The sequence below is a fragment of the Dryas octopetala genome, chromosome 4 (assembly GCF_963921425.1).
Source record: "Dryas octopetala chromosome 4, drDryOcto1.1, whole genome shotgun sequence".
In the NCBI taxonomy this organism is placed as follows: Eukaryota; Viridiplantae; Streptophyta; class Magnoliopsida; order Rosales; family Rosaceae; genus Dryas; species Dryas octopetala.
In genome coordinates, this window is record NC_141369.1 from 6,525,033 (window position 1) to 6,596,877 (window position 71,845).

General features: G+C 38.2%; 6 protein-coding genes and 2 pseudogenes across 6 annotated transcripts; 4 read left to right on the forward strand and 4 right to left on the reverse strand.

Annotated features, from left to right (window-relative positions):
* The first annotated feature begins 7,639 nt into the window (after positions 1-7,639).
* GEX1 (gamete expressed protein 1) lies at positions 7,640-9,888 on the forward strand. The gene is made up of 6 exons (XM_086242380.1): positions 7,640-8,124; positions 8,219-8,806; positions 8,883-9,009; positions 9,100-9,286; positions 9,384-9,531; positions 9,624-9,888. The coding sequence occupies exons 1-6, from the start codon at positions 7,640-7,642 to the stop codon at positions 9,886-9,888; spliced, it is 1,800 nt and encodes a 599-aa protein (XP_086098506.1).
* Positions 9,889-10,018: 130 nt separating this feature from the next.
* On the reverse strand, positions 10,019-12,125 carry LOC147286367 (Tetratricopeptide repeat (TPR)-like superfamily protein). Its single transcript, XM_086240748.1, has one exon. It carries the CDS (start codon positions 12,123-12,125, stop codon positions 10,152-10,154), a length of 1,974 nt encoding a protein of 657 aa, XP_086096874.1. The 3' UTR covers positions 10,019-10,151.
* A 5,897-nt stretch (positions 12,126-18,022) lies between these two features.
* On the forward strand, positions 18,023-18,637 carry LOC147286368 (zinc finger BED domain-containing protein RICESLEEPER 2-like). Its single transcript, XM_086240749.1, has 2 exons — positions 18,023-18,248; positions 18,459-18,637. Exons 1-2 carry the CDS (start codon positions 18,023-18,025, stop codon positions 18,635-18,637), a joined length of 405 nt encoding a protein of 134 aa, XP_086096875.1.
* A 14,058-nt stretch (positions 18,638-32,695) lies between these two features.
* On the reverse strand, positions 32,696-35,737 carry LOC147286369 (putative oxidoreductase At4g09670). The gene is made up of 2 exons (XM_086240350.1): positions 35,252-35,737; positions 32,696-33,473 (listed from the first exon to the last, which is right to left on the reverse strand). Exons 1-2 carry the CDS (start codon positions 35,714-35,716, stop codon positions 32,853-32,855), a joined length of 1,086 nt encoding a protein of 361 aa, XP_086096476.1. The 5' UTR covers positions 35,717-35,737; the 3' UTR covers positions 32,696-32,852.
* Positions 35,738-51,125: 15,388 nt separating this feature from the next.
* Positions 51,126-58,486, forward strand: LOC147286370 (uncharacterized; annotated as a pseudogene).
* Positions 56,729-59,974, forward strand: LOC147286371 (uncharacterized). The gene has a single exon (XM_086240750.1). It carries the CDS (start codon positions 59,312-59,314, stop codon positions 59,972-59,974), a length of 663 nt encoding a protein of 220 aa, XP_086096876.1. The 5' UTR covers positions 56,729-59,311.
* Positions 59,975-62,814: 2,840 nt separating this feature from the next.
* LOC147286372 (protein FAR1-RELATED SEQUENCE 5-like) lies at positions 62,815-64,913 on the reverse strand (annotated as a pseudogene).
* A 5,444-nt stretch (positions 64,914-70,357) lies between these two features.
* LOC147286373 (uncharacterized) lies at positions 70,358-71,149 on the reverse strand. The gene has a single exon (XM_086240751.1). The coding sequence runs from the start codon at positions 71,147-71,149 to the stop codon at positions 70,358-70,360; it is 792 nt and encodes a 263-aa protein (XP_086096877.1).
* Positions 71,150-71,845: the final 696 nt, after the last annotated feature.

A 71,845-nucleotide genomic window follows, 5' to 3' on the forward strand; every position in this document is an offset into this window, starting at 1 on the left:
GTTTATGAAAAGATTGAACATATCTCAGATTTTCATTTCAATGATTATTTATACTATGTTGATTGAGACGTTGTAATTTGAGGAAAGACACTTTTTTGATGAGTGGGATTGTTAAGGAGAATTTTGAAAAGAATATTTAAACACTGCTGTGTAAATGCACGTATTGATCAGACGAGCTTGCCTGTGTAAAATGCATGGCATTGTGGCTAGGATATGAGCCTGCTCGTTCGGAGTGACCTCTCCATACGAGATTGTGGCCAGGGTACGAGCCTGCTTGTGCAGAGTAACCTCTCCGTACAAGATTGTGGCCAGGGTACGAGCCTGCTCGTGCGGAGTGACCTTTCCATACGAGATTGTGGCCAGGATACGAGCCTGCTCGTGCAAAGTAACCGCTATGTACGAGATTGTGGCCAGAATTTGAGCCTGCCCGTGCGCGGGATTGTGGTCAGGACATTGTCTACAGTACGGGGTACAAGTATGGTGTGGGTTTTAAGTATAAGTGTTTTGAGATATCAGTTTATAAAGATAATTTCAGTTCAAATTTGATATTTCTTAGCTTAAAAAGTTTTATTGTTTTTTCAGTATATCGAGGTTTATTTGAGATGAAAGTTTTCAGCCTAAATTATTTGTATACTGTTGATAATATCGATTCCAGCTTGAGAACCTTGTTATTTTCAAAAATTGATTTTCATGCTTCAGATTTTAATTGTTTTATTAAAGAACGATTGTGAGGTTTTAGAGACTTTTATTTTAAGACTTCTAAAAGGATAAATAAATTTTATGTTTCGTTTTCTTAACACGTCCACTCACTGAGTTCTCACGTTTTCTCGATTTGTTAATCTTATCCCCCAGGTAGTAACGGTGGTGGAGGTCGAACAAATCACGTCGAGTAATTTACGTCCATTTCTTCATTCGGGCCCTGTAGGCGCCATTTCCATTTTGAAAAATTCCTTTCACTTTAATGTAGAATTCTTTGTAACAAAAGTAGTGGCTCTGATAACCATACTTAAATTATAAGTTATTTTGTATTTGTTGGGTCTGAGACCCCTTCTTGGTTGTGGTAGAGGCGGTTGTTGGTTTTAGAAGTGCCTTACAGGTTTATAAATTTTGGGTTAGTCCATTTTCAGGGGAGATTCTGCCAAATTTTCGGTAGGATTTTCCTTGATTTTGGATTCCCACAAGACCTCTTCGAGATTCAGGGTGGAATCTGAGGGCGGTCCTATCATGTACGGTGGCCTTTTAACCAGGGAGTAATGCATCTTGGATACAGGTATATATTAGTCCTTCTCGGAAAGCCATGGCAGCTATTTTAGAGTCACACTCGTCAAGAACCGACATCTCGACCACGAATTGGCCAATGTAATCTTTCTGCTTTTCTCCAACGCGGAAAGAGTTACTTGCGCATCACACCGTAAGCTTTATCCTCAAGAAATCGTTGGTTATAAATTGGAAGTGCAGTCATTTGGAAATGTATGCAACCAATTCTTTTGAACATTCAACAATTAGACAAACACTAACTTGAGCGTCGAATAATCTTTTGCAGGTACTCCATCCACCGTTCAAAAACAAATCAAGATTAGACAACGAGCGCAAGCCCACTATGTTTTACGATCTAGAGTTCGATACCGAGGTCCACATCACCTGTAGGACAAATCATTCTTCTTTGAATATTTTGGGTCCAACAAGGGGGTTATGATACACATGAGGTGGTGGATGATGTCAATGTTCTTAGAAAATATCCAAAGACTGGGTGGTGACCACAAACAATTTCATGCTGGAAGGTCGCTAGTTGACTTAAAACCATAAGGAATATTTGTTTTTTGAGGTCTTCTGGCTGACTAATTTTAGTAAATTTGAAATTTTGTAAAGTACTAATTAGCTTATTTTGGTACAACATAAAAAATGTACCAATGACTACTATAGTAATTCATGAATGTACCAATATTGTATCAGGGCAATTTGAAATGTACTAATATTTTTGGCAGCAGAGTGATTCAAGAATGCACCAAACATTGTCCAGAAAAATAAATGCACCAAATGTGCAAATTACTTACTCAAATTCCATCTTCCTTTTTCTTTTTTTTTTAGAGAAATTCAAATTCCATTTTCAAGAATATTTTGTATGCAGTGATGTTATGATTGTGCATTGGTACATTTTTTTCCGTGTATATTTTTCATGTATGTATTAGTTACTAAATGTACCCATATGTGTTTATGTTGTCCATGTCATTAATTATTTTATTATAATTTAAAATAGATATGTGTGAGAGTGCAGGTCATAAAAAAATAATAAATAAAAGAAAGCGTAAACATGTCTAAATCAATATTACCTTCTAATTTTGTTTTTTTTTTTTTTTTTGTAAATAACAACATTATCATCAATAATCTTTAAAATTGATTTACATTAGTTATCTTAAATTAAGGAGATCATATCAACATACATTCCAAAAAAGGTCAAGGTCTCTTTAGGTATTGCATAATTATTCTATTTTTATTAAAAAATCATTAATTGATGATGTGTCACACTTGTTTTCAGCAGTGTCTCTCACAAGTCACAACCAAGTACTAATTTCTCCTCTCACTAAAAAATAATGTATATAGAAACATAGACAGTCACAAGGCGCCTAGTTTGTGTCCTCTCAACAGTTGACAAAGAAAAACAAAAATAATGTACCAATTTGGAAATGTTTAAGGTGTTTACCCTTTTCTTTTTAATTAAAAAAAACTAATGACTGGTTTAGTATTATAACCTTACAGCATCTTCTAAGGTATATGCTGAACAAATCGAATACATTAAAAATATTAAATGACACTTTCATGCTTTATAATTTTATTGTGTTTGTAATTATGAAAGGTTTTCTTTGGGAATTATTTACTAAATTGTAACTTGTAAGGTCAAGGATTGACAATTAAGTTGAAAATTACAAAGGATATTCTCACATCATTTAATTGATTAATTATCATTAGAAAACTGTCAATCACTTGCCTAATTGCAGATTAGTGATAAAGGTGTGTCTGGCACTCTGGCATACTCTTTTTCATATTTCACTTTCACTAAATTCACTCTGGATGAGATATTAATCGGGTAGAAGATGTGACTGCCCATTTACCTACACTGCTGTGTGCGTGAATAATAATGTGAGAGAGAAATTAACATAAAAAATTTGATTTTGGGTTTTTAAAATTTATGTTTATAAATTTATAAAAATATCTATCATATTAAATGTTCATATTTCTCAAATTGTAGTTTTGATTGATGCACAGTTTGCGCTAACATGTTTGTGTGTTTGATACTTTTCTAACAAGCCACAAATTGAAGTCAAAAGCCCAATAGTTCAAAAAGTCAAAAAACGGGTTAAACTAATTTAAAACAAAAATTATAAAATTAATCTAAAATATTTTATTTCTCAAATAAATTTTTAAAATATTTCAAATATTTTTCAAAATAAAACTTGAAAAAATACTGGGTCTCACAATCTATTCCCCTTCAAAGGGGTCTCACAATCTATCCCCCTTCAAAGAATTTTGTCCTTGAAATTTCCAATGAAAGTTATAATGGAACAACTTCAAACAAGCACAAACAATAACAATTCAAAACTCTGAAAAGTTCTTTTCATTTATGAAAAACTGGAAAATAAATTACACAAGCTCTGAGGTGTTTGTTCAATCAAATTTATGTAATTATTAATTAGTGAACTATTTTTTTAACAGTATTTGCCTCCAGCGCGCATTATATTAATCTTATATCACATGAAACCTACTATATAATTTGGTTTCTTCAATATTTTTTTATCAATGTAGTAGATAATATGTTAAATAAACATATAGTAAAGTTTCATTCAAAATTTCCGTATTTTGATAGCAATTTCCATCGTTTCCATCTAATTTCTGTTGAAATTTAAAAATCTTCGAAATTTCCGTCGAAATTTCCATCGAAATTTCCTCGAAATCCGAAATTTTATTCCTTGCATAGACGTAACTTTTCATAAAAGGAAAAGGACAAAAACAGTGTGTTTCTTTTAATAAGACGCATAATGATTTTTTTTATTGGTTGATGAGGCACGTAATGGTTCGTATTCCATGTTTGTTTGTAAGTTGTGAGTCTTATTAATATCATTCTCCTCTCTTCTTGTGCTGAAGTATATGTTACATAGAATTCCTCAAAAGTATAACATTGGCTCAAAATGAATTTTCATATAATTTCCACTTCAAATTATTGGTTTTCAATTATAATTAATAGTTACCTAAAAATTAAAATTTTAATTATCTCTTTAGTAGTATTTTTTTCCCATAATGAAAAGGTCTTACCCTAGTTCAATCTTCCTTATTTCATATATATATATATATATATATATATATATATATATACAAAATAGTTATTTCTCCTCTTAATCAGAAATAATGTATATAGAAATCAGTAAGACGTAACTTTTTATAAAGAGAGAAAATTTGGTCACATCACCACCCTACTAAGTGTTTGACACATGTCATATGTATTAACTGTAGTAAATTTTGATTAATTAATTGAATTAATATATTAAAATATTATTATGTTGAGGGATTAATATAATTTAAAAATAAAAAATATATAAAAGCCATCGTATCCAACCCGGCCACCTCCCCTGACCACTTTCCGACGCCCTCTTCTCCGACACAGCTACACATCGTATAATTTTGACAGCTTTATGAGCCCACGTGTCATATATTACTTTAATGGTCCTATCTCAAAATCTTCTCGGCTTGGTGTAGTCAAAAAGACATTCTTTCGCCTGGGCAATTCTTATTCGCCAGAATCATCTCAAGTGGACCTCGGAAGTTGGGCCTTGGACCTCGGCTAGAATCATATTCCTTTGGGCTCAATTTAAGCCTTCTTGAAAACCATGGTACAAACAGATTGTCCATTTTTTTTTACCTTTTATGCACAGATGGACATGAAATAGCAGTGTACTTCTTGAGTTCTTGTGTTTTTTTATAGTTTGTTGTTATTGTTAGACGGAGAAAGAGGGAGGCCAAAGAGTAAGAAAGAAATTAATTAATTAATTAATTCAATTAATTAACCAAAATTAACTACAGTTAATATATATGACATGTGTCAAACACATAGTAAGGTGGTGGTGAGCATATTTGCTAGGGGTGGGCATTAGGACCGAAAATACCGAAACCATCCCATTCCGTGCCATTCCGTATCATTTGGTCCCATCCCGTTTTTTTTTTTTCAATCCCGTACCGATCCCGTCCCGTACCGATCTTAAACGGGATGGGATCGGTCCTGAAGGTTCAATACCGGGATGATCCCGTCCCGTACCGAACAATTAAAAATTTAATTATTTAATAATTTAATGGGCCCAAATAGGCAAATATCACTAAACCCATTTTATTTTTTAACTTTCAGTCTTTCACCCAAAAACCCAACCCACACCCGCTCACGGCCCAATGGCCCAAGACTCCCAAATGGCCTAACAGGCTAACAATCCTAATTCAGTAACCTATTTCCTAAATGCCTGAAATGAAATCTGAATCACCTCACCTGATCCCTAAAATTCGAAAACACTCAAACAGACTACAGTAATCCACTAATCCCCAATTCTGAAATCTGAATCACTCTCACAGTTTCACTCTCTCAGACTTCAGAGACTCCTCCCAGCGGCCACTCGCCCTCGCAGCCCAACCCTCTCCCAGCGGCCACTCGCCCTCGCAGCCCGACCCTCTCCCAGCAGCCACTCTCCCTCAGTCCCTCGCATCCCACTTCAGATTCAGACGAAGTGCCTCTCGACGAAGTGTCTCTCGCATCCCAACCCTCGAAGCCGTCGCCGTCTCTCGTCGTTGCCGTCGACACAGCCTCTGGTCATCGAGTCGCATCGCACCACTGCGCGTTGCACCACTGGCAGCCTCTCTCCCCTCGCCGTCGCCATAGCCTCTGGTCATCGAGGCACCAGCTTCTGTCGCCGTCGCCATAGCCTCTGGCCATCGCACCAGGCACCAGCTTCTGTCGCCGTCGCACCAATTCAGTTTTTTTTTTTTAGTTTGGGATGTAATAAGTCATAAGACTTAATTATGTTTTTTAGTTTGGATTTGGTAAATAAGCCATGAGGCTTAATTGTGATTTACTGATTTATGAGTTTATGTTTGAACTTTAAAACTTTAAATATTTAAATTGTTGAAGTTTATGTTGTATTGTTGTTTTTTTGAATTGTTGAATAATTGGTTGAATTGTTGAAGTCTTGAAGATGAATTTTCAATTTTGAATAAAAACAGTTTATTACTTGAATTCTTGTTTTGTTTGTATAGTTGAATAAAAATAGGTTATGTTTATTGTTTACAGGTTATTATTTGAAGATGAATCTTGAATAAAAATTGAATAATTAATTTTTTATTATTTTTTTGTTTGGGATCGGGATGGTACCGAACCCGTACCGAATCACTTTGGTACGGGACGAGATGGTACCATAATCCCAAACCTCCATCCCATCCCGTACCGATCCCGAACTCAAATCATGAGATGGGAACGGGATGAGGTAAGTCCCATCCCCCTCCATCCCGTGCCCACCCCTAATATTTGCACTCTTTATGATAAGTTATGACTGTTTAGTTTCTATATATATTTCTTTTAGAAAAGTTATGACTGTTTATTATCTATATATATTTCTTTATGAAAAGTTACGACTGTCTGGTTTCTATATATATTATTTTTTAGTGATAGGAGAAATAGAATTTGGTTGTGGCTTGTAAGAGACACTGCTGAAAACAACAATCTTAACCCAGGTCAGTGGTTACCCCTCTCTTCTATTTTCCGTTTTGTCTTTCATTTGGGTCATTTTGGTCTCTTTGGCATGATCTTTTATATTTAAATCCTATACCTTGCTTGATTAGATGATAGATAACGTGGCTAATAATTATTTACAGAAAAATATTGTTATTTTAAAAAATAAATTCTGATTATTAAAATTTGAGTAAACATACTGATCAAACCGTTTAAGATCATATGGTAAACTTTGTTTACAGTGCAATTGATAGGCTATAAACTGTATATATATGACTTGTACATTGTAATGTTTGTTATTGATATGTTTGTTTCGGAAACTGACACAGTTTTGGAGAAAAGCAAGAGAAAGAGCGTTTGGAGGCATAGATGTCTGTTTCTTGTTCTTGTTCTTCTCCTTATACCTTTTATATTTTGGTTTTTATTTATTTATTTTTTTTTTGTAACTGATGCTTCACAAACGGTTAAAGTCGCCGCACTGTGATTTTTTTTATGTTGGTTTTATTATGGTAGTGTTTGCATTTGAACATAGGGCAGAGAATCCATTTCCAACCAATTAAAGAATTAAAAGTCACAATCTTACTCTTTTGTCTTTTGTAAAGCCTGCCTCTTTCACATTACAACCTTTTCCAGTTCCGTTTCTTGAACTCCAAGTCTCTCTCTCTCTCTCTCTCTCTCTCTCTCTCTCTCTCTCTCTCTCTCTCTCTCTCTCTCCTCTCTCTCCCTCTCTCTCATGATAGATAACATATTATATATCTGCACTTGCATATGGCACTGGAAGCATAAACTCATAAAATTTTGAATTGTGTAGTACAGGTTACATTTATCAAATTTCTCAAAGAATTACATTCTAGAGTAAAATTCAGATAAGAATCTCAAATGGGACATCATAGTTATCTTCTAGTTCTGATAATTTTAATATCGGCTTCGTTAAATTGTCACTCATGGGGTTGGTTCTCCTCTTCCGAAGAGCCTCACTCTAGTGAGAACCCTTCTGGAACCTACAAAGATGCTACTAGTGGTGGTTCAGTTGGTAAATTCTCCATGGAAGGTCTTAATGACCAGAAGGGAATCAGGCTTGTTGAAAATGCCAAGAACAAGTTGGTAGGTTCAGACTCTTGTTGGCAAAATGCTTACCGGCATCTATTTGCCGGGTGCTCGGAGATTTTCGCCGTTGAAGAGAAGCGGTCAAGATTTGCCTGGCATCTTAGTGATTGCTTTCAGAAGGACTCTGGAAGGTCTCCTTTTCCTTCATGTGACTCGAAATCCGCTATGCCTAAATGCCTTAAAAGTTTGAATGACTATGAGCATAAGGTCTATTTGGAATTCTACCTTGAAACCAATTCTATCTGCCATCAGTTACAGTTAAGTATAATATGTCTTTCATGTAAACTGAATAATTGTTTTCTTGTTTTTCGTGAGAAACTAACAAGAACTTTGATTTTGTGTCATTGCCAGGGCTCGTGTATTTAAGCATGAAACAGAGAGACTAGTGAATGAACTAAAAAATTCAGCCCAATATGCAGAAGGCAAATTAGAAACAATTGAAGAGAGAGCAGAGTATCTGCTGCAGGGCTCAAATCAAATATTTGATTCTTTGAATTCGATTGATGTTCGAACACAGCAAGTTGCTCAAACTGCAAAAAATGTGGAAGATCATATAGATGTTGTGTTGAAGCATTCGGCAGAAGTTTATGAGCAATCCAGGAAAATCCATGCTTCTCAATCAGAGCTGCAAGAAGGACAAGTAGAAATGAAGAGGAATTTAAATGAAGGGATGGCAATGCTGCAAGATTCATACAGCAATTTGGGCCAAGAAATTGATCACTTAAGAAATGAGGCTGTAGAAATTGAAAAGGAGATAACTAAAGTTGGAGGTCAGATGTCATTTAGGATGGAAACTCTGCAAAGCAAAGCAGAAGATATTGGGAATATGGCTGGGCTCTCTTTGGATAAGCAACAGCTACTTCTAGATGGACAAACTACAGCTCTCAAGGATCTTCAGTTTTTAACTAAATTTCAATCTGAAGCATTAGAAGAGAGCAGGTACAAACAGGAAAAAAATTGTGAAATCAAGTCCGGAAATCTGTAGAATTTTCTCTAATTCATTAGTAAATTGCAGGAGTACACTTCAACGGTTAGCCGAATATGGCCATAGACAACAAGAAGAGCTCCTTCAGAGGCAACAACAGCTTCAACGAGTTCATGATCACTTGATGGAAAATTCAAAGTCAATCTTGGCTGCTCAGGTTTGTGTAGATTTAGTTTTCTATTTAATGAGGTTTCTTCGACTGGTATTCGTAAATTTCTTATTTGGATTCTCAGTTTTCTGCTCACAGGAATCTTTTGAATCAAAGCAAGCCAGTATGTTTGTTGCATTAGACAAGCTATTTGCGTTGCACAATGCTATGCTGCTTGAATCTCGCTTAATCAAAGCTTTCTTTATTTACTCTCTATCAATCTTTGTTATCTACATGTTCACAAGCACAAAGCAAACATACACAGTGAGACCTTGGCTATATCTTGGTACGTACTTTATCTGATTATAAAGATGGAAAACATCAGAAACTTATATTTGTTCATCAACTTTTGTTTAATGTTGTATACCAAATTTCATTTACAGGGCTGTGTGCCACATTCTTGATAGAGGTAGCTATAATTCGGTTCACCATGTATGACACTGAACAGAAAACATGGAAAATAAACCTTTTCCGGTCAATCTTTGCAGCAATTGCTACAGTTAAGCTAATACATGCAATTTTCACATACAGGTATCTGAAATGCAGACAAATTTTAAATTTGAGCAGAAAGATCGATTATAGATTCTAGATATCTAAAAGGGCATGCCTGTGAAACTATGCAGGGACTATGAAGTGTTGAACCATCAGATGTTACATACATTGGTTGAGAAGGTTAATAACATGCAAAGATACCAGAAGTTGTCATGGGATGTAGATAGTGATTTAGACTGGTCCTCTTGGATTGACACCAACTTACCGGATGACGTAGACAGTTCCGAAGACCCTGACTACTTAGTTCCTAAAGAAGTTGCGGAGAATTCCATTGGGGAGAATTCCATCACAACTTCTATGAAAAGATATAATCTCCGCCAACGTCTTCTCAAATGAAATTTTCTAGTCTTTGTGCACCAAATTAAGAAAAATTTAAGATGTGTTGTAATGTAGCATTTAAACTCATAGTTTTCATGAAGTACAATTATTGTATAATAATGCCCAATTAACGCAATATTCCAAGGTATATTAGGTTGTACTTCATTTATTCAATTATTTTCAGTAGTTACATTTGCTTTTTTAAAATGAATAAGATACAATGTTCTATCACATAAATCTTATGTTATCATTGGTCCTTAAAAGAAGTAAGAATGGTGTAATCACCAGTAGTCCTTACAAGAGCATTCTCCTCCTTTGAAATGGTGGAAGCGATTTGTGTCTCTCAAGACAATCACTCTCCTTGAAATCATTGAAACCATTTTCACCCAGGAGTGGCAATCTGCACAAATGCGAATATTCTTTGTAACCCTAATTGGCATTCCAGCAGCAGTGTGGACGAGTGCAAACGTAGTTGCAAGTCTCTCACTATGCCCACAGACCCACATTGCTTTGGTTTCTTCATTTACATCATGTAGCACAACACTGACGTCAAGGTTATACCCAACCTTTTGCATAGAACCCATCAATTCATTCCAAACCATCTTAAACTCAGCTGAATTACGAAATTGAAAAGCCCCACCCGCTACAAATGTGTGAATTCTATCCCTTATTTGTATCCAACTGCATCCAGCCTCTTTTTTAACTCCCTTATCCTTCATCAGTTCTCTAACCCTATTCACACCCTCCCACATCCCTGCATTTGCATAAATGTTTGAGAGCATCACATAGTTCCCGGGATTGTTAGGTTCAAGCTTAAATAACTCCATTGCAGCACACTCTGCAAGAGAAACTTCTCCTTGGAGCCGGCATGAGTTGAGTAATGATCCCCATATGCTGCCAGTCGGCTTCATAGGCATGTTTTCTACTACACCTAACGCCTCCTCAATTCTACCAGCTCTGCCCAAGAGATCCACTAAACAAGCATAATGCTCAACTGTTGGTGAGATGCCAAAACCCAACTTCATTTTCTTAAACAATCTCTGTCCTTCATCAGTAAGCCCTGCATGGCTACAGCCAGACAACAATGCTATAAAGGTCACCCCATCTGGCCTGACACCAGACTCTACCATCTGATCAAACAATTTCATTCCTTCTTCTATAAATCCATTGATTGCATACCCAGTCAGTACAGTATTCCACGTTGTCAAATCTTTACTTCGCATTCTGTTAAACACCCTCTTACAATAATCAATTGCTCCAGATTTTGCATACATATCGATAAGCGAGTTCATAACAGGAACATCTGGTCTCTTGGTGGACTTCACAATCTGGGCATGTATCTCTTTCCCACAATGAAGTGCAGTCATTCTAGCGCAGACTGGTAAAATGGTGGTAAGAGTGACCCAACTGAACCCCATCCCCTCCTTTTGCATCCTTCTGAAACAATCCAGTGACTCAAACACTTGGTCTCGTCGAACAAAACTTGCAATCAGAGAGTTCCAAGAAACAACATTTCGTTGAGGCATTGTCTCGAACACGCTCAAGACCTCTCCGAAACACCCGTGCTCCGCATACAACCTGAGAAGAGCATTATTCACCACTTGATCGGGCTCTTCGTCGGATTTCACAATCTGGGAATGGACTGCTCTACCAACCCTCAACTCCGGCAAATCCGCACACGCCTTCAAAGCCATCGAAAACGCAAAATTACCCGGCCGGATTAGCCTGCACAACATGTCACAGTACACAAGCAAAGCTTCAACCAAATATCCATTTCTCGAATACCCAATTGCCATCGCCACCCACACTGACTCGGGCACCTGTTCATCTCCAAGCCCGTCCTCGAAAACCCCGCGAGCCTCGTCAAGTCGGCCGCAAACAGAATAGAGAGTAATGAGCTTGGTTTTCAAGGTGGGGTTGTTGAGGAGGCTATGGTTGTTGCCTCTGTCCTTGGAGAGGAGAAGCTGAAGATAAAGCCTTTGGCCATGCTCTAAGGACTTTTTGGAGATACAGGTATGGAGGAGGAGGGAGTAGACCTCGACATCTGAGTCGGTGGCAGCCAATTTGGACGGTGAGGATTCGATCAGGCGAAGGGCCTCGTCTAATTTGCCGGATTTGGCAAGCCATTGGAGAGTTGTTGAAGTTAGAGGTTTGCTGTGTTTGTGAGTGCCGATGGGGCCTGAAGGCCCTGAAGTTGCAGTTATGTTAGTTGAAGCGGATATGTTAGTTATGAGAGAAGAAATGGCGGTAATCATTATTCCCCTTTTGTTCGGCTTTGAATTTCCTTCCTCTTAAGTATTACAGACTTACAGTATTAGGCTGAGTCAGCACTCAGCAGATTGATAAAGGATTTATTTTTATTTTTTATTTTTCAAATAAGGACTTTTTTGGTAATAGAAAAAGGGTCTTTTTTCAACTTGTGGCTTATGTAAAATTCCGAGAGATTCTTTAGTGTGGCAAACGTGGCACATATATGGTATATCACCAATGATACAATGAGATGTATTTTTATTTCAACTAAAGTTTACGGTCCGTTAAAATCAAGGAATAAAATTTTGGGTTTTGAGAAAATTTCGATGAAAATTTCAATTGAAATTTTGAAGATTTTTAAATTTCGACTAAAATTCGACGGAAACGACGAAAATTGCTATCAAAATACATAAATTTTGAATGAAACTTTACCATATGTTTATTTAACATATTATCTACTATATTAATAAAAAACATTGAAGAAACCAAATTATATGGTAGGTTTCATATGATATGTGATGAATATAATGCGCGTTGGAGACAAATACTGTTAAATAAAATTAGTACAATGAATAAATGAAATTAATATATTCATATTTTATAATTCATACAATAAATCCTATATACTATATATACTCTAATACTATTTATTCTTTATAATTTATACACTAAGATATTAGGGTTTAGGCCCTTTAAAGTATTTTTAATTATTTTTATATATAAATGTATTAGGGTTTTAGGGTTTAAAAACAAATAAACGAAATCTCAAATTCTTTTTTTCTTTCTAATTGCCCAAAGGCCCCAAATCCCAATTAACAATAAACTTTTTTTTTTTCCTCTTTTTTTTTTTTTTTTTTTTTCTTTTCTTTTTTTTTTTTTTTCTTTTCTTTTTTTTGTTCTTTTCTTTTTCTTTTCCTTCCTTCCTTTCTCTTTTCTTTCTTCCTTTCTTCCCGTAACTTCCTCTTTCTTCTCATCTCCTCTTTCCTAGTCCTAGTCTCCTAGACGCCACTGCAAGACACACCAGACCCTGCGCATCTCCTCTCTTTCTTCCCTCTTCCTCTTTCCTCCTTCCTCTCCCTCATCTCTTCTCTCTCCAAGATCTTTTCTCTTTCTTCTCTCTCCTCCCTGCCTAATCACCCTTTGATCTCTCTTCGATTTGCTGCCTCCGGCGACGTCGCCATTCGATCTGCTGCCTCCGGCGATGGCTGGGGACGAGGGCAGCTCGCCTCTTCCTCCCCTCTCCCTCTGGCTTCCGCCTCCCTGAGCCGAAAATTTCGCCAAAATTTCAAAATTTTCGCCGAAATTTCAAAATTTTCGACGAAATCGTCGAAATTAGGACGAAATTTTGTTAGTTTTGTGTTAAAATTTTGAAACCCCTAAAAATCGAAATTTAACATCTTGGTTAAAATAAATAGACAAATAGACAAATAGCACATATGGTGAAGTAGGACTAAGTGATCATACTGTTGATGCCAAATTTCTCCAAATGTGACAATTTGCCAACAATGATTATTCCTGATGATTTTTGAGAAGCCGAACTCAATCTTTGGTCGTCATCCACGAGAGCGGAAGGGGGGTGTACCTGCAAAAACACTTTGATGCCTAAGTTAGCATGAGTTCAACATGTCCGCAAGTTAATTCGGTTTGATTGCATCCCTTGAGATGATTTAATCTTGGGTCTATATAGAGCTCTTTGAGTCTTGGACCCCAAGCTTTGGTCATTCCAAGTTCTTTTCCACTTACACACATTCTTCATTCTGCTAAGGGGAGAGAGTGGTGGTCATGCCTCCTTCGTAGGAGCATTTGATTCAATGTGTTGTAGTTTGTTTGTTATTAACTTTATCAATAACTCTCAGCTTGGATTAGGTTTATAGGTCGAACACCATGTGTCATTTGTGGGCTTCAGTTTCTCCTGTTCCGGCCCGGTTTTAAGACCAAATAATAATAATATTATTGTATTATTTTTTACCCCAACAATGCCCAATTTTCTCTCTTCGTACACACTCTCAAGTATGGAGAGAGAAAATCACATATGAGTAAACACTAGTTCGCGAATAAAAGGGTTGTAAATGTGTACCTTTTTTGAGCTTGCCCCCAGCCTTTGGGCTCACACGTCCTTTTCTTGAACTTGGATTCGGGTTGATTTTTCCAGTCAATAAAACATGCATCTTTTTCACTCTTGGTTTTGTGATGCATTGATTAGTTCGATCTGCAAACTACTTAAAGCTCTATTTAGTTCATGGGGAATTCTTCGTGCCCCTAATTTTCTATCCTCTTAAGGACGTTTTCTCGTGCCCTCGAGCTTAGGCTTTTTAGGCTTTTCCCCATGCCACCTCTTAAGGTGTAAGTCAATTTTCATTCTTCAAAGGTGATCTTTTGAACCCTATAATTCGATCAAACTTTCCTCCATGCCACCTCTTAAGGTGTAGGATAATTTTTGTTCCTTGAGGCTGATCTTTCAAACCCTCGAACTCGATCTCAAATCTTTTTCCATGCCACCTCGGTTTGTGAAGTGTAGGAAGAAATGCCCACTGAATTTATGAAAACATTTTTATGCCACTTTGTTCGCGAGGCAAAGTGTAGGTCAAAACATTTTTCAAATTTTTTATCTTTTAGTGGATTTTCTAGGCTCGATGAAGATCTTTCAATTTCAGTCTCAGTCATATTCTCAATCTGTCGCTAGTGCTTCTTTGAGCTCGGCTTGAAAAATATTTTCCATGCCACTGGGCCAAACTCTAAAAAATATTTGATTGAATTGATCTGAAGACTTGATTTGCTTTGCGACATTATTTTTCATGCCACTAATTCTTGAGTGTAGGACAAATATGTCTTTACAAACTAAGTGAATTGCTTTTGCGACGATACTTTCCATGCCACTAATTCATGAGTGTAGGACAAATATGCTTGCAATTTCTGATACAAGAGAATATCGATCCAATAATCAATTATGGAATTTTTTGAAAAAATAATGTTTAAGGGAGTGGAGTAAAGAATCCTTAGCTTTTCCTGGTGGAAATAGCGGGTCGATCCCACCATGTGAGCTAGATGTCATACATATTGAGATTGCGCCTGAGCTAACTACTTTTCTTTACTCTTTTCTATATCGTTACACCGAACAACCAAACCAAGCCAATGGGAAAAAATCGTGGAAAAACCGTGTTGACTAAAACTAGTCAACATCGACACTGAAATCGAACTGAACCGGATCCTTATGGGTTGGTTCAGGTTCCGGACATTGAAACACCAATTCGAACCGAACTGGACCGAGAACACATATGATATATATATTCAATAAAAAAATGTAGGAGTTTGGCTAAGTTGCAAGTCGAACAGGAGACCTCAAATACCAAATTTTTACTCTCAACCAACTGAGCTGACTAGTTAGTTGTCCATTTTATGAATCATAACATATTTAATAGGTTTTTTTGTTTGTTTACTCTAATAAATACTAGTTTTACTCCAATACATTAATATGCTTAATATTGCTTATTAAGTTATTATATAATACTATTATGTTAGTAATACTATAAATACTAAACTTTTAAAATTATTTACAACTATAATAAAACATAAAATTATGTTAACCCATAATTTACCCTTATAAGTAAAATACTTAAGTGATTCTTTGTGGGATCCACTCTTCATTGTATGTCAATGATCGTAACCGTTCATTTTTTAGGTCTCTCCTTAAGGATCATCATCGCAAAAAATTAGTCAAATCGGTAATTATTTGCCTATCTAAAGTATGCAAACAAACAAATATCTTTAAATATTGTTACTGCTAATCAAATGACTAAACAATTTCCGATTTAGATGCTTTTTTACGATGATCTTTGAATGATTTCCTAAAACATAGATGGTTCCGATCATTAAATTATGTACCCTATATAGACTTACAGTTATAGTTTAATTAGTTTATATAGTTATAGTTTAAATTAGTTTAATTTTTTTTTAATGTCTAAATTTCTAATAGACTTGGTAAGTTAGACTAAGTTGACTAAGACAGTCATCACTCATCCACTCATCCTTAATCCTCATTTCCTTTTCCTCATTGACTGTTGCCTTTCAAAGACACAGAGAGAGATAGACCACCATCACCATTCGACACCACCACCATCGCCTGTGAGTTTACAACCACTAATCCACCACCATCACCATCATTATCGTCCCATCATCACATCATTCCAAAATCCCCAAATCCTGAATTCACCCAAACCCTAAATCCATCACCACCGGCATTCTGCACCACTGTATCCACCACTAGAGACCTCCACTCCACCCCAATGACCTCCACCACCATCCTTCACCACCCCATGACCCCAAAGTCCCAAACCCTAAAATCCCCAATTTCAGAGTTCGAACCCTAAAATCCCAAAAATCCAAAACTCTCAGTCTTGAATCTCGCAAGTCGCAACCTATTCTCTTAGTCTCTCATCTTGTTAATTACAATATTACATCCCCATTTGCTGGGTAAGTACTCACAACTCAATTTAGGGTTTGTTTTTTTTCAATTTGGGGGAAACTTGGGAGATTGTAATTTTTCTTTTTGTATGCCAAATTCTTGAATTATGACTCGATTTCAGGTGGTTGGAAACTTGGAGAAGTTCAATTGGATCAGCAACCAACTCAATTTAGTAAGTTGCTGTCTTGTTGAGATATATCGATGTGGTTTCTGCTTTCTGAGTTTTTGGTAGCATTTTTGGGTTTTGAATATTTGAAGAAATGGTTTATTTTTTTTATTTTTATGAATTCTTCCTATTGAATATTAGATTGAGTACTCGGTTCACCTGTAAGGATCTTGTGCTTTTCTAAATTTAGAGAAATAGGTTTGTTGAAGCTGGTGTAATTTGTGCTTGATGATGATCTGAATATATATCTAATTTGTACTTTGTATCATTAAGGATGGCAGAATTATCCACTGCCTCTGCACCCTCACCATCAACAGCACGCACCATCACCATCAGCAACACCATCACCCACAACAACACCATCATCACTAGCACCATCCCAACCCAACCCTACTAGTGGTCTTCCACTCGTACACCCAAGTGGGGCTAGGAAACCATCTAAGGAAAAATCTGAGGTATGAGAGCATTTCATTAACTATGGTGACATAGTAGAGTTTGCTAAGGAAGATGGGACTAAAGGGCATATTTTTAAAAAGAGGGCTAGGTGTTAGTAGTGCAAAGACTACTATGTTGCTGACCCTGTGATAAATGGCACCTCAACTATGAAAAAACACCTTGCACAGTTATGTAAAAATAATCCCGAGAGAGTACATGACAAAAAATATAAAACTTTGTCTTTTGACCAAACTATTGGTCAATGTATGGCTAGGGGAGGTAATAAAGATGAATGCTTAAAGACTTGTGTAGAAATGGTGATAATAGATGAGCTGGCATTTAGTTTTGTTGAGGGTAACGAGTTTAGGCATTTTTGTAGTGTTGCATGCCCCTTTTTCCAAGTCCCTTCTTGTCGGACACTAACGAGGGCTTTCATGGTCATGTATGATGACTTGAAACAAAATATTGAAGAGTGAATTAACATCACATAGTGTGCCTCACCACCGACACTTGGACAAGTTTTCAAAACATCAACTACATGGTGATCACAGCACACTTTATAGATGATGATTGGAATTTGCACAAAAGAGTCTTAAACTTTTGTGTCATAGCTAATCACAAAAGGAACTCAATAGGGAAAGTACTTGAACAATGTTTATTAGAGTGAGGTTTGGAGAAAATACTCACTATCACAGCTGATAATGCTACTACAAACACCGTTGCAATAGATTATTTATTGGACAAAATCCAAGGTTGTGTTAGGGGGGAAGCACATGCATGTTAGGTGTTGTGCACACACAGTCAATTTGATAGTTGGAAAAGACTTGAAAAAGGTAGATATGTCAATCTTGGCCATTAGGAATGCTGTCAAGTATGTGAGGTCTTCTCCACAAAGATTGGAGTATTTCATGACTTGTGTTTTGAAGGAAAAAATAGAGTGTAAGGGTCTTATGGTGTTGGATGTCCCAACTAGGTGGAAGTCCACCTATTTGATATTGAATGTAGCCTTGAAGTTTGAGAAGACATTTTCTAGAATAGTAGAAGAAGAGGATACTTCATATTTGGGTTAGTTTGGTGAAGAGAATGAAGGGGAACAAGGGGTGGCACCTGTTGCCAATCGTAGAAAAAGGGTAGAACCACGTAACTCAAATGATTGGAACAATGTTGGCATTTGTGGACTTCCTTAAAGTGTTCTATGATATGACTGTAAAATGTCATTATCTTTACATCCCACTATCCATGAAACATTTCACGATTTGATTTCCATTGAAGCAGAAATTAACTGTTTATTCCTAAGTGAGGATGAAATGCCAATAGATGATGAATGTGAATTGAATGGGCAAATGGTGTTGAATGATATGGCCACCGGGATGAAGACTAAATTTGATAAGTATTGGGGTGATCTGGAAAAGATCAACCAATTCTTGATGATTGCACTTGTGCTTGATCCTTGATACAAGTTGGGCAATTTAGCACATGTTTTACAAAAATATTGCTTAGATGAAGCTACTGCCTTTAGGAAGAAAATGGAGGTGAAGGAGATTTTAATGAAGCTATTTGCTAAATATGCAAGTCCACCACCCCAAAGTCCTACTTATAGTGGAATTAGTATCACTAATATTAGCACAATTACAACTTCTACAAGTTCTAGGGCAGCTTCTAGGGACCTCGGGGGGGAAGAAAACGACATGAAATGACTAGAAGTTGGATGGAAAAAGCTGCAGCTAGTAATACGGTCGTATTTGAACATGATGTTGATAGGTACTTGACTGATCCTATTGAGAAGACAGATCTGGACATTGAGTTTGATGTTTTGAAGTGGTGGAAGCTCAATGGGGTCAAATATCCGGTTGGGGCTGGAAGTAATTGCAAAAGATATCCTTGCATTTCCAGTTTCAACAGTGGTTAGTGAAGCGTGCTTTAGCACATAAGGACGAGTAGTGAATTCATTTCGGGCATCCTTGACTCCAAGGATGGTAGAAGCATTAATCTGTTGTCAAAACTGGTTAAGGTCCAAGGATATCTCCAATCTTCAAAATGAACCATCAATTAAAGAGCTGGAGTTTTATGAATCAATCGAAGCAGGTATCAAACTTTCCATTATGTGTAAATTCCTTCAATGAATTGTTTTTCTTATTATAACATTGACTTTCAAGCTCACATATGTATTGTTATTGTTGTACAGAACTCATGAGCACTGTCACAACTCCTAAAACTACTCTTGCTACATTTCAATGTTAGAATGTCAAGAATTGGTATGAATACATGTTGACTTGGAGTTGGTGGCTTGCTACAACAAATAGATGATAGTCTAGATTTAGGGCTTTTTAATTTGTTAAGTGTTAACTTTGTGGTTTTTATTTTATCAATGCAAGTGAACTTTGTGGTTTTTATTTTATTACTGAAGTAGTGAAGTGAATTAGTGAAGAGACAAAGACTGTGAACTGTGAAGTACTGGGAAGTTTTCATTTTTTAATTTTGATTAAGTTAGGTTGCAAACTTACAGTAAAAAATTGGGCTACATGTTTGGCCTAATTGCTAAAGCCCAAAAGGCAAAAAATGCAGTATTCTACTATTCTTATTTCTTCCATTTAGATTTGGGCTTCAAAATTTGTGGTCCTTAACTAAGACCCAAAATGTTAAGGCGTTGGCCCAACACCGAAAGCCCATCAGCTCCGAACCAGAACCGGCAGGTCTGGTTTGGTTCAGTTCTGTGCTTTTTCTTCCGGTGTTCAGTATCGAACCACACCGAAGTTGAGATACCGACTTGGTGTGTGGTTTGGGGGGGTTCCGAGCCGAGCCAAACCGTGCCCACCCTTAGCAACTAGTGCTTCTTCGAGCTCGGCTTGGAAAATATTTTCCATGCCACTAGGCCAAATTCCAAAAAATATTTGATTGAATTGATTTGAAGACTTGATTTGCTTTGCGACATTATTTTCCATGCCACTAATTCTTGAGTGCAGAACAAATATGTCTTTACAAACTAAGTGAATTGCTTTTGCGACGATACTTTCCATGTCACTAATTCATGAGTGTAGGACAAATATGCCTTGCAATTTCTGATACAAAAGAATATAGATCCAATAATCAATTATGAAATTTTTTGAAAAAATAATCAATACTGTTCAATTATCTTTAAGGGAGTGGAGTAAAGAATCCTTAGCTTTTCCTAGTGAAAATAGTGGCCGATCCCACCTTGTGAGCTAGATGTCATGCATATTGGGATTGCGCCTGAGCCAACTACTTTTCTTTACTCTTTTCTATGCAATTATGCTTTGGGAACGTCTAGTTCTTATGGATGGCCCCTTTTGCTTCTTCCTGCACAAGTTCTTGGACAAACTTTGATTACGATAAATATTCAGCCAAAGTGAATCAATCCTCGTTCTTGGCAGCAAAAAATCGTATGACAAAGAATTTTTGCTAAAGGAATTGAGTAAGAGAATTCTCAACTCTCTTTTTCATCTCATGCTCCGAGTGGCACATTGATGCCCCCTACTCCAAGTTCTTGGTAGGCTTTCATTGGGTTTATGCCTTTTTTCAGCATACAGAGATGGTCGGTCTAATGTGTCTCTGCATCAAGTCTGGCTTTGCAAGTTAAGAAGATGAAAGTCAAAGGAATTTTAAAATTTCATCTAGCATTCATAGAATTTATTTGACAAATTCGCATGGCCAAATAAATAAACAAGATGTTTAAATGAAAATCCTTATCTATTAGGAAATTTTCACGTGCCCCTGAATAGGAGTTTTGAGCATGCTCTTTGTTTGGAAGCCTTAAGCATGCTTTGTACATTTTTGTGAGCTTTGTCCTCTACTTTAGAGAGCATTAGTTGTAAAACCCAATAACCTGATAATATCATTTTAAAGAAATAGTATGTCAAGCAATAAATATGCCTTTTGCGAGTTTGGAAAGTCCAATACTTTGACAGTCAAATAATAAGAGAGAGCTTATCTGTCAAAGTAGTCATCGCGTGTCATGCCTCCTCCCGAGCTCTTCTTCTCTTCTATTTTTATTTGAGGGTTCCATGTAAAACACTTGCAATGGTACTAGGATAAGTCTTGCTGCCTATCATTCGTGCAAAGCCATATGACTCATGAGCAAACACTAGCCTCATTTTTTATGAGCATTTGAATGTTTTCATGAGCACTGCATCCAATACAAGATATAATGCAGCCATAGCAATATCGCATTTCTGCCCATTGACTCTTATATAATAATATGTGCGTCACTCCAATGCCAAGCTTCTTGTAATGCTATCAACAGATGCCTTGGTTGCAGATACGTGAATTTGATACCAAGTAGCTGTATAATGCAAAGTTACACTTATGTTTATTATTGTTCTACCAACAAATGATTCTCTCCCTAATGCCCCTTTCTTGAGATATTTTGAGTGCTTTATGACACATTGTAAAAGTGCTAACAGAATTTATATCTATAATTGTTCGAAATTCATTAGGGGATAGATCCTCAGAGGCCATAAGGAAATTGCCAGCTGCAGCATTCACAAGGATGTTAAGTATAAAGAGAAAGATATATTGCATTGTGCACAGAGCAAAATTTTGCAACCTAGTCATCTAATGTTCATACAATAGATAAGTTTTCACATCTAATAATCATACAATTGATGGAAAGTTAAGATTTGAAGCTCTTATCTGGCTTGAAGAGCTTAGGCTGAGAAGAGCTAGCTCAAAGCAATGGTGGTGCCTATGTTCGAGTCGAACTCGTCACCGGTCAAGCGTGCGCCCAAGAGTGAGTCTTCGAGCTCCTGTTGAACTGGGTCGAGCTCGTAGGTTAGAGGTTGCAACTCGGAGCTCGTAAGTCGAGGTCGCAAGTCGATCTCCCAGGTCGTTGGGTTGTCATAGGTCGGACGTTGCAACTAAGAGCTCATAGGTCACTGGGTTGAGTTCGCAAGTCGGGTTGAGCCCATCGCAGATTGCAGAGGTTTCGCTCAGGTCGGAGACTGGAGTTTGTTGAGTTGAGGTCGTGCATGTGTGCCGATGAGGCTCGTCGTTCTTTGAGTCGGAGCTCGCAGGTTGAAACTCATAACTTCCTTAAGGTCCATTGCGATTTGAAGTGTTCTTTTCAAGTTTGAATTGGTGGGTGACGTTAGTTTTCTTCTCCGATCATAGAACTTCTTTGCACTAAACGACGACGTGGTGCGCTTGTACCCGAAAATCTAAATTTGAGGGGAAAGGTTCGAATTCAGGGCAACCTTGAAGAAGCCTTGTATCTCTCCAACGCGGTCCCTCAATGGTTTTAGAGCCTGAGTTTGTTTTTTTTTGCACACCTCGGTATCCCATGCCGCAATCAGCGAAGAAAATTGCAACCTTTTGGCGTTTGTATCTTTGCTATTTGGTTGTGGTGCTTTCTTCGTCGTCTGTGTTTCCTGATCACAATACCAGGAAATTATTGATATATATTTGGAGAGTATTTGAAAACTCCCAGATATTACTTATCGAAACAGAGAGGAATCATAAAATTCATCAAAACAGAAATTGAGAATCTTCTCTGATTGGGGCCTTAGTTCCTGCCCCTATTGCAGACGACATTCGCTGCTTCTCCAATGGCTTTTTGTTCAGTATTCCTACATACGACGCCAACTGTTGATTCCAAATTTCTCTAAAGGTGACAATTTGTCAACAATGATTATTCCTGATGATTTTTGAGAAGCCGGACTTAATCTTCGATCGTCATCCACGAGAGCGGAAGGGGGATGTACTTGCAAAAACACTTTAAAAAAAGTAAGAACATCTCTAGGTACTACCTAGTAATGCAGTTCCACAATTGGAACTGTTCATGTTTTAGGTCCTTCCTCAATGGTTATGCCTGTAAAAAATCAGCCAAATCGGTAATTGTTTGGTCATCTAAACTTTACAAACAAATATAGTCCATTAGATAAAATTGAAATGATATTGGCTATAATAAACTAACTAAATAGTTTCTGATTTGGCTAATTTTTTGCAAAGGTGATCTTTGAATGATGTTATAAAATATGAACAGTTCTGGTCATTGAATTGTAGGTCCGAAGATGATGTTCTTACTTTTCTTAAAGTAAAGACATCCTTACTTAAAAATTTCTCTATATATAATGGAAAAAAAAAACACTTTCGGTCCCTATGTTTTGACCCAAAAACATATTTGGTTCCTGTGTTTTTGTTACCCTAAAAAATTACGGCAGAGATTGCCGAGATAATTGATTAGAACAATGATAGTCCTTTAAATAAACTTGTGGGCGTGCCACTGTCTTTCGGTCGAAAAGTCGTGGACAGAATTTATAATTGAATTAATTGATATACTGCGCTGAGAACTGATCTCCTAACCAAACAATTGTTCGGCGAGAAATGAACAAGAAACTCGCCTTAGTTCTATCGCCTTGATCCCTAAGAACTTCTAATTACCTGGTGTGACTACAATGGTGTGCTGAAAAGTAAAAATACGATGAATGGGTGCTTGAGTAATTGGATGTAACGAGAAATTATGAACTTTGATGTAAAAATTATGGATAATTTGATTGTCTTGAAAACGAGTAACAATCGTAGTTCTAATAACAAATCTCATGATGAAAAGACATGAAAAATCAGAATTAAAATAAAATAAATCATTACTAAGAACAATGAGATCCTAGCAGAGCTAAAACAAAAAGAAAAATTTGCTTGAGAGCTTGAAAAAAAAACTTGAAAGAATCGAGATCCTTGATTTGAGATTTGAGTTGAGTTGTGTTGAATGTGTTGGAGAGAGAGACTTTTCCTTTTAATGCCTTACTTTATATAATGATCATCTTCTAGGGTTAAGAGATTCATTCCTATTTAACTTTGGACTTATATTTTCTTTCTTGATTCTTTCATTTCTTTACGCCCAAGTTACTGAATTTTTGCATTATATTAATTGTAACATTCCTATCTCGCCAAGGACTCTCGGCCAAACAAGGAAACTTTCTTCAAATGTAAGTTTGGCAATTTTTTGAGCTTTATTAATTGTATAACACACAGTGGGCTTCACCATATGGGCTTTATTATTGGACATGGCTGTGATCTCGGCCTAAAACCAAAATAGGGTGTAAATATATGCCCCCCCATTTCCTTGATCTTCGGCAACATTTCACCGAGTTGGTTAAGGAAATGAAGCTCTTCAAATATTGTACTGTCTTGCCGTGACTTCTGAAGTTCCAAAACAAATGAACCCGGTACAAACCACTTCACATTCTGTACGCTGTGACTCTTTAAAAGATCAACAGTCGAAATTTTCATACAGCAAAATCCTTGCATTGAATGCCCAATATTACGTGGGAATTTAGGCGACGTGAGTTGCGCAAACCTAGGCTAGTCTAATCATAACCTCCAAATTTGCCTCGATCCTAGCAACTAATCATATCTATTTTTGATTATTCAAAAACTTTTTAAAACTTACCAACTTCCACGTGCATCCCTTCATCTTCACTTTCCCTTACATAAACCTCATTCCGCCATTTTTAAACTTTACACTTTCAAAATCTTCGAAATCCTCATATTTTCTCAATCTTTTTCCTTGCAACCTCTCTTTGTTTTTTGAGATTTCCAGAACATCTACTCACTCTCTATCTTCATTTTCTTCATTCAAATGGCTTTTACATCTGCTTCTTCTTCCTCTTCCTCTTCAACTGCCTTCGCCGCCATTGCCGCTGATAGCAGCATCTCTGTGCCTGTCATGGCTTCTATCTCCATCAGAACCATACCAGTTATGGTGGACGCCGAGACTATTGCTGTTGTCACTTCTTCTACTGCGGCTGCCCCCACCAGGCTTCGTGACGCCGTGAAGCCTATGCTAGCGAGAATCCCAGATGACTCTTGCTTATGCCGAGGTTTATCTAATTGGTCTGGTTGGAATACGGCACGCCCAAAATGGTCAACCGTTCAAACCAAGTATACAACATGGCTAAATCGAATGTTCACTGTCTTTGGTGAGAAGTGGGCAGCGTTTGGTATCAAGGACGTCATTCTTTTGAGTCGTCAGGATATTGTCGTAGACAGATCCCTTCTTTCTTCAGCGCTTCATTTTTGGTCGTCCGGGACCAACACTTTGAACTTGAGGTTTGGCCAAATGACTCCAACCAACTTAGATATGGCATCAATTTTTGGCTTTCAGCCTCATGGCCATGTTCTCTTCATGAAGCTCGTGCATGTCGAATTCTCAGTGAAGATGGTGTACGCTCACGACAAAGTTCTCAACTATGATACTTGGGTTGGGACTTTCAGCCAGAAGACAAATGAAGTTTTGGACAAAGAGCATGCCGCCTTCCTTTGTTACTGGCTTTGCAAATTTGTCTTCTGTACGCAAAGCAACAAAATCACCAAAAAATTCATCCCTTTGGTCGAGGCTCTGGCGTCCGGTGATGAAATTGCACTTGGACCCTTCGTGTTAGCGAACTTGTGTAGGTGCTTGCATGGTTCACTATCACTGGGATGTTCCCTAAGCGCGGCGGACCTTTGTGGATGTTCCAAATTTGGCTTCAAGTCTACTTTCTTGAACTCACAGTTCCGGCCATTTTGGCCGCGAATCCTGCCTTATCTCTTCCTCCAAGCCATTCCGCGCAAGACTGTTTTGACTTCTTCTACAACCTAGAAAATAGGTCAACAGAGAAATCACAACCTTGCCTTGGCCGTGCTTATCCATCTTTCCTTACGCCGTGGCACAGCGTGGACAAGGACAACTTCCCTGCTGATGAAGGCGAGCAATTGGTCTTCAGAGACTTGTAGTGCTCGATTATAAGTATATGGGATTTGGCCTGGAGATTCACAAACAGAGCCTAGGGTCAAAAAGGAGCTGTCGAGCTTTATCCGGTGAACCTTTGCGCACGGCAGCTGGGATTTCGCCAGACTACGTCAATTCTTCCGGCGCTGTATCTTAAATGCCTTAGCTTCTTCCGAGTTAAGGTTAACAAGTCTGAAGTGTATGAGAAGATGAATGACTATTTCTTTTCCAATCGTGACAACTTCAGGGTAAGACCTACCATTCCTTGTTGCGAGGCCACACCAGACTATGATGAATGGCTCTCAGTGGTTAATGTTGGCTGCTTCAAAATTTCGGCGGAAATGGCACAGGACAAGGCATTAAAGAGGCTCCCATTTTCTCAAAATGTGATGAAAATCACAAAAATCAAAGCTGCACTGAAGCCTAAAAAGGACAGCCCAGCCAAACGTGCCGAACCCCAGCTTGCTCAGCCTTCAGACCAACGCACTCCTGCTTTTCCCCTTATGCCTTCAAAAACCTCTTTTTTTTTTTTTTTTGGTAGAACTGACATTTCTTCCTTTTGATGTACTAGCTGGAAAAGACAAAAATCTGATAAAGGTACAAAAGGCCTTTTTGCCGACAAACCCCGCCGTGAGCGGCCAACAAACCAGCAAAAAATCCAAAAAAAGTAAAAGCTTGCCTAGTGGTAAACACAGTAACTTCTAGCAACCCTCCCTACTTTTTTTCTTGGTTTCAAAATTTTTTAGCCAACTCATATTTATCCCTTTTTTTTTACGAGATTGACATCGATGAAGCCCTGATTCGTCATCCTCGACTTCATCAAAAACAAACTGCAATTAAAGGCAAGAGTGAGACTAAGTTTGGTCAAGATAATTCAGCGAAAATTGATACGGCCAAGGAAACTTCGGCAGAGGTATGTATTTGTCCCTTTTTTTTATTTTTTTTTAATTTGCCCAATTACACTTCTAAAGTGAGTACCAACTCTTTTCAGGGTAGGACTGACACTGAGAATCCTGGCAATGTTTCGCCGCAGTGTGAGGTCTTGGCAAACTGTTAAATTTTGAAATTTTCGCCGAAAATTTTGATTTTTTGGGGTGTCAAAATCGAAACCCATATTTATTAAATTTTCGTGATAATTTCGTCAAAATTATCAAAATTTTCGGCGGGTGAGATCGAGGACTGATTTTGGGTTTTGGAAGGCTGGGTTTTTGGAGAGGAGGCTGGGTTTTGGGAGAAAAAGATGGTTTTGGGAGAAAAATAGGACGGTGGCAGGGGGAGATCGAGGGAGAAAGAGGCCGACATGGGGTGACGACAGAGGGGTGACATGAGGGAGAAAGAGGTGGAGGTGAGAGTGGGTTGGTGATGGAGATGCAGAGAGAGAGAGAGTGAGAGGGATAGATGAGAGAGAGAGAGAGAGAGAGAGAGAGAGAGAGAGAGAGAGAGAGAGAGAGAGGAAGAAGAACTGAAGAAGAAGAAAAAACAGTGGAGACTCACGGGGGGAAAAAAAAAGGAAAGGAAAGGAAAGGAAGGAAAGAAAAAGAAGAAAAATTTTTTTTTTGTATTTAGTAGATAATATGTTAAATAAACATATAGTAAAGTTTCATTCAAAATTTCCATATTTTGATAGCAATTTCCGTCGTTTCCGTCTAATTTTTGTCGAAATTTAAAAATCTTCGAAATTTCCGTCAAAATTTCCATCAAAATTTCCTCGAAACCTGAAATTTTATTCCTTGGGTCTTGGAGACCACTCTTGGTGGTCAACATGCAACATTTTCTGGTCGGGAGGTTAACCCGTTAGTAGTTCCTCCTCCAGATTTCAAGGATTTCGAACCTCTCGACCTAAATTTAGGGTTGACCCGTTGGTGCTGAGCTTCCCCATTCGCCAAAAACTTGTCGTGAACCAAGGTGACTATAGCGACGGACTCTTCGGCCGGCCCTGAAACAATCACACTTAGTGACTCTTCAGTAAATTTTAGTTGTCATTTGCTTTTTGTTTCGTTCTTGTTTGTAGCCTAGGTTAAGCACTTATTTTCCCACTCATCCTATAGGATTCAGACCACCTTCGCCGTGATCCTAGGACCTGGTTTGAGAAACAGAAAATCAAGGGTAGATTTTCACATGAATCATCTTCTAGTTCGAGCGAGTGCGATGACCCCCCAAGTCATCCCTCTCGGCGAGGACTGCCAGGCATTGAGAAACTCTTTAGGGTTATCTAATCATTAGCCCCATTAGGATTTTTAGGCTAGAATAACCCCGGCTAGAAGTTGTTTATAATAACCCAGTCTCTGTAAGTCTTAATTACTTATTAAAGACTCTCATCGCATTTCTTATGTTAACTTGCTACTCTTTTATGAAGTTTACATTGGAAATGGAGGCTGTCATTGCACAATTTGTGGAAACTTTCTCATCACTTCCTCCCAAACCTCAGTTTCCTCCAAAATCACCGGCAGTTCTTGCAGCCATCGCCGCCGTTAAAGCCTTTCTTTAGTTAGATGTCTCGGCAATGCGTCAAAAGGATAATCTAGTGAAATGCTCCACCTCCGTCAAAATCCTTCTCGGCGAGAGCTTCTTCAAAACCTTAAGTGTTGACTTGGTCAATAACAAACTTGCCTCTGTTGAGATTGATCTTCAAATAGCCCAACGGATATCTCGTGAGGTAGAGGTTGGCCAAGAAGTAGTGAACAAACTTAACACTGTGGTGGAGAGGCTCCAACCGAAAATGGAGGAATGCAAGCGGTTGCAGAATGCCCTTTCAACTATAGACAAAGAAATTGCCGAGCAATGCTCTTTCAACTATAGACCAAGAAATTGCCGAGGCTGAGGCAAGGGTGGTGGCTTTGAAAAGAAGAAAAGAAGCTGAGACCTCGGCGCTTCGCAATTTGTATTTAGGGATGAAAGATGATGCGGCCATGTATCGGGTTCTGACTCCCATCGTTGATGACTTTATTCAGAAGCGCAAGGAGAGGGAAAGCATTCAGGAAGCCGGCGTCGGAAGTTGGGAAGCATTGAGAGCCGTCTTACGGCCTTATTTCTAACTTGTCATTTTTCTGTAATTTTCTTTCCTCCGGCTGTTTTGGCCGTATTTTGTAATCAACACTTATTTTATTTGAATGGAAAAAAGAAAATGTATTTGTCTTCATCTTCTAGTTTCCCAAGTAGTTGGATGATATTTCTTTAAAAATTAACCATTAATTGGCGCTACATGCACTTTTCCATTAATATTCATTAACTAATAAGCCTATTTTCCTAAAACTTGTTCCACCATAAATGGCCCTTCCCAAGTAGGGGTTCATTTGCCCGTAACTCGGCGCTTCTGACCGATGGGTAAGATTGCTTTCAACACTACATCTCCTTGAGCAAAAGATTTATGCCGAGTCTTCTTATTGTATGCTTTTGCCATCTTTATTTTTTGTACTTGTATTATGTTGAATGCGGTGAGATGTGCTTCATCCAGATCTTCTAATTCTTGCATCATAACTTGATTATAATTTTCGGCCGAAAGATTATGTTGCTGAGCTACCTTTAAAGACTTAATTGTCACTTCCAAAGGAAGGACAACATAATTGTTATAATTGTCACTTAATTGTCATCACTAAAAAAGACAAAAATTCATGTATGTAACCTTTAATTTGATTTTCAAACAAAAATAAAACATTTGAATTTGTTATATTGCAAATAACATAAAACATAGGGACCAAATGTGAAGTTTTAAAACCACAAGGACTAAATTTGTTTTCTAGGTAAAACACATGAACTAAAAACGTTTTTTTCCTTATATATATAGGCCCATTATATTGAGAAATCTCTTAAAAAAGCTTATTTAAGGGATTTCTTGTGTTAGAAAAAAAAAAAAATGATCTCTTATGGGATTTACTCCACATTGTATTTTGATAACTGGAACCGTCTAGTTTTTTGGTCTTCATTGAAGGATCATCCTTGCAAAAATTTAGGTTATTAATTAGAAACTATTTGACCGTTTATTAAATGGTCACCATTTCAAGTGTTTATCGAAAATATTTTGTTCGTCTATTTATTTCATTAAAGTTTGATAGCTTAATGATTTCCGATTTGTCTAATTTTTTGCAAGGATGATATTTGAATATAAAACTAAAAAATAGGCAGTTCGGATCATTAAAATACTATATGAAATGGACCCCATGAGGGATCCTTGAAATAAAATTATTTGAGAGATTTCTCTTGTAAGGGGCCTGTATATATATATATATATATATATATATATAACTAAGGCTTAAGTACATTTACATCCATCAACTATATATAAGGTCTATTTCAAGTTAGTCCACGAACTATAAAATATTTTAAATTTTTCCATTTACTATAAGGTTCATTTCAAATTGGTCTACGAACTATAAAACATTTCAAATTTTCTCATTAATTATAGGGTTCATTTCAAGTTGGTCCACGAACTAACAAAAAACATACAAAATAGTAAACAAAACCGGGTTGACAAAAAAATCGGACCGAACCGGATTATTTATATATATATTTTATTTATTATATAAAAGTTAGATATTTTAAATAAAAAAAGTTTAAGTTGTTTTTTGTACATGCTAGGTTCAAACCCATGACCACTTAAGGAGAGTGAAAGTGTAAATTCCCACTACACCACTTAGCCATTTATAATATTCAAATACATGCAATATATTTATAAGTATACTGATACTTGAAATATAATAATTTATCAAATTATAATCGGTATTCTACACCATAACCTTATACCCTAAACCATAAAGTCTGAAACCTTATACCTTAAAAATTAACCTTTTACTCTAATAATTTTAGTATATAAACTATAAATTATAGTTTTGGACTTTTAGTAATATTTTTACAATATAGAAATTATAAATTATATAAAATATAAACTAGTAATATTTTTAGACTTTTTGCAATAATAATATTTAAATAGAGACCTAAAATAATATCTTAAAAAAAAGAATGATATATAAAATATATTTAATTTTTTAAATTATTATATTTCAAGTATTAGTATGCCTATAAATATATTGCATATACTTGAATTTCACAAGTTATTAAGTGGTGTAGTGGGAATTCATACTTTGACTTTCCTTACAAAGTCATGGGTTTGAACCCCAACATGTGACTTTCCTTACTTTTTTTATTTATTATATATAACTTTTATATAATATAAAATATATAAATAATCCGGTTCGGTCCGGTTTTTTTGTCAACTATTTTGTATGTTTTTTGTTAGTTAAATTTGAAATGTTTTATAGTTCGTTGACCAACTTGAAATGAACCCTATAGTTGGTGGATGTACATATACTTGAGTCTAAAACTAACTAGGTTAACAAGTTAATAGGAAACTAACCACCATTTTGGGCCTAGCACATAGAGTAATTTCAAAAGCCGAGCCGTTCATTTATTAGGCCTCACTTCAAAGATTATCATTGCAAAAAAATCAACAAAATCAAAAACTATTTGGTCATCTAACTGTGATTAAAAAAATAGACGAACACTATATTTCGATAAAAGCATATAAATGGTTGTTATTATAATCAAATGACTAAAAGATTTTCGATTTAGGAGATTTTTTACAAAGATGATCTTTGAAGTGGGGCCTACAAAAGGAACGATTTGGATTATGATATTATATTATGTGGTGGGACCAAAAAAATAATTAACTTCGTATTAATTTGCTAACTAGTTAACTTTAAAGCATTTCTGTATACATATGGTATTATGACTCAATAGCATAGCATTTAGCACTTTAGACCTGCAAAAATATATATAGATATATTTGGCCCACTACAACAGCACTTCATACAGACAAGGTTAACAAGCACATATAATAAGCCTTATACAATCCCAGAAACCCAATTTATTTTTTTGAAATAAAACAAAATTCAAAAAATAGAATAAAAGTTCATATAACAAAATGAAAAAGACTTTAAAATTTACTGAAAGATTTACTTTGAATGCTTATATTTTCACCAGCTGTTCTATTTTTCCACCCACCTTATTTTTACATCCACTATTAAATTTGAAAAAAAAATGTAAAAACACTCTTCCGATCTCTCATTATTCCTATAATACCGTTTGATATACCAACTCATTCACGCACCTACTAAACATTATTCTCACCCCCTTAAATATCATTTCACCCACCCATTTCTTTCCAAATATAACAAAAAAATAAAATAAAATCTTTTACCCATTCTATAATTCATTCCTAAATTCCAAATTAAATCCCTAAGATTAATATTCAATTTCTAAATGAAAAGAAACATTAGAATAGAATGAATTATTGATCTAGAACTTAAAAAAAAAAAAAAGGTTTAGGATATAAAATAATCATATATTTTAATAGATGTATGAGCATCAATTAAATAGTATCCTCGATTTTAAGTTTTGGTGATAGAGTAGAATTAGGGTTTATGAAAGAAAAGAATTATAAAAAAAGATGGATGGGTGAGATGACAGTTGAGGGGGGGCGGTGAGAAGAGTGTTAAGTAAGTGGATGGGTGTTTGATTTTGTACATCAAAATAATGGGAGGTAGGAAGAGTGTGTTTTTTTTTTTTTTAAATTTAATGATCGGTGTAAAATAAGGTGAGTGAGAAAATAGGACAGAGAATGAGAATATAAGCATTCTTTACTTTTATGGCATCAATATACAATTTTGTTTATCAATGTGAGACTGTTGTTAAAGGGGGTCCCGTTGTTAAAAATTTGCAGAGTCTCAGGGATACTAGTAACCTGCTCTGATCTTACTAACTCTTTACTTTCTCTCTTCCAACTACCAAAAGAAAAACATACAAATTTTCCCATTTTTACCATATATTTAATAATATTTTGAAAAGATACAGTAGTTGTCAGCGCAACATACAGTGAGCACACTGCACAGGGAGTCTAGTAGTATACAATATTCATGCTAAATATGCCTACTTATTTTAACCAAGAAAAATTACAACTTAACAGGTTTACAACCAAGATCGATGGATTTCTTCACTGCATCCAACACCAACTGTGTATTTCTGCTAATCTCGGGCCATTTACTCTCCGGCCGATTCCCAAATTTTCGAATGCCCCCAACAAGCCTTGCAAGCTCTTGAACCATCAAGGCCTCTTGTGGAAGCTCAGAAACCACTCTAACTTCTTGGGGGCTTACATTCCACCCAATATGGAGTTCCACAAACTTGGCGCCGGATGTGAATTCAAATGAAGCAGACTTCTCTTGGTACGGGATTATGTAGTCGTTGCAATGCAGTGAACCATTAGAAGCAGATATAGCCAAGTCCATGGAAGTGTGGGAGAGGAATGAGCAGTGAATTGTTGCAGTTGTTGTGTCTAGTGGTTCCCAGTGAAATGATGCAGTACAAGACAAGAGGACTCCTGCAGAGTTTTTGGTGACATCAGGTAGAGCAGTGACTAGAGTTGGCAATTGGTAGTCCTTTGCCCACAAGATTGCTCCAATGCAGTACCAGCCTAAGTCCCCAAGCACACCAAGAGCATCCAAGTCTGGTTTCACTCTTATGTTGCTCTCCAAAAATTCCTGGGTTGCTGGACCTGTTGATGTGCTATGGATCTTCAAAGCATAATAACATATGCCAAAGAAAAAAAGACAGAGAGAGAAAGAGAGAGTTATAATTATAATTCACCTGGGAATAATTTATTGGCAATATTTATCAATAATTGACAACAGAAGCAGTCTTAAGTCCTATGGCTTGTTTGTATCCTGGGGGGCCTAATAAACTCTTTCTTATGAGACAGTATTTTGGTAATTTGTCAGATAAATTTTGGTGCATAAAACAATCAGATATTGCAGTTAGACCTGTTGAGTAATTTCAAAAATTAATCATTTGTCTATGATATTTCTTTTTCTTCTTTTTTTTGACATTTTTTTTTTTAAGTCTTATGCATGGTGATGGAAGCTACATCCTTCTTCACATTTTTTGGATGTCCATAATATTTGAACGGCTACATCCTTCTATATATTGTGGAGTCTAATTAAAGGTACATTTCCATCACAGTTCACAAAAAGGAGAATTCTCCTTTTTAAAGGGTGGATCATGAGATAGGAGCAAACTTTTCGGATGATTGGATAGAAATAATACTTTTTCTATTAAGACATTTGAATCGCATTTAGTTAACAATGGTAAGGTGGTCAGTAAATATGGTCCAAATAACAATATTTGATTGAATTTTTTTACTGGAGGAAAAAAAAAAAAAAAAAAAAACATGTATCAATATGATAGGAGCAATTTTGGGATGATTGAATAAACTCTTCTCAAATTTTCTCTCCTCTGCCATTCAGAAATTGATCATTTCGCACTGGCAATTATCCAACAAGCTAATATGAACAAAAAAGAATTTTTTTGTTTGCCGCGAAGTGCAATAACTCACCAACATGAATTTGTTTTTGGTCAGAAAATGGAACTTCCAATGGACAAGAAAGAACAGTTCAAACAGCCACAGGGGCAAAAGTGGAAGAACAGAGGACATATTCAGACAACATAGACTAGAAATTGATCTCCCCATATGACTAAAAGACCAAGTCCAAGACCTATGGAGGTGGGTTGGGATGAGCATAAAAAACTATTGTATCAGTAAATCTTCAACATGATTTGCTAGCTAAGATTTGGACTAAAATCAATAGCAATGTCTCAAAGGGTAATGCAATTCAAATTCAAGTACTAAACAAATAAATTTTGAGACTGGAATATCTGCTAATTCTTTTTTCCTTTTCCATTTTGTTGTAAGCCTTGAACTGCAATATGAAAATAATTGTTCCCATTTCATATGATGGTCTCACATATGATCAAATACGATTGTCTAGGTCATGTGTTCGATCTCATTATACCAAAAACAAGACGGTCTCCAATTCCAATATTTGCACATTCACCTTTTGCACATTATTTTTTGGCTGGATATGCATGCCCACCCTCTTCTATGCAGTTATACTCCCTTAAAAAATTAATGAGTCATGATCAATTTTTTATGGAAATTGTAATGGACTTGACGGAATGTCCTTCCCTGACCCAAAATGAAAGTTAATGTTCTCAATTGACCATAAAGTGAATGTCATATCCTCATTTACCACAAGGCCCAAAGTTCATGTCCTTGTGCTAAATTTTTTCATTCTAATAACCATTTAAGTGAATTTTATCAATCTTAGTATTGATTAGCATGAACCCACATGTATAATTCAGTTAAATAACCATATCAAAATATAAAAATCTAATAGTTTTTAGTTAACCGTGAAAATAAAAAATAAAAAAATAAAAAAAAGGCACCACAGAGCAGAACAGACAGATACCCAACACACATATAGTATGACAAAGATGAAGTAAGAATTACACTTACGAAGTTAATCTGACCAAAAAGCTTGGAATCAGAAATGAAGTCCTTCAATTTGGAAGTCCTAGGGTGATGCAGCCACATGCTGCCATCCATGAACTGTACGCCGTTGGATTGGCATGCTTCCAATATCTGATCAAGCTGAGCAACATCAAGAGCCGTTGGTTTTTCCAGTAGCAAGTGCTTCTTCTTCTGGGCAGCTAACACTGCCCAGTGCAGGTGAAGAGTAGTGGGCAGGGGCATGTACACTGCATCTACACATGGGTCATCGAGCAGCTGATCATAGCTCCCGTAGATCTTGACAGTCCCGGACAGTCGATTGAGGGCTGCGAATTGCTTGGCCTTGTCGATCGAACGGCTGGCAACAGCGTAGAGGGTGGAATTGGGTGCGAGGTTTATGGCTCGAGCGACTTTTCTAGCTATGTCGGCACATCCTATTATGCCGAAACGTATTGTTGGGTTTTCAGCCATTTTGGTTTTGGTTTGCTTTTGGGGTGCCTCTGTTTTTATGGAACCAACGTATGGTGTTGGAGACTTGGAGTTGGAGGAGCTTTTTTGTCCTTTTGTTAAAGTGGATTCTATTTCTTACTAATGTGATTTCCTAAACATAAAAATTCATGAATAAAATTTAATGAAATTTGATTTACCCAAAAAAGCCCACTTATATTCCTATTTTCTTGTCTTGTGTTATGTTAAATAAAAGGGTAATTTTGAAAGTTTATATTTTGGTGAAGCCTATAACACCAAAAATGTCAGCTAGCTTTATAATAGTAGAAATTTGTTGGTAAATTCTTCTTTTTGTTTTTGCCAAATTTTGCAAATAGTACTTTAGATTTAAGCGATGTTTCAATGTTACACTTGTGGTTTAAAAAATTTTTTTAGATCACAGTTTTTATATAGAGACCGAAAATATTTTAAAATTTATAAAAAAATCTTTTTCATTCATATTAAGTTCTTTTTATTAATTGTCACATCAGAAAATCTAATACACATCTCTAAATTGCCCTTGAACTAATTTTATCATATTTTTCAAAAATCAAATAGATATTGTATTATTATTTTTACTTAAATTTTGAATTAAGAATCCAAATTACTGTAGAAGTTTCATGGTGGAATTTGAATTCGAATAATGCCATCATTCCCCATCTTTTCCGCCAGGTGATGAAAGATGAGGTGATTGTCTTCTCCGGCATCTCTCTCGTAAACAATCTTGGCCACACCTCTGCTCTAGGCCCTTGTTTCAAGAAGGAGATACCTATTCTTGTTGAGGAGATCGATCAAGTTTCCCGATGCTTGAGGAGGTGGACTTGAATTAGCCATGTCCAAATTTCTACTCCGAACGCTCGCGCGGCACTGTCTTCTATCAGATCTTTGAGGCCACCGGCCATATCTGGACATGGATCCTAATTGATTCTCTGCTTCGACTCCTCCTCCTCTGAAAACCAATATGTTCAAGAATTGTGCCTCAGAGTGCTTTGTTATGTCACATCGAGTGCTGGTATGGAGAAGGTTGTGGGGTTCAAAGGATATCATCTTGAGACGTATTTTGCAGGGAGGATGACCATTGTTGCTGCAGTGGCACATGGGTGGCCCAAGGTATATATATATATATATATATATATATATAGTTAGGAATATTGAAAACCATTTACGGGTATATTTTCTTTAAAATATGGTGAAAAGTAAAGAGTGTTTATATTCTCACCCCTCGTATCATATTTCTCTACCCATCTTATTTTTATACCCCTATTAAAAATATAAAAACATTTTCCCCACCTCTTATTATTCCTACAATACTCTTTGATATATCAACTCAAACTCTCACCTACTAAACACTTTTCTCATCCACTTAACCATCATCTCACTCATGTATCCATCTTTTTTCATAATTTCTTTCTTACATAAACCCTAGTACTTCACCAAAACTCAAAATCCATGATACTATTTGGTTGATGCCTATACATCTATTAAAAGGTGTGATTATTCTATATCATACTTTTTAAATTATTTTTTTATAGTTTAAAATCAATAATTCATTATATTTTAATGTTTCTTTTGATTTAGAAATTGAGTATTGATTTTAGAAATTTAATTTGAAGTTTAGGGATGAATTATAAGATGGATATAAGTATATTTTTCTGCTATTGTCAAAGTGATTGAGACCATTATTCAACGATTCCCAAGCTTTCATTGTAGGAGTCGAATCATATATTGTTTGTAGGTTTCACTTTATTTATCTTAAAATTGTTCTTGTTAGTTTGTAGGTATATGCTTACTATGAACGCAAATCAGTGACACAAACTTTAAATGATACTAGTAGTCATAGAGGAGCTTAACACATTTGCCTCATGGTGTTTAGTTCTTGTGATCCTTATTATGTGGTTACTTTTAATGGGACTTTTGACAACCCAGATTTTGTTTGTCATATCAACTAAGCTTGTATTGTATGATTTTTTGTTTAATAATCAAAGGATTAATGATATGAAGAAAAATATATATATATATATATATATTTTAGGGTTTATGAAGTTTAAGTCATTATAGTAGGAAGGTGGATAAGTAAAGAATGGGTGGATAGAGTAGATTTATTTATTTATTTATTTTAGTTAAATCCTTAAAAGTCATTTTACAAAAGGCTAAAATTTTCACTATCAACTTTATTAAAATATGGGTGGAAAAATAAGACAAGGGGTGAGAATATAACCACTCAAAATAAATACATCATATTATACATTTTAAGCTTTTATGTTTGAGTTTCTTTAAATTTAATTTATGGTAATTATTTTTCTAATGAATAGTATGTGCGTGAATTATATGACAAATAATGTTATAATTAAAAAGCACGTTCATAATTTATGAAAAATATGGAAAGATCAGGTTCAAGGCTTCTTCCAGTTTCCAAAAATATTATAAAAGTCAAATATTTCTAGGTGTTTTAGAAATTTGAGAGGAAAAGTTTCAAAGCAAGGTTCTTTTATAGGTTTTGATGGAAGAAAATATGAGCTCTTGTGGATTTTGTTTGAAATCATATTGGTTTTACGGTTATCCAGGCCATACGATGCTCTTTTTGCTAATGAATTTGAAATCACAAGTTACAGCAATTGAGTTTTCTTTTTGATACTGAATTATCATGTTGAATTTGGAACATAGACAAAATAACTAAATAACGCAATTTAACTTTGGTGTTCATTACCTTATGAGTTAGAGCTTCATTAAACAAGTCATATTAATTGGATATACCAGCCACGTTGTATATCTGTTATATCTAATAATTGCTCCAATTATATGTTGCATTACATTATCATGATACAATATACAACTTGAGTGTAAATTAAGAGTGACGCTTGAAAAATATACAATTGCATTTTTGTTAATATAAAAAAAAAAGTGCCATTTATTTGATAATGCAGCTCCCTCAGCGAATTTGAAGGAATTTTCCATTAAAAAATAAAAAGAAATTTAAGACTTGGTTGCATGGATCAAATTATTAGGTGCAGAGACAATTTCCTTTGTTGTAGGGTTACAACTATGTAATAAGGGGTATGTGCGTGGGCTAAAATGTCTTTTTCTTTTTGGTCTGAAGAGGTGATTTGGTCAAAAATGGTGTTTTGATGGACATGATATGAGCTTGGCAAACAAGTTACTAGTTAAGCTTTCAACCTTTTGGGAAAGTCCATTAATTTTCAGAAAATATATAATTTTACATAGGATAAACAAAACAGAAAAATGAGAGCTTCTACAACTGCAGCACGTCATTGTATGCTGTCAACAAAATTTACCACAAACTTGATCCAGAGTTATGGGTCCTTGAATAAACGCTCATGTAAGTGGTAGACGACAATCAAGATAGTGGTAACTTACTAGAATCTTGATCGAGAGTTACCAATTACTCTCTGTCAAGTTTGTTGTATACGTAACTTGGAGGTAACTTGCCTTTTTCATAAAGTTACCACAAACTTGATAGGTCGCTCAAGAACAAGTTAACTCCATGTCAAGTTTCTGGTAGCTAACTATATTCTTGATCGGGAATTACCACTTACTTGACCGATTATTGAAGAATTAGTAACTCCGGATCAAGTTTGCGGTAACTCTTCGTAATTGACCTATTTCAAAAGTTACCACTTCTTGATATGTTGCTCAAGTAAATAGTAAGTTTCCATCAAGTTTCTTGTCACTTAGTACTTTCTTGATCCAGAGTTACCTCAAACTTGAGCCTCTCTTCAAAAAATGGTAACTCTTTGTTATAAGTTTGTGATAACTCTATAAGACATATATAAGCCTTTATTTCATAAAGTTACCACAAACTTGACTCTGACTTGTACCATTTCTTGACAGGTTGCTCAAGAACAACATAACTCCTTGTTAAGTTTCTAGTAACTAACCATATTCACTACAAGAAAAAGTTATTTGGGCGACGAACTCAAATTTGTCGCCCAAAGTGGCTTTGGGCGACAAATCCTAACATTCGTCACCTAAACACATCAAGGTTTTGGGCGACGAATACGGTGTTCGTCGCCTAAAGCATCTTTGGGTGACGAAAATAGTTTGTCGCCTTAAATTACGCAACAAAATAGTCTTTGGACCATACTTTTGGCGACGAATATGCATATTCGTTGCCAAAAATGACCTTAGGAGACGAAATTTGAAGTTCGTCGCCTAAGGTAACTTTGGGTGACGAATATTCTTCATCGCCCAAAGTCCTAGTGCCATTTTTTGTGTACAATTTTATGTTTGTAATAGCATACGATGCGATCGTGTTTATACCGATCTGAACCGTTCATTTTTTAATTCTCCACTCAGAGATCATCTATGCAGAAAATTAGCTTAATCGAAGATGTAGAAGTTAGGTAATGGTGGTCGAACTTATAAACGATCGTGAATTTTCTAATACTAATCGAATGAGTAGATGAATTCCGATTTGGCAGATTTTTTGCAGGGATGATCTTTGAGTATAAACGAAGAAAATGAACGGCTCCGATCGATGAAATCACATTGTGGTCTTCACAATTGTCGAATCGACAAAGTTTCAACGAAAAAGTTAATAGAATTATACTTTTCAAGTGTATTTATAAGTAGAAGCTCACATCCAGATCGTGTTTTTTTAGTTCCCCACTCAAAGATCATCCCTGCAAAAAATTAGCTCACTCGAAGATGTAGAAGTTAGGTAATAATGGTCGAACTTATAAACGATCGTGGTTTTTCTAATACTAATCAAACGGGTAAATGAATTCGGATTTGATTAATTTTGTGCAGGAATGATCTTTGAGTATGAACATAGAAAATGAACGGCTTCAATCATTGAAATCAAGTTATGGTCTTCACAATTGTTGAAATGACAAAGTTTCAACAAAAAAGTTGATAAAATTATACTCTTCAAGTGTATTTATATGTAGAAGCGCACATCTCGATGTTGTTTCCAACGATCCGAACTGTTAAGTTTTTAGTCTTCACTCAAAGATTATCCATGCAAAAACTTAGCTCAATCGAAGATGTAGAAGTGAGGTAACGGTGATCGAATTTATGAACGATCATGTTTTTTTAATGATAATCAAACGGGTAGAGGAATTTTTGATTTTGCCGATTTTTTGCATATATGATCTTTGTATATGAACATATAAAATGAACGGCTCCAATTGTCGAATTTAGGTAACGACGATAGAATATATTGACATAATAAACAACTAAGTGTTGGTAAATTATTATAGTAATTAAGTAATTAAGTTAAAATTTAGATATGGTATAGTAATTAAGTAATTTCTATATATTTACAATTTTAAATATAATATAGTAATTAAGTTAAAATTTAAAATCTTATTGTATATTATATTTTTATAATAAATTATTATATATATTCTAACTATAAATTATACAATTTAAAAAAATTTAATACACTTGGGTGACGAAATAGGGTTCGTCGCCCAAACAGGCCTTGGGTGATGAAATGGTGTATTTCTTCGCCTAAGGGTGTAAACAAAAAAGGCGATATAAATTCGCGCAAAAATTTCACAAACTTGGGTGACGAAATGAGTTTCGTTGCCCAAACAGACCTTGGGCGACGAAACACACCATTTCATCACCCAAGGAATGTTTGGGCCCTAAACCCATTTCGTCGCCTAAAGTTTTGTGTGAAATTTTTTGAATCAATTCTCTAGATCCATTTTATTCTATTCTTTTTATCTTCTTTATTTATGTTCTTCTTTTCTTCTTTATTTATGTTCTTTTCTTTTTTTCTCCCGAGCCATCTTCTTCTACTTCCTCCCTCTTTCTTGCAGGCACCCCTTCCCTTCTCATGCCCATGTTCTCTCCCCGTCGCCACCTCTCCCCTCGACCGCTACCTCTCTCCCCGACCACTGCCCTCCCTCCTGCTTCCCTCTGAACCCCAGCCCCGAAACCCATTCCCTGCATCCTCCTCTTTCTATCTGCCTCTCCTATTTCTCTTAGCCCCGAAACCCACCAACCGAAACCCCACATCTTCCCCAGCCCTGACCGCCGCCCTCCCCCCGACGACCACATCTCCTGCTGAAGCCCATCCACTTTCTCTCTGCCACCAACGAAACCCATCCTCTTTATCTCTCCACCATCGAAACCTATCCTCTTTCTCTCTGCCACCACCGAAACCTAACCCCTAGCACCACCCGATTGTGGGTTTTTGGTGGGTTTTCTATTTTTTTTATCTACGGGTTTTTTCTGTTTTTTAAATTTAATTTGTGGTTTTTTCTGTTTTTTTTTTCATTTGTGGGTTTTTATGGTTTTGTATAATTTTCTTGTTTTTTGGGGTTTTAAGTTCCGTGATTGGTTTGCAATAGGGATTTTGGGGATTGGGGTTTTGGTGAGAGAGTTGGGCCAGAGAGAAAGTTGTCGATCGAGAGAGAGTTAAGAGAGATAAGAGGAGGCAAATAGATGACGGAGAAAGAGAGGCAGAGAGATAGAAAAAGAAAAAACCCACCAGCAACCCCACTGGACCCACCTGCAGCAAGCCCACTCGATTGTGGGTTTTCTATTTTTTTTTTAATTAGTGAGTTTATTCTGTTTTTTTGTTTTTTTTGTAATTTCTAGTTTTTTTTAAATTTGTGGGTTTTTATGTTTTTGTGTAATTTTCTTGTTTTTAGGGGTTTTAAGTTCCTTGATTGGTTTGCAAGAATATCCTCGAGTACCGGAATATTTGATTTCAGGAATTGTAGAGTTTTGAGGTAAATTTGTCTCAATGTTTCATAATTGTTAAATTTGTTTAAATTGCAAAATTTAGATTAATTGTAAAATTTAGATTTTTTGCAAAATTGAGATTAATTATAAAATTTTGTTGAATTGTTCAATTTAGTTTAATTGTTAAATTTAGATTAATTATAAAATTTAGTTTAATTGTTAAATTGTTGAATTTGTTGTGTTTAATTTTATTGATTACAAGGTGGAAGGCAAATGCATCTAAGACCACCGAGCCCGAATGCACTCCGGATCCCGGTATCTCACTCACTCCCAATGCCTAGCCCATGCCACTCACTCTTCGACTCCCGATGCTGTAGTCCAGCCCTCTTCGGCTCACCACTACAGTCAGGTTATAGCCGCCTCAACCCGTGTCATCTGATGTGGCTTCTATATCTATGGAACCCAGAGGGCTAAAGTCATCTTGGATAATGCGCACCACAAAATCGAGGATTCGATTGGTGTGCCATCTTGTTCACCGACGGCCGACCCGAACGCCGATACCATGTTCTTGCACGGCGTCGAAGCGAGTGTATAAATTTATTAATACATTTTGTTAATATAAATTTTGCTTATTTGTGTAATACATTTATTTATAAATTTATTAATACATTTTTTATTATATAGTTTTTGGGATAAAAAAAAAAAAAAAAACCCTTAGGCGACGAATTATTTCGCCTCTTCAAATCCCTTTGGGAGACGAACCACAACTTTCGTCGCCCAAAGTATTTAAAAAATTAATTAAAAAAAAAAAAGATAAAAAGTCTCAGGCGACAAAAAGTTTCTTCCCCTAAAGCCACATTTGGCGACTAATCACAACTTCTCTTTGTGCGACGATTTTCTTCGTCGCCTAAACGAAATTTAGGCGAGGAACGTACCCTATATTCGTCGCCCAAAACTACTTTGGGCAACATGGTTTGGGCGACCAACCTCACGACAAAATGATTTCGTCGCCGAAAACCTTGGGCGACGAAATGAGACTTTGATTTCGTCACCCAAAGTCTAACATATGCAATCATTTAAATTAGAGAACTAATTATCATGCTTCTGGGGTTTCTTAGAACACTCGAATTAGGATTTCATCCTAGTTCTAGCATGGAAATGGAGTTCTTAATTAATTCATATTAAAGTGATGGGTTGATCCATCACTAACAGGAAAATGAAATAGAACATTGAAATATAAATTCAAAATAACAATTTTATAAAATAAATATGAGAGTTGGGTACAAGAAAAACCAAAGAAAAGCACAAGGGGAGAATCGGCAAGAAGTGTTGATCGGCGGTAAGGTGGCAGCGACAGAGGCACGGCGGCGGTAGCAGCTATGGAGCTCGGATTCTCCCTCCTCTTCTCGACTTCTTCCCTTTCTCCCTCCTTCTCGACTTCTCTCTCATTCTCTCGACCTCACTCTCTCTTGTCTCCCTAAAACTGTTGTGATTTCTGAAAATGTAGTGTGTTGACAAAATAAAAGGTGAAAGGTTTATATAGGGAGGAGGTGAAGTGTTAGCTTGTATCTAATTGGTCGAAGGAGTCTTGAGAGTCAAGTAATAGGGCTGTGCGGCAAGTATGTGTGCACTGCAAGAAACTAGGGTTAAAACACTAAGCCGTGCCACACAAATCTTCTAGAAGGCTCGACCTTCTCTTTCTCTATCCTCTGCACACGACCCTTCATGGTGGGCTTGGGTTGCATGTGAGGCCAACACAACAAGGCAACAAGGCAACAAGGCTTTGCCTTGTTGTGTGCGTGCGGTATGGGCTGCGCCTCCCCCTTGCATGAAAGCTTGCATGCGCAAGCTTGTGAGGCCCGGCGTTGCAAGGCCGACCTTGGGCTTGTGTGAGGCATGGCATGCAAGGCTTGCATGCCTTTCTTCTCATGCACATGCATGCATACGTGCATGCATGGCCAACTTGTAGTATCGCTACCTTATCTATATATTCATCACCTTTGCATGGTTCTTGCCACATTTCCCATTCATATGCATACGTATCAACTTTTACGTACAAAATTCCCGTTTAGGGTTTGCATGCAAGCATGTTGGGTCACCTTTGCTTTTCCTTAATTAGTGTGACTCTCAGCACTAGACGGGCCAATTGGGCTAGAAGGTGTTGCTTGTGGGCCTTAGGGCCCATTTGGTCTACCGGAAGCCCATTCGATTAGTCTCCAATTGTGCTTTCATCATCTCGTTCTAACCGAATTGCCTTGAAAAGCCTAGAAACACAAAGTAATATACACAAAAACGTTGAGTTCTAGTAAGCTAAATAAGGGAATAATTAAGTGTATAAAATTTAGGTACAAAATACATCCAACACTCATCAAGATTCATGTAACATACGTTTGGTTACCACAAAATTGACACAGAGTTACCTTGTTCTTGAGCAACCTATCAAGAAATGGTAAGTGGTAACTTTTTGTTGATGGCATACAATGACTGCAGTCATTGTAGAATTTTTGTAGAAAAAGATGAGCTATGCAACTAAGTTGCTTTTATGTTAATGTCAACACATAATGATCAAATATAGTTTTACATAGATGAGGTTCGTTTATGGAGATTAATGTTGTTTATCGTGTCTATATTATTCACTTTCTATTGTCACAAGTTATGAACAAATATCCTCAACAGATACCAATAGTTTTAAAATCGTTAAAAAGATCACTACTTTCAAGTTTGTCGGGTTGTGGACCACAAGGTGGAAAAGAAAAAGAGGTGGGTTGGAAAAGAAAGTCGGGTGATCGACCTGGATATTGTGGAAGCGACGATAGCAAGGAAAGGCAAGATTATAGCGGAAGAAAACAACACAGCTCAAGCAGCTAAAGTGGTGGGCTCAGGATCGCCGGCCCACCACGAGAAACGAAGCTCCTAAGTTAGAATGTTGGGGGTCTTCGGCAACACCGAACATTCGACTCCCTTAAGGATCTGTTAAGGGAGAAAAAGCTGGATATCGTGTTCCTGGTAGAGAAACAAATGGAGAATTTTCATTTCAAAGTGGGAATAAAAGGTACAATTAGAAAAGGCAGACGTGGTTTAGGTGGGGGACTTATCTTATTATGGAAGCATGGGTGGGACTTTCGACTTTTCAACTACTCGGAGGGCCACATTGACATGATGGTTGAGGCTCCCAAAAATTATGATTTCAGAATAACTGGATTTTATGGCAACCTAGTGACTAGGTTTTATGGCAACCTAGTGACTGGGTAAAGGTGCCACTCATGGGAACATATTCACCTACTAAGTACTATGAGCAGTGGTTCATGGGTGGTGCTAGGAGATTTTAATGCAATATTGTCCTTTCAAGAAAAAGAAGGTGACACAAAGAGACCGGAAGGGCAGATGAAAGCTTTCCAAGAAGCATTTGTGGACTGTGGGCTCAGTGACATACAATATACAGGGAACTTATTTACCTAGCAGTGTATTAGAAATGGGAAAATATATGTGAGGGATAGGTTGGATCAATGTTTAACAAATGCTGCAATGCAAGCAGAGTTTAGTTATATGTGTACCCACCATTTAGAAGTGATGGGGTCATATCATATCCCTATTTTGACTAATATATTGCCAAATATTCCCTCCCATCATCATGGTGGTCGCCCATGTTGTTTTCATTTCGAACAAGCATGGTGCAAGGAAACGTAATGTGAAGATATAATTACAAATACATGAAATTTCTCAATCCAAGACATACGATCAGTCAGTGGTTCAAGGAATCAAATAATGTGTCGCCCATTTATCCTCCTAGAGTATTGACTTTTAGGGGCCAGAAAGAAGCGTGTCGTCTTCAGAAAGAAGTGGAGCAAATTAAAGCTAAGCGGCTGGAAATTGGGGTGTACAATGTACAGAAAAAAGTAAAGCAGTAGATAGAATTATTAACTGCGGAGGAAGAGGTGTATTGGAGGCAGAGATTGAAAGTCACTTGGCTTCGCAAGCGAGATAAAAGTACGAGATATTTTAATGAACAAGCCAAGGCCTAAGGCAAACAAAATTATGTGGCGGGCCTTTTGCATGACCAATATATTTGGATCACTAATGGTGATACTACGCATAACATGTTTTGCAATTATTTTTCTGAATTGTTCTCAATTTCTAGTGGAATTAGTATGGACCGGTTTTTGGGGCTGATTAAGCCCAAAATTACTAATGAGAACTTGCAATTAATTCAACCGTATTCAAGAACAAAAATTGAGACGACACTTAGACAGATGTACCCCACTAAGGCCCCAGGTGTCGACGGCATGCCTGCACTTTTTTACCTACTTTATTGGCATGTTGGGGGGGAATGAAGTTTCAAATTTTTTTTACGCATCTTGAATAGTGAAGCCATTTCAAAGCATAAAATCATATGTTGATTGCTTTAATCCCGAAAATCAAAGACCCCAAGCGAGTTGACGGACTTTTGGTCTATAAGCCTTTGAACGGTGTTGTATAAGCTCATGGGTAAAACACTTGCAAATCGCCTCAAAAGGTTGCCGCCCCATATCATCTCAAAAAATCAAAGTGCCTGTATTCTTGGAAGGAAAATTTTGGAAAATGTAATAGCCACTTTCGAAACCACCCATGCCATTAAGAATATACGAGCTATTGACTCTCCGAAAATGGCGATCAAGTTCGATATGGCTGAGACGTATGATAAGGTGGAGTGGGTCTTTTTAAAAGTAGTAATACGGATATTGGGCTTCCATGAACAGTGGGTTGATTAGGTTATGGACTGTCTATCAACAGTTTCTCTTTTGGTTCTTTGGCGAGGAGCTCCTTTGGGTTTTATCACTCCAGCACGGGGTCTAAGACAAGTCTTTGGTCTCTTGCCTTATCTCTTTCTCTTTTTTGCGGAGAGCTTGAGTCTTTCTATTCATACTGCCGAGCTTGAGTCTTTCTATTCATACTGCCGAGCTTGAGTGGCGGATTAAAGGGTACGTTCGTGTGTTGCACCAGGTGCTCCTCCCATTCCTCACTTGTTTTATGCGGATGATAGCATCTTTTTTCTTGATGCCACTGTTGATGCATGTCTATCCATCAAGGACATTTTTCACATATATGAAGAAATGTAAAGACAGAAGGTTAATTATGATAAATCGGCTATTAGTTTTAGCTCCAATCCTAATCACCTCATTAAGGTAATTATGTCATAATGTTTGCGGGCCGGGTCCAAATTGTCGCCTGCCATGAGAAGTACATGGGATTCCCCACGATGGCTGGCCATGTAAAAAAGAAATTGTTTAAAATAGTTTAGGATCGGGTGTGGCAGCGTGTACTGTTGCCACTTTTTGTACAACTTGTTTTACTTGGAATTAGAATTGAATACCAAGTTGTAGCTCACAAGTATACGAATCGCTTGGTGTAAGCATAGCATATAAGTATAAGGTTGATCCCACGAAAAATGAGGTAATTGGTAAGAACCTACTTAACTTAGCTTTTATTGAAAACAATAAATAGAAAGGAGTTTGAGAGATGAGTAGCTATGTCCTAAGTGCATAAAAATAAATAAACCTCTATTGACATACTAGCATTCAAAATCTACCATAATTCTCATTTTCTACCCTAATTATGTTAAAGTTTTGCCCTAGCTAGGTGACTAGTGGCAACTGCTTCTAACAGATTATGTTCCCTTATTTTCATACTTAGATCACAAAATATTATCACTAAGTAGTTAACTAGATATGCTCCTATATGCTCCTATGGACACAGCTTGCTACCCTATGTTTACATGCATATCCAGAGTCATTAAGGTTTATGAAACGATCAAAACATGTAAGCATAGCGGTAAGACATGCAAAGCATGCATCCTTTACTTCCTACAAAACTAATCCCAATGGCCTTGTGAATTTAGTGTCTTTGTCTATTTCACACTAAACCCTAGCAATAACTAGATGTGTTAGACTCTAGGACGGCCAATCTTTGAGACTAAACAACTAATTAAACATTTAACTAGAGATTAAGAATTAACGTACATATGCAATCATTTTAATTAGAGAACTAATTATCATGATTCTAGGGTTTCATCCTAGTTCTAGAATGGCAATGGAGTGCTTCACGAATTCATATTAAAATGATGGTTTGATCCATCACTAACAAGAAAATAAAACTCAACATATATTGTAATATAAAATCAAAATAACTATTATTGATAAAATTGAAAGTTGGGGAACAAGAAAAACTAAAAGAAGCAACAAGGGGAGATCGGCAAAGGTGATCGGCGGTGGCGCAAGGTGGCGGCGGTGATGGCTCATGGAGGCTTCTTGGGCTTAGCTCTCTCCTTCGACTTCTCCTCCTTATTCTCTCTCTTTCTCTCGGCCTCACTGTCTCTTCTCTCTCTAACTCTGTTGGAAATTGGATGTGAATTGGTGTGTTGAGAGAATGAGAGGTGTGGGGTTTATATAGGGAGGAGGTGAGGTATTAGCTTGCATCTGATTGGTTGAAGGAGTCTTGGGGGTCAAGTAACTAGGTGTGTGCGGCAAGTATGTGTGTACAGCGAGAAACCAAGGTTAGAACCCTAGGCCTTGCCGCACAAGTCTTCTAGTAGGGCTCGGCCCACTCTTCTTTCTCTCCTCTTTGCGCACGACCTCCCACTGTGGGCTTTGGGCTGCGCTTAAGTCCATGGGCAGTAAGACTTAAAGCCTTATGCCTCCTTGTGTGCACGTGAGCTGTGGGTTGTGCCTCCCTGATGCAGTCTACGTATTAAACATATCTATCTTTTCATTTTAGAAGATTTATTTTATTTTAATAATTTATAATAAGTCTCGATTAGTTTTAGGGACTTTTCTTAGGTTTGGTAATATAGGATTTTAATTAATATTTTAGATTTCATTTTAATTAGGATTCTTGTCACCCAAGTATGTTTGGTGCCCAAGTAATCTAAGTCCTATAAATTTGGGTTCTTGTACTCTTTTTAGGGGTGGTTGAAAATTAATAAAATTTGAGAAGATATGATTTCTCTCTTTTTCCCTATTTTTCGAATAGTTTAGAGAATTATGAGGCTAATAGAAGCCTTTGTTTCTGGCCATTCTCGATGTAGAGAAACAATATATCTAAGGTAGGTTGTGTTTCGAAGAACCGTATCTCTTTCGCCCGCCGAGCGTTGCATCATTTTGGTATCATAGCTCAATTCAATCCTGCCGTGCTTCTTGTGTGGTTTTATGAAATAAAAAAAGCACATGGATGGAAGACTGAGGAGAGATCAGATCTGCCAATGAGACGATATAGGACACTTGACACAACAGCTCGAATTCGAGGACGAATTCTCTCAAACCAGGAAAGAATGATGCAGTCTACATATTCGACATATCTATCTTTTAACTTTAGAAGATTTATTTTATTTTAATAATTTGTATTAAGAAGGCTCTATTAGTTTTAGGGACTTTTCTTAGGTTTGGTAAGATAGGATTTTAATTAATATTTAATATTTAATAGTTTATTTTATTTTAGATTTCATTTTAATTAGGATTCTTGTCACCCAAGTATGTTTGGTGCCTAAGTAATCTAGAAAATCAAGGATGTGCTTTTAGAGGTGATGCTGAATCTAACAGCTTATCCAATCGAGGTAACTTCATTGAACTTGTTAAAATGTTTGCAAAATTGAATTCTAATATTGCAAATGTTGTTTTAGAGAATCGTCCTCAAAATACTATGTATATTGCACCTGAAATTCAAAAGGAAATCTTACATATTATGGCTAACAATGTGAGAAAGAAGATTCGTAATGAAATTAGGGATAAACCATATTGTATTCTAATTAATGAATCGGTTAATGTAACTAGTAAGGAACAAATGACTATTATTTTAAGGTTTGTTGATGGTGATGACTTTATTCAAAAACGATTTTTTGTCATTGTGAGTGTTCTCAACACTACATCCATAATTCTTAAAAAGAGATATCCAAAGTTCTTACTAGTTACAATCTTCAAGTGCAAAATATGTGTGGCTAAGAATATGATGGTGCTAGCAATATGCGTGGGGCATGGAACGAGTTACAAGCATTATTTATTCAAGATTGTCCATATGCTTATTATGTGCATTGAGGAAATTACAAATTTGGTCTATTTATTTTATACCTATTTCAATTTTAGTCCACGATCTTTTTTAAGTTCTGTTTTGGTCCACTAATTGTTTCACTTGTTCAATAAAGGTCCAGTTCGAAATTTCAGTTTTGGGGTTTATGATTTTAAATCCTTCAGGTTGTGTTTTCTTCAATTATAATTGAAGTATAAGTTGTATTTCATCATTTCTTAGTCATAGGAACCAATTTGGAGTATTAGAATCGAAGAGAATTGAAGTTGAGTGAAGTTTGAAAAATCAGAAAAAAAATTATGGGAAAAATTTGTTGTTTCGGGTACCCTACTTTGGAGTTAATTATCTTGAGTTTAGAACTCTGATTTGAACGATCTTCATATGGCTGTAAATAGGAGATACATAGGTTTAAAACAAGTATATGTTTGCTGAATTTGGGTAAGATTTGATAGGGTAAAAGGCGAGCCAAATTTGAGAAAAAAAAATCTAGACCTTTATTGAACAAATAGAACAATTAGTGCACTAAAACAGAACTTAAAAAAGATCGTGGACCAAAATTGAACTAGCTATAAAATAAGTGGACTCAATCTGTAATTTCCTCTATGTGCATTGTTTTGCTCATCGTCTTCAATAAGCTTTAAATGCTGCAGCTAAAGGTGTGCATGATGTTTGAGATTTTTATTCTATGCTAACTTCCATTGTAAACTTTGTTGATTCTTCTGTTAAGCGGCATTGTGAATTACAAGCTATTCGGCAAGATGAAATTCAAGATTTGTTAGATGCTGGAAAGCTTGAGACAGGTACAGGGAAAAATCAAATGTGTGCTTTGTCACAAGTCGAGGCACTCATTTGGGGTCTTATTTTAGTTGAATCTTGATTGAGTTATTTTCTTCAACTAGTACAATGCTTCAAAAAATGCTTATAAGTGGAATCAACAAAGATATACGTGGGGAAGCCAATAGTCTTCTAAATAAGATGACCTCATTTGGTTTTGTGTTTAACTTGCTTTTGTTGAATAAGGTTATGAAGATCACTAACTTTCTTTCTCAAGCATTGCATAACAAATCTCAAGACATCGTAAATGGTTTGAATTTTGTTTCAAAAACAAAAAATTTCTCCAAGAATTGAGAAAAAATGGATGGGATACTTTTTTGAAAAGTATGGAATCATTTTGTGAACTACACGACATTGTTATGCCTGATTTGGGTGCTCCTTATAGGGTGGGTACATGTCGTTCTTGCCAATAAATTAATTCTATAACAGTTGAACACTATTATCGTGTAAATTTATTTTATGTTGTTATAGACTTTCAGTTGGTAGAGTTAGATACTAGATTTACACCGCTTACAGTGGAACTTCTTACTCTTAGCTCATTATTGGATCATCGGTCTAATTTCAAATTATTTAATACTGATCATATATGTGATCTTGCTACGAAGTTCTACCCTTAAGATTTCACTCCAGCTAAGTTACTTGGTTTAATAATGGAATGTGCATTTAATGAGATAGACATACGTTCTGATCCTAAATTCCATAATACATCTTTTGTTTTTGATTTAATTATGTCGGCAATTAGTTGAAACAAGAAAGTTTGCATATTTTCTCATGATTTATAGATTGATTTGTCTAGTGTTGACTCTTCCTATTTCTACTGCAACAACGAAACGAGCATTTTCATCTTTGAAGATTATTAAAACTCGACTTTGAAACAAGATAGATGATGGGTTTCTTGATAATTGTATGATTCTTAACTCTGAAAAGAACTTTTTGATAGTATATATACAGATTCAGTAATTAAGGATTTCTATGTTGTGAAGAAGCGCAAGGTTCAAATTTTCGTAGACTTATCTTGTATTTGCATTGCATGTTTCATTGTTTACTTGTTATGATATTTTTTTTTTCTCGTCTATGTTTTTGTATAGATATGCATTTTACGGAGTAGGGCTCACTGTGTCTCCCCCTGACTAGATGTATCTTTTATGTTTATTAATGAAATTTTCTCGTACCATTGAGCTTTTTTTTAGCCCCCCAATTCTAATTCCTGAATCCATCCCTGAAACAAACAATAGTTGATGAACATCTTGAGCTAGCTTAGACGTTAGTATCATGTAATTCGTAGGTGTATATACCTAATTAATTAAATTAATATTGACATGGACCAACACGTGCTGCCAAATGAACAAATTGGGCATGCTGCCAATAAAATAATTACTTAATTGAAACTTGAGTCAATAATAAAGAGAGCAGTTTTGCTCACCTCCTTTAACTCAGGTATATGTTTATCTCCCATCTAAAATGCTGTCATATATTTAAAAAACTAATCATGAGTTAATCTACTGTATTTAATTATTTTTGATGTTATAATGATGAGAGAGAAAAATAATTTGACAACTTTTTTTTATTTTTACCCTAATCTTTTATTACTCAACTTTTTCCCACTTTTTTATTACCCATTAATTTCTCTCTTCTCTCTTATTTAATTATTTCTATTAAAGTTTGCTTTTTTTTTTTTGGCTCTTCTCCAGTATGCCTCCCGTACCCAAAAAACAACATCCATTTTTTTTGGGTCTTCTCCTGTATATACCTTTATCTATTTTTTAATTAATTAAAAAATAAAATATTCCAACAACACATTTGCAATTTGAACAAAAAACTCATTTGCAAAGTTTAATCTAAAATGTTGGTGTAATGACCCGACCCAAGTTTCGTTCTTTTATATAAGATCAAGTTAATTTCATTTGGTGGTGATCCAGTAAGAAAGTTTAATTTGAAAGAGACTTATACATTCTAATAAGAAAATGGGTAATCAAATGGGAAATTAAGGAAAGATAAAACTTTTAGAAAAATTTCAATAGACGGGGGTAATGAAGTAGTAGTTCATAACGTATTTCCGAAGACGGAATTTAAATTTGGGCCACGGTTTGAGAGAGTGGGGCATAACATTTTAGGGGCAATTTTGTCCTTTCACAAGAAAATTCTAGAAAATTTTTTAGTATTAAAACCAGATTTCTCTAGAAACCCCCACCATTTACTCAACACACCCCCCTATCTATTTCTTTCACACTCTCTCTTTTTCCCCGCAACCTCTCTCTTCTCATCTCTCCGTGTCTCTCACTGCAAACACCCAACCACCACCACAACCATCTACGCCAGCTGTTTCCTCGTCGACCAAGTCAGCCGCGCGACCCCTCTTTCACCGGAGCCGACCGTCCACCTCGAGCCCCCCATCTCTCTCTCTCTCTCTCTCTCTCTCTCTCTCTCTCTCTCTCTCTCTCTCTTCGGCAACACTCCCCTGCGCACACCTAGTTCTACCCAAGTCCAGCCCTTCCGATCACTTCCAGTCGACGTTGAGCAGCTGACAACCTTCTCCAGCCGCCGGCGCCACCAGCCCAGCCACCCCCAGCCCGGTTGTAGCAAACAGCTCAGAAACGAGCGAAAAGGCAGCCGACAACCCTTTCAAAATCCGGCCAGTTTTCTACCCCATTTTTCACGAAATTTTGGGGGTTTTTCCTCTCTAGGCGACGCTCCCGAGACTGGAGGTGACCCATCCGGAGACCGACACTAGGCTCCAATATTGTGAGTGGATTTTCTTTTGCTTGCAAAATTTATGGGTTTTATGATTTTTATATTACTTTTGAAATTTTGAGCTAAATAATGAAATAATGAATTGAGTAAAGTCTATTTTGCATTAATAAATTTTCGATGGATTGAATTATTTGCCATTTTTGATATAAGGGTTATCAAATATTTAAACAAATTATTTAAATGCCGTCTAAGTACCCACCAATTATTAAGTAGGTCTTTGGGACCCATCACGGCACACACATAGGCTTTGGGCCGTGTGCCTGGATGTCTCACCCTTTGGGGGTAGTCCATGTGCACGTACGACATTTTGGCTTGTTGTACGACGGCAATTCGATGGTACAAGGGCCACCATCAATCCACTCGTATGACGGCGTTGTGACGGTGTGAGTGGAAGGGCAATCTACGTGCACGTACGACACTTTGGCTTATTGTACGACGGCGAATCGACGGTACAAGGGCCACCGTAAGTCCACTCGTATGATGGCGTTGCGACGGTGCGGGTGGAAGGTTATGTAGACTGTCCACTTGGTGCGATGGTTTTGTAACGGTACCAGTGTTGAGTCCGTCAATTGGATACTTATATGGCCAACATTATTACTAAAAACTTTATTAGATAAAAATATTTTTAGTTATTTTTTTTGTTTATCAGTTCAAAGCGTATTTTAAAATGGGGAAAATCTATTGTGTTTGTGAAATTGAGAATATTAATAAAATGTTCTACTTTATTAATTTTGTTATCTTTTGACTTGTTCATACACTTACTGAGCCTTTCTCACCGTGAGTCATCTTTTTGTGTTTTAATGGTTCCCCCAGGTGGAAACGGCAGTCAGTCACAATTTTCTCGTCGAGGCAGGCTTTCTCTTCTCATTGTATAATGTAGGATTTCCTGTAAACCTTAACTTGTAGTTTGGCTCTGATGTTTGGTTGTAACCTTATAAATTTTGTAAACTTTATGTTGGGTCGGAGACCCAAATTGGTTGTGGTAGGGAAGTTGGAAACTTAGAAGTATGTTTTGACAAGTTTAAGAAATTGGATTAGAGCTATTTTTAGGGGAGATGCTGCCGAAATTTATATAGATTACTCCCTAAGTTATGATAGGATCTTTAAAAATAAGTTAAAGTAAAGAAGTGGGCCCTATATCCGAGGGATGTGGGACCCCACAGGACTGCCTCGGAATTTAATTGAGAGCTCCGAGGTCAGTCCTATCAATTTGGTATCAGAGCCTAGGTTTCATATTGTTGTACCAGTGTCCCTTCTGTAAATTGATAAAATTTTGGTTTTTATATAGGTACTGTGCCTCATCGACATCGCCATCCGTGAGGGAACCACCATAGAGTAGCTCATGGTGCAGATGAGGCTGCACCTGGATTAGAGCAGACCGTAGACCGTTTAGTTGAGGCGGTGACTAATGTCGTGCGCACTCGTGGCCCAGCTGAAGGAAATTATAGTATTGAACGAGCTCGTAAGCTTGGGGCCACTGATTTTAGGGGCACTACCGACCCCAGCATTGCCAATGACTGGATCATGAGGTTGGAGAGAATTTTTGATGTTATGAGATGCCCAGAGGATCAGAAGATGGTTCTAGCTTCTTTTTTGCTAGAAGGCGATGCATATCATTGGTGGGAGTCCGAAAAGGTGGGACTCGCTGCCGAGGAATGTACTTGGGATTGATTTAGGAGAGCTTTTTACGAGCGGTATTATCCTCGGGTCTACTGTGATGAAAAGAGAGCAAAATTTCAAAAGTTGAGGCAAGGAACTATGATGGTAGCAGAGTATGAGAGGAGGTTTACTTAGTTGTCTCGATTTTGTCCTCAACTTGTGGCTGATGAGAGAGACAAGTGCTCTCGATTTGAGGATGGCTTACGGGAGGAGATTCGTACAGTGGTTACTGTAGCCATCCATACTAGCTACCCCAACTTGAAGGAGGCCGCTATGAAGGTGGATAGGTCTCTCTCAGAGCAGAACCGGGGTGGTACGAGACGCCATCACCCTCAGAGTGTTGTGTATGGTGGACCGAGTCAGGGACTAGTGAAAAGAGGAAGTTTCAGCTCTGGTTCATCTGGAAGTGGTGGATTCAGCGGTTACAGAAGTGGTTCTGGTGGTAGTAGAGGATCAGGGCAGAGTCGTAGCTCCAGCCATCAGTCTGTGGGCAGTTCAGCTCGGAGCACCGTACCAGAGAGTGGGTTGCAAGGAAGTTGACCCCACGGACCTAGCCAACCACCATGTAACACGTGTGGAAGACGCCATGATGGAGTTTGTTTGAGGAGAAGTAGCAGTTGCTTCCATTGTGGCCAGCAGGGACATTTCAGGAAAGATTGTCCACTATTGTATCATGGAGATAGTGGGACTTCGGGATCTACTTTTGGATCGGGATAGACTTCAGGGACTCAAAAACAAGGCCAAGGAGCAGTTCAGATTGGAGGTAGTGCATCCGGTAGTGGGGCTCAATCCAGTCATACCAATAGAGCTGGAGGACAGCAAAGAGGCCAAAGAGGACGTCCCAGAGCTCAAGGCAGAGTGTTTGCTATGACCCAACAGGAAGCTCAAGCATCACTGGACGTCATAATGGGTACGTTACTTAACTATGGACAAAATGCTCGTGTTTTAATAGACCCTGGGGCCACACACTCAATTATATCACGTAGACTTATTTTATGTGCTGATCGAATGCCTACACCACTAGATTATGAGTTAATTATAGCTACACCCGCTGGAACTTCACTTGTGGCTCGCGAAGTCCTTAGAGATTGTCCGATAATGATTGATGGACAGGACTTTAAGGCCGATTTAATTCCATTAGATATTTTCGATGTGGATGTCATCTTGGGTATGGATTGGCTTGCTACCCATCATGCTTCCATCGATTGTTTCCATAAGAAAGTAACTTTTAATTGACCAGAACAAACCGAGGTAGTATTTTATGGGGAGCGTAAAGTTTTTCCATCCTGTATGATTTCGGTATTATCGGCTAGACGGTTGCTTCGTAAATGTTGTACGGGGTACTTGGCTCACATAATTGATACCCGGGCTAGTGAGAAGAAACTAGAGGAGTTACCTGTAGTGCGAGATTTTCCGGACGTATTTCCCGAAGATCTTCCGGGTTTACCTCTGGAAAGAGAGATAGGTTTTGCTATTGATTTAATTCCGGGAGCAGCACTTATATCTCAGGCACCTTATAGAATGGCCCTAGTTGAGTTGAAGGAGTTGAAAATTCAGTTACAGGAATTAGTGGAGAAAGGATTTATCCGACCAAGTGTTTTTCCTTGGGGCGCACCGGTCTTGTTCGTGAAGAAGAAAGATGGGACGATGAGATTATGCATCGATTATAGGCAACTTAATTAGGTTATTGTGCGGAATCGGTATCCTTTGCCTCGTATCGATGATTTATTTGATCAATTGCAGGGCGCGAAAGTGTTTTCCAAGATTGATTTGAGATCAGGGTATCATCAGTTGAGGATTAAGGAACCTAATATACCCAAGACTGCTTTTAGAACTCAATATGGCCATTATGAATTCTTAGTGATGCCTTTTGGATTAACAAATGCTCCAACAGTTTTTATTGATCTTATGAATCGAGTTTTCCACGCCTATTTGGATCGGTTTGTGGTGGTATTCATTGATGACATATTGGTGTATTCACAGAGCGACAAGGATCATAAGGAACATTTAAGAACGGTGTTGAAAATCTTGAGAGAGAATCGGTTATGCGCTAAGTTCAGTAAATGCCAATTTTGGCTAGATAGAGTGGGATTTTTGGGGCATGTAATTTCAGCCGAAGGCATCATGGTAGATCCACAAAAGGTAGAGGAAGTAAAGAATTGGGAACGGCCTACTAGTGTGTAAGAAGTGAGGAGTTTTCTGGGCCTAGCAGGATATTATCGCCGATTCGTGGAAGGCTTCTCCAAATTATCAGCACCACTTACTCGGCTAACCAGAAAAGGAGTCAAGTATGAATGGTCTGATGAATGTAAGAAAAGTTTCCAAGAACTTAAGGATAGATTAACTTCTGCGCCAGTGTTGACATTACCCAATGGTGATAGTGGGTTCGTGATTTATAGTGATGCTTCAAGACAGGGTCTAGGTTGTGTGTTGATGCAGAATGATAAGGTGGTTACTTATGCTTCTAGACAACTCAAGAAGCATGAGTTGAATTACCCAACTCTTGATTTAGAACTTGCAGCTATAGTCTTTGCCTTGAAAATTTGGAGACATTACCTATATGGAGCGTCTTGTTAGATATTCACCAATCACAATAGCCTTAAGTATCTATTCACTCAAAAGGAATTGAATTTAAGACAGAAGAGATGGTTGGAATTAATAAAGGACTACGATTGCACTATTGAATATCATCCCGGAAAGGCCAATGTAGTGGCAGATGCATTGAGTAGAAAAGCATCTGAATCACTAGCATACTTAAGAACGGTGCACCTACCCTTGCTAGTCGAATTGAGGGCAACATGAGCCAATTTAACGATAAGTGAAACAAGAGCATTGTTGGCTAGCTTCCGAGTTAGACCAACCTTAATCGATAAAGTTCGTGAAACCCAACTATAGGATTCCTTGTTGATGAAACTCAAAAACGAAGTAGAGAAAGGATTGAGAACAGATTACTCGGTAAGGGACGACGGAGCCCTGGTAATGGGCACTAGATTGTGTGTTCCAGCAAATGAAGCTCTTCGAAAAGAAATTTTGGAGGAAGCACATAGTTCTGCCTATGCAATGCACCCAGGGAGCACCAAAATATATCGCACTTTGCGAGAACATTATTGGTGGCCAGGCCTGAAAAGAGAAATAGCAGGATTTGTGGCAAGGTGTTTAATTTGTCAACAAGTTAAAGCGGAGCGGCAGAAGCCTTTGGGGCTTATGCAACCACTTCCTATTCCTGAATGGAAGTGGGAGCACATAACTATGGATTTCTTGTTCAAGCTCCCTCGAACACAAAGCGGGCATGATGGAATTTGGGTCGTGGTGGATAGACTCACAAAGTCAGCTCATTTTTTACCCATCCGTGAGAATTATACTTTGGATAAGCTGGCAAAACTCTTCGTGGATGAAATAGTAAGCTTGCATGGTGCACCATTATCCATTGTGTCAGATAGAGATTCAAGATTTACTTCTAGATTCTGGGAAAGCCTACAACGGGCAATGGGTACTAAGTTAAAGTTTAGCACTGCATTCCATCAACAAACTGATGGGCAGTCAGAAAGGACTATATAGATTCTAGAAGATATGTTGAGGACTTGTGCTCTACAATTCAAAGGCAACTAGGATAATCATTTACCATTAATGGAGTTTGCCTATAATAATAGTTATCATTCAAGTATTGGTATGGCTCCATATGAAGCGTTATATGGTCGACAATGTAGAACACCAATTTGTTGGAATGAGGTTGGTGAAAGGAAGTTAGTGGGGCCCGAGTACATTCAAATGACCACCAACAAGATTCAAATTATAAAGAACAGACTGAAGGCAGCACAAGATCGGCAAAAGAGCTATGCAGACAATCGTAGAAAAGACTTAGAGTTTGAAGTCGGTGATAAAGTCTTTTTGAAATTATCGCCTTGGAAAGGAGTGGTACGTTTTGGGAAGCGTGGAAAGTTAAATCCTCGATTTATTGGACCATATGAGATCACTGAACGAATTGGTCAAGTCGCTTATAGATTTGCGCTACCTATGGAGTTATCTCGGATTCATGATGTGATCCATGTATCGATGTTGCGCAAATATAGACCCGACCCTTCTCACATATTGGAAAATCAACCCATTGAATTACGAGAAGATTTATCTTACGAGGAGCAACCTGTGGAGATTCTGGATCGCAGAGATCAAGTACTTCGCACAAAAACCATTCCTTTGGTCAAAGTCTTATGGAGGAATCACACGGTTGAAGAGGCGACATGGGAACCCGAGGATCAGATGAGGGCTCAGTATCCACATTTGTTTCCTTAACAGGTAAATTTCGAGGACGAAATTTTTCTAACAGGGGAAGATTGTAATGACCCGACCCAAGTTTCGTTATTTTATATAAGATCAAGTTAATTTCATTTGGTGGTGATCCAGTAAGAAAGTTTAATTTGAAAGAGACTTATACATTCTAATAAGAAAATGGGTAATCAAACGGGAAATTAAGGAAAGATAAAACTTTTAGAAAAATTTCAATAGACGTGGGTAATGAAGTAGTAGTTTATCACGTATTTCCGAAGACGGAATTTAAATTTGGGCCACGGTTTGAGAGAGTGGGGCATAACATTTTAAGGGCAATTTTGTCCTTTCACAAGAAAATTCTAGAAAATTTTTTAGTATTAAAACCGGATTTCACTAGAAACCCCCACCATTTACTCAACACACCCCTCCTATCTATTTCTTTCACACACTCTCTCTCTTTCCCCGCAACCTCTCTCTTCTCATCTCTCCGTGTCTCTCACTGCAAACACTTAGCCACCACCACAACCATCTACGCCGGCTGTTTCCCCGTCGACCAAGTCAACCGCGCGACCCTTCTTTCACCAGAGCCGACCGTCCACCCCGAGCCCCCCCATTTCTCTCTCTCTCTCTCGGCAACACTCCCCTGCGTACACCCAGTTCCACCTAAGTCCAGCCCTTCCGGTCACTTCCAGCCGACGTTGAGCAGCTGACAACCTTCCCCAGTTGCCGGAGCCACCAGCCCAGCCACCCCCAGCCCCGGTTGCAGCAAACAGCTCAGAAACGAGCAAAAAGGCAGCTGACAACCCTTTCAAAATCCGGCCAGTTTTCTACCCCATTTTCCACGAAATTTTGGGGGTTTTTCCTCTCTAGGCGATGCTCCCGAGACTGGAGGTGACCCATTCGGAGACCGACACTAGGCTCCAATATTGTGAGTGGATTTTCTTTTGCTTGCAAAATTTATGGATTTTATGGTTTTTATATTACTTTTGAAATTTTGAGCTAATTAATGAAATAATGAATTGAGTAAAGTCTGTTTTGCATTAATAAATTTTAGATGGATTGAATTATTTGCCATTTTTGATCTAAGGGTTATCAAATATTTAAACAAATTATTTAAATGCCGTCTAAGTACCCACCGATTATTAAGTAGGTCTTTGGGACCCATCACGGCACACACATAAGCTGTGGGCCGTGTACCGGGATGCCTCACCCTTTGGGGGTAGTCTATGTGCATGTACGACATTTTGGCTTGTTGTACGACGGCGATTCGACGGTACAAGGGCCACTATAAATCCACTCGTATGATGGCGTTGCGACGGTGCGGGTGGAAAGGCAATCTACGTGCACGTACGACACTTTGGCTTATTGTACGACGGCGAATCGACGGTACAAGGGCCACCGTAAGTCCACTCGTATGACAGCGTTGCGATGGTGCGGGTGGAAGGATATGTAGACGGTCCACTTGGTGCGATGCTTTTGTAACAGTACCAGTGTGGAGTTCGTCAATTGGGTACTTATATGGCCAACGTTATTACTAAAAATTTTATTAGATAAAAATATTTTTAGTTATTTTTTTTGTTTATCAGTTCAAAGCGTATTTTAAAATGGGAGAAATCTATTGAGTTTGTGAAATTGAGAATATTAATAAAATGTTCTACTTTATTAATTTTGTTATCTTTTGACTTGTTCATACACTTACTGAGCATTTCTCACCGTGAGTCATCTTTTTGTGTTTTAATGGTTCTCCCAGGTGGAAGCGGCAGCCAGTCACAATTTTCTCGTCGAGGCAGGCTTTCTCTTCTCATTGTATAATGTAGGATTTCCTGTAAACCTTAACTTGTAGTTTGGCTCTGATGTTTGGTTGTAACCTTATAAATTTTGTAAACTTTATGTTGGGTCGGAGACCCAAATTGGTTGTGGTAGGGAAGTTGGAAACTTAGAAGTGTGTTTTGACATGTTTAAGAAATTGGATTAGAGCTATTTTTAGGGGAGATGCTGCCGAAATTTATATAGATTACTCCCTAAGTTATGATAGGATCTCTAAAAATAAGTTAAAGTAAGGAAGTGGGCCCTATATCCGAGGGATGTGGGACCCCACAGGACTGCCTCGGAATTTAATTGAGAGCTCCAAGGTCGGTCCTGTTAGTTAGCCAAACAAAAATCTAAAACAACTCATTTGCATACATAGAAAATCCAATGAAAAAGTTACATGAGTTCAAAATAAAAAAATTATGTCGTTGCAACTATTCTTCTCTCTTCAAATGCTGCAACACCATGGATTAGCTTAAGAATTTGTTGGATTTGAAAATTTCAGTTGATGAGCCAGTCCTTGAGGTCTTGGTTCCTATCAAATTTGTGATCATAAAAATTAATTAATCAAATAAATAAAAACAATACTTATAAAAATTATAAAAGAAAATATACAACACGTACTGTATATACTTAGAAAGATTACAAACCTAAGAATACATATATGAGTAATCATAGAACATCGGATGTATAACTTGGTACCCAAGTGGGTGATTAGGAATGCATTGAACACTAGAAAGATTTGGAAATTCATAAGAAAATTGTATGCCCAAGTGGTTTTGATTTGCTAGCCCAATGGATTCCTAAATATTAATACATATATAATCAATATCATAAATAATTTAATTTTGAATGTTTATTGTAAATAATTACAAAAAAAATAGTAACCTGAACATGTTCATATAAATTCGATGGGCCGCTCATCTCATGTGCATGTGCATGTTCATCTGTTAAGGTAACAAATAATATTTAGACTACCATTATACACAACTATAAAATAAACAATTAACAAAATAAATTAACTATGTACGTACTAACCTTTTCTTTTAAATGAATTAAGCTTTCTTTTTTGAGTTCTTAGATTCCAATGCATTCTTCATTCTACCCTTACCTCGGCCTTTAGACTTTTGAATTTTTGGGTCCTGCAACTTAAGATTTACACCATCTTCATTTACAAGATTTACACCATCTCCACTTGTTCCAGCATGTTCTTGTTCTGAATTTTTTAGACTTTCCAATTTTGCCTCCAACTTCAACAGCATCTCCAAAAGTGGATGATAGGTTGTTCCTTGCACCCTTTGCTATGATTCTTTGTGCTATATGAGATAACTCACTATATTGAACCATGGAAGATGAGTCCAGGTTACTCAAAATTGCTTCCCCATATGAATCAACATTAACACCATATGTAGCTTCATTGCTCCATCTCTTTAAATAATATTTAGATGGTAAACTCGACAAGTCTAAGTCATAGAATATTTGAGTGCATGTGCACAAAGAATTCCGTCAAATTCAAACTTGAGACAGCTACAAGTTACTGACTGACTAGAAGAAGTATAAATAAGTGATCGTTTCATCTCTCGAGTCCCTGATTTCACAACTATATATCTATGTGTTATCCCATCATCACTTTCTAATTCCAACTTTAAATCTAAAATTTTCTTATACTCATCTTGGAAACACTGGAAAATCTTTCTTGTATACCTCTTTGATGCTTCAACCTCCACTTTCTAGTTAGACAACAAGTTGCGCCTTGTTTGTTTAGTTGCAGTTTCTGCAAGCCTTTCCTTTTCTCTTCGATCTGCTAGAGCTTTGTCATATTGTACAACAAACTCACGAAGAATAAGGTTTCTAGAAAAAAACATTTTCAAAAACTTATTTATGCTTTTCACTTCTTTGTGTTGTTGTCATACCTGCAAAAAAAATTATAGAAACTCATCTTATTGTACAAAAAAAAAACTATCTAAAAAATTAATTTATACTTTAACTTAGGTGTGTTGTCATACCTGCACAAAAGTGGGATCGACCATAGACTTGTGTCCATTTCTCACGCAATTCATTTCTTTTAGCCATTTAATTATTTTCTCTCAATCCATAATCATCAAGTAAAGCTTTCCAACTTGATTCAAATTCTTCAATAGTCTCTGGATCACATTTTTTGAAATCTTGTGAGAATGTCTTAAACTCAGAAAAACTTGAGCCAAGTTCTTTGCATAATTCTGATATATATGCCATAAACAGAGTCGGTGATGAGAAGTAGGTAATACTTCACTAATTTAGTAGAAATTGATGGGGCTTGATTTGTAAATATGGTTTTTGGTTTTTTTCCTTTCATAGCTTGTAAAAAAACAATGAATAACCACTCACATGCCTCTGTTGTTTCTCCATCTAACAAACCACATCCAAAGAGCAAGGTATGGCCATGATTATTAATCCCAACCATTGGAGCACACAACATGTTGTAGTTGTTCATTTTGAATGTCGTGTCAAAGCACATTGCATCACCAAATATAGCATAATCACGTCTTGACTTGCCATCACAAAAGAAGCAACCACATATTTGATTCTCATTGTTTGTTCGAATAGGATAAAACAATGACTTATCCTCAATTTACTTTTTCTTAAACTATTCAAGCAAGCATTCTGAATTGCCCCTTTTTAGAAATTCAGCTCATTAAGAAATTTTTGCAATCAGCTTGAATGAAATTTAGATGCTGAATGTTGATGCAAATTTCCGTAAGAGAGATGCAACAAATTAGAAAGGATGATCTGGCTGATCGGAAGCCTTGCTAGATGATGAAGTGGATGTTGACTTGAGATCTTCCTGCAAGAACACAAGATCAAAGGAGAAGGACCAGTATGGTACCAGCCAAATATGCTCCGATGATGAAGTCAGTGATGTGTATTTGGAGGTGTTTGAATAAGAACAAGGAAGAACAAGTGATGAACTTGGGAGAATAAGGAAGAACAAGGTAAGATCTTCTGGGTTTATTCTTAGTAAGTTGTGTATATTTTGATAGGCCTTTTTGGTGAGTGAAGTTATGTTGTTGTTTTTTGTGCACATAAGTCAGCTTTATATAGGCAAGGGAAGTTGTGGAGGGTAAGTTACCTGCATTAGGGTGAATGGTTGAGAAGAGGCCACGCGTTCAGCCATGAATAGTAGCATGCACAGCTACCTATTTCTTTGACATTCAATGCTGTATTCAATGCAAGGATGGAAGATCAAGTGGGATGCCCTAATTGTTATGGCTGTGAGCTGGGATGTCTCATCTGTCAGAGAGCCATGTCAGAGATATTCGAGTAAGGCGATTCGTCCTGACTCCAATCTTCTAGAATGACGATGGGATCTGAGCCGAGCCGATCATGGATATCGTATACGCAGGTATGAAATATATCCATGTTCGGATCGGGCATGGATGAACTGGTCCAGACGGGCTCGATGTATAATGTGACGGTCGTCACTCGACGGCAGTCCGTTGTCTGAGAAGATGATCACCAGTAGCTGAGCCAAACCGAACTGGGATAACCAAGAAAAGATGAACACTCAGTTCTTAGAAGATCCTCAGATTGGGTCGGATCGGATGTGGGGGATCCGACGGGATGAGCCGATCCAAACTGGCAATGAAAATGTGCCGAGCTAATGTGGTGACGTGGAGATCCAAGTTTGACCGTTGAAAAGTCAAAGCCTGAAGTTGGATCTCACTAGCCACGTGTCGATCCATGATTGGTTGTTAAATCCCTGTGGGTTTATCCACAAACATGGGGGATCTGCCGGGATGAGCCGATCCGAACTGACAATGAAAATGTGCCGAGCTGATGTGGTGACGTGGAGATCCAAGTTTGACCGTTGAAAAGTCAAAGCCTGAAGTTAGATCTGACTAGCCACGTGTCGATCCATGATTAGTTGTTAAACCCATGTGGGTTTATCCATAAACAGAAGTCCCCCAACTTCCGATCCGAACAGACCGTGATGAATTGGAAGTTGAAAAAAGACAGTCTGTGAAAGATAACATATGACATGCCCCGAGCCGAACATATGACTTCCCAGTAATCCGAGCAGATGATGGCATATAATTGGCCAAAATATCTTGGGAATATACGAAGGGATGATCGTGTCTGCATGGAGGAACATAAAGGTCACTTCATTTATGGGTATTTTAAACAAATACAGGTGGCAAGATCTGACATTTGAAGCGCCAAAAATGGGTGGCTGAGATTGATTTTGCATAGGGGTATAAAAGGCCATGAACCTTCCCCTTCCCCCTCACTTTCCATTTTTCAAAAAACAGACTTCTCAACTTCTCTCTCTCTCCGAAATCTCTCTCTCTCTCCGTGTTTTGAGCAGCGGTCCGGTCACGGTTCCGACCAAGTACGACCGTAGGCGAGGCAGTTTCGAGTGTGTGAGGGGCGGAGAGAGTGGCCGGAGAAAAACCAGTAAGTGATTCTTCCTATTTCTGAGTTTTTTGTGTTTTCGGGTTTTCTAGGTGTGTTCTTGAGGGTTCTTGAAAAAAACGCTTTTTGATTCAAAAAGCAAGAGAAAGAGAGTGCAGAAAGTGTTTTTGATAATGTCAACGACCGACTCAAGTGGTCGGCTCGGCTCGGGGGAGGCATTCGAAGGCGACAGTGACGCCGAGCTGAGCCGAAGCCCATCAGGGGGTGAGGCTGACTGGGACGAATTGTCCGAGGAGCTGGGTGAGGTCGGCTCGGACTTAGAGCGCAACCCAGGTGAGGAACGCCGACCTCGGGGGGATGAAGGAAGTCCCTAAGTAGGCATGAGTTCGGATCGGGAGCAGGAAGGAGCAGCTCACGAATTCGAACATGAGGGTGAAGAGATTGATGAAGAAGAAGATATTAATGCCGAACCGAGCTCGAGTGCCCCAATAAGGCTCACCTCAGGGTCAGAGGAAAGGGATAGGGGTCACGATGCCTCGAGTTCGGCTCGGCATGTGAGGAGGTGTCCGATTGACCCGGATTTTTATGAAAAGCTGGCATGGAAAGCCGACCAGATCCCCAATGAAATGACTAAATTTCATCTTAGGGATCTGAGGAGAAGGTATGGAATCCCTGATTCGGTTTTGACAAGGTTGCCGAACAGGGGAGAGAAGCCGAGCCAACCCCTTAAGGGATGGGTGACTATGTATCAAGAGATGTTCGAAAATGGGGTTCGGCTCCCCCTGCATTCTTTTCTGCAGGACTGGCTGGCGATGATAGGCACGGCGCCGCACCAGCTCAATCCGAATGTGTATAGGATTATCCTATCTATACATATCTTGTGGCACAAGTGTGTACCAAACAAGGACTTATTGATATGCTCCTACTCGTTGAGGTCGAAGCAAAAGATCGAGCTTGGCTTCTACAATCTTCAAGCGTATTCGGGGCCGCTGTTCACTGGGAATCCCTCATCCCAGAAGACTTGGAAGATGAGATACTTCTTCGTTTCTGGGGATTGGGAGTTCGCCGATCCGAGCAGTCCCCCTTCGGCTCGAGTCCCTAGAGCCTTTAGGATTCCAGTGGGCACTCAATGTCTGGGAGAGCCGATCCGGATTAGACTTGTTATTATTTGCTAATGATGATGATTATGATTTGATCTTTTTTTTAAGCTAACTCCCTTTGTTTTCTTTTTGCAATCAGTTGTGGCAAGTTTAAACTTCAGGGCGAGCTCAGAGATCATATCGCCGTGGTAAGGGAACAACCAACGGAGTATCTGTCTACGAAGTTCCTGCTCGGCCCTGCTCAGATTAGATCGAGTCAGATCTCTTGCTTCTCGCCGAGGTGGAACCCCCGCAGGGAGAAGAAGATGGACCCTGCCGAGCTGGAAGCCAGGCTGAAGAAGAGGGCAACGAGGAGCGCCCAGAAGAAGGCCGGAGCTCAGGCCTCTGCCGAGCCAGTCCAGGTGTCTGCTCGGACCGCAGCTCAGACCAGACCCTCTATGCCGAGCTCGGCTCGGCAAGCTGAGAAGAGGAAGGGCCCTCAAGTTGAAGCCCGAACGGATAAGAGGGCTCGGACGGAGCCAGGGGGTGCCAGTACAGAAGATGGTAGAGGTGGATCCCTCCATTGAGCCATTTGTCACGGTCTTCAAGCGTGTGGTCACGCCGAAGATCGTGGAGGGTCTCTTGGCCGGAAAGGAGGCACCCAGCTTCGGGAGCAAAGCTCTGAATGCGTCTCGACAGGCCATGGTGGTAAGTATTCTGGCTTTCAAGTTTTGAAGTGATCACCAGATCGGATCGTACTGATTGTTTTTGTTTTTTGCAGCTTGCCCTTAGGCAGTTCGAGGCGACACAAGCTGCGGTCGATGCCGAGGAAAAGATGAAGAGGCTCAGGGAGAGAAACTAGAAGCTGAGGGACAAACTGGCCGAAGCCGAGCGTCTGACCAGGGAGGAGCATGAGTGGTCCACCGATCTGCAGATTCAGCTGGCCGAGCGAAGGGAGGAGGTAGCTCGGCTCAGGAAGGAGCTCTTGGTCTCGAAGCAGAAGGTGATCAACCTGGGTATGTTTGCCGACGAGCTCCAGCGGGACATCGAGGTGGCTGAGCAAAGGGCCGTTGTGGCTCAGCACAAGGCTCAGGCTCTGAGCGTGAAGGAACTGGGTGACGCCCAGTTCGAGGGGAATGAGGAGCTCGTGGGGGCGATCCGAGCGAAGAGGCCGGACTGGGACCTGTCCTTCTTAACCGAGTCAGATGGCGAAGAGGACACCCAGGAGGGTCAGCAAGAGGAGCTTCCCCCCCTGATCGCCGTGCTGGAACCAAAACGGTCGCGTCTGCAGCCGAGCCGACCCAGGAAAGTCCCCTGATCCCTGCAGATAAGATGCCCAAGATTCCTCCGGTCTCCGAAGCTGATCCAAACATGGAGATGCAAATCAGATGTGTCGAAATGGTGCAGCTCGGCAAAGAATCGCCTGAGAGATCTGCTGAGCCGACTTTGGAGGGTCCAGCTGAGATATCTATTTAATACGTTTTATATATATTTTTTTTCTCCCCGAGCCGAGGTGTGGCTCGGGTTTGATATGTTTTTGAACAATTTGTTTTTGAATCATTGTTATTAATTTATTTTCAGTATTTTCTTCTATTCCAAGTTGTTTATCAATTCAGCTCGAAAAATAAAACTAAAACTGCAACAAGTAACAATGAATAAGAAAATGACGAAAAATAAAAATAGTAATGATAAAAACTAAATGAAATATAACAAGGTGTTTCGAGATCGGCTCGACTTCACGATCACGATATAATGATATTTCACAACTTGTTTTCAGATCAGCTTGATGAGCATGATGAAAATAAATAGAAATTATAAATTCCTGATGATCTCAGATGGGCTTGATATATCCATTGGGATATTAGGAATTTTGTTTTTGAGAAAAATATTCAAACTTACTTTCAGATCGGCTCGGTATACGCGATGAGAGTTTGAGTTTAAGGGTATATATATATATATATATTTTTTAGAAATTTTCTGTCGAACGTTTGGACTGTAGTAAGTCACTTCGGCTCGGACAAGAGTTTTTATAGACCTGATGAGTCTGTACTATGTCGAGCATCGGGCCGTATATGGCACATCAGCTCGACACATGAGTTTATAGACCTGATGAGTCTATTAGGTTGTTATTTTTTTGAACAAGACACTTAGATCTTTCCTTTTTGTTGGGGGTGGATAGGGGTAGAGTCTCCAGTGTCTACTTCAAAAAATGAGAATGGAATGGGTCAAAAAAGGGTTCATCTTTTCATTGATTGAAAGAATGTTAGGTCGGACAGTCCCCGATCCTAAGTACATTTACTGGTAATAAATCTTGAGGTGTTCAGCATTTCATCTATGTTTGAGAGGTTTCCCGGCCAGAGTGGCTAAGTTGTAAGTGTCAGGCTTGACTATGCCTGTGATCATGTAGGGTCCGGTCCAGTTAGGATCGAATGAGCTCTCCTTGATGGCTAGAGGGTTCTTCTTCATGACGAGGTCGTCCAGTCCGAAACTTTTGGTTTAACCCTTTTGTTGTAGTATTTGGCTACCTTCTGTTGGTAGGCAGCTCGACAGAGATTGGCATCGATTCGCCTTTCTTCGATTATGTCCAGGCCGAGCCGAAGTCCGGTGTCGTTGGCCTCTGGGTTGTATGTGCCGGTCCGGAATGAAAGAGTCCCCATTTCGACCGGAACAACAGCATCGACACTGAACGCCAATGCGTAAGGTGTGTCGTTTGTAGAAGTGCAATAGGAAGTTCGGTAGAACCATAATACCTCTGGTAAGAGGTCTGGCCAATTTCCCTTAACATTATCCAGTTTGGACTTCAGAGTCTTCTTGATGATCTTGTTGATGGCTTGGACCTACCATTTGATTGTGGATGGTAAGGGGCAGCGAAGCGCAAGTTGATGTTCAGACGTGAACAAAAACTCTTGAATTTTTTACAGTCAAACTGCTTGCCATTGTCTGCGATGATGGTGTGTGGCATGCCGAACCGGTATATGATGATCTTCCACACAAAATTTTTCATCTGTTCGACCGTAGTGGTAGCTAGGGGTTCAGCTTCGGCCCACTTGGTAAAGTAGTCGACTGCTACTATGGCCATTGTGACTTGCCCCTTTGCCTTCGGCATAGGGCTGATCAGATCGAGTCCTCACTGCGCGAATGACCAGGGACTGGATATAGAGGTCAGTAATTGAAGAGGCTGATGGGAAACCGCGGCGAACTGTTGGTATTTGACACAAGTGCGAGACAGATGATCCGCATCCTTGTTTAGCGTAGGCCAAAAGTAATCATGTCTGATCGTCTTGTAGGCAAGGGCTCTTCCTCCAGAGTGGTTCCCGCATATCCCTTGATGGATTTCCTTTAGCACATCTTGACCTTCTTGAGGTGTGACACAGCGCAAGTAGGGTAGGGAGAAGCTCCTCTTGTAGCGCTGACCATCGATGATGCTGAACCGAGCCGATCTCGTTTTGATGAGACGTGCCTTGTCCCTTTCTGGGGGAAGAATCCCGGAGACCAAGTAGTCGGTGATCGGCGTAATCCAGTTCGGTTCGGCGTTGGTCTGCATGACGATGGCCTCTTCTTCGGTGGTACTAGGTCTGTCCAGGATTTCGACTGCCACATGTCTAGCAGATCCGGTATCTGTGGCCGAGGCCAAGCGTGCTAAGGCATCGGCTCTGCAGTTTTCTGCCCTCGGGATTTGGGATACCTTGTATTCTTGGAACTCCCTGAGCAGTGAGCGGGTTTTCTCGATATAGGCCATCATGCTTGGTTCTCGAGTCTCATATTCTCTCAATATCTGATTGACGACGAGTTGGGAGTCGCTGAAGATGTTCAGCTTAGTTGCTTCGAGCTCCCTTGCCAATCTGAGGCCGGCGATGAGTGCTTTATACTCTGCTTCATTGTTGGAGGCTTGAAATTTGAAGCGAAGAGCGTACTTCATTACGACTTGTTATGGGGAGATCAAAACCAGTCTGGCCCCGCTCCCCATAGCGTTGGAAGATCCGTCCACGTACAAGGTCCAAGTGAGAAGATCAGCTTGGGTACGACCACCATTCGCGTTCGGATCAGACGCGGTTGGAATGACGTCGGTGCCGAGCGGATCTTTCATTGTGACGCGGTTGGATTCACAGATGAAGTATGACATGGCTTGGCCCTTGATGGCCGTTCTGGGACAATAAGTGATGTCAAACTCGCCGAGCTCGATTGACCACTTGATAAGCCGACCTGAAGTCTCTGGTTTGGCCAGAATTTGTCTAAGTGGTTGGTCAGTCAAGACGATAATCGAATGGGCCTGGAAGTATGGCCTTAGTTTCTGAGCCGAACTGACCAGGGCAAAGGCCATCTTCTCGAACTTGGGGTATCTAGTTTCAGCGTCGACGAGAGTTAGGCTCGTGTAGAAGACCAGATGTTGTACCTCGCCGACCTCTCTTACCAAAACCAAGCTGAGAGCTGAGTCAAAGATGGATAGTTAAAGAAAAAGTTCTTCACCTTCCTCAGGTTTGGATAAGATGGGAGGTTCCCCCATATGCCTCTTCAAATCTTGAAAGGCCTGCTCGCATTGGGGGGTTCATTCTATGCTCTTCCCTGCTCCCTTCAAAGCTTTGAAGAAAGGGAGGCACCGGTCAGTCGACTTTGA

Bases quoted from the DNA above. Each gene is read 5' to 3' on its own strand.
- GEX1 (XM_086242380.1), top strand. From the start codon at position 7,640: ATGGGACATCATAGTTATCTTCTAGTTCTGATAATTTTAATATCGGCT. The intron at 8,125-8,218 runs GTTAAGTATAAT...TGTCATTGCCAG, and splicing joins TCTATCTGCCATCAGTTACA to GGCTCGTGTATTTAAGCATG. The intron at 8,807-8,882 runs GTACAAACAGGA...AGTAAATTGCAG, and splicing joins GAAGCATTAGAAGAGAGCAG to GAGTACACTTCAACGGTTAG.
- LOC147286367 (XM_086240748.1), bottom strand. From the start codon at position 12,125: ATGATTACCGCCATTTCTTCTCTCATAACTAACATATCCGCTTCAACT.
- LOC147286368 (XM_086240749.1), top strand. From the start codon at position 18,023: ATGTCAATCTTGGCCATTAGGAATGCTGTCAAGTATGTGAGGTCTTCT. The intron at 18,249-18,458 runs GTTAGTTTGGTG...CCATTGAAGCAG, and splicing joins AGAGGATACTTCATATTTGG to AAATTAACTGTTTATTCCTA.
- LOC147286369 (XM_086240350.1), bottom strand. From the start codon at position 35,716: ATGGCTGAAAACCCAACAATACGTTTCGGCATAATAGGATGTGCCGAC. The intron at 33,474-35,251 runs GTAAGTGTAATT...TATGCTTTGAAG, and splicing joins TTTTTGGTCAGATTAACTTC to ATCCATAGCACATCAACAGG.
- LOC147286371 (XM_086240750.1), top strand. From the start codon at position 59,312: ATGGAGTTTGCCTATAATAATAGTTATCATTCAAGTATTGGTATGGCT.
- LOC147286373 (XM_086240751.1), bottom strand. From the start codon at position 71,149: ATGAAGTACGCTCTTCGCTTCAAATTTCAAGCCTCCAACAATGAAGCA.